Here is a 72089-nt window from a genome sequence, read left to right as displayed (position 1 = left end):
TAGAAGATGGAGGTATCTTTTCGTTGATCTTTGACCACCAAACCCACCGATTGTATCAATCAATACTATCTCAAATGGCTTTGTTGCTGATCCTAATTGTGACATCATTCCATATTTTGCTTGACCTTTAGATTTATTTCTCTTACAAATGTCGCATGTTTTGCATATTTTTTGTATGTTTTCTATTAATCTTTTTGAAGAATAGTATGGGCATATTCTGTTTTTCAGTTGGTTTGTGCCATCATGGCACCAATTTATAAGTGTATTTCTTATTAATTCAACACTCAACTTCTCTGATAATACTATCTTCTTTTTATTCTTATTTTGCTTATAAATTATACCATGTTCATCTATTATATTTTCCTTAAGTTCTTTTAATGCAATATTTTCATCTTGATCTTTTTTTATTTCTTGAATTTTGATTATATTTACTATCCTTAATGTTTCTTCATTATTATCTACTGATTCCAATACTGGGTTCCTACTAAGACAGTCTGCTTCAGTATTGAGTTTACCCGGTATATATTTAATATTGAAATCAAATTGGGATAGGTAACATGTTAGATCTCCAAACTCTTTGTCGGTTCTAGCTTTTATTTTTAGGTTTTCTAATGGCTTATGGTCCGAATACACTTCAAATTTTCTTCCAATTAACCAGTATTCCCAATATTTTATCGCTTCTTTTATTGCTAGATATTCTAAATAGATAGCCTTTTTTTTTTTTGCGTCTCATTTAATTTTCTTGAAAAATAGGCCACTGGTTTTTCCTCTCCATTTTGTTGTGTTTGTTTTAGTATTGCACCCATACCTTCTATTGAAGCATCTGTAAATATCTTAATCGGTAAGTCTTTATCAAATATTTTTAGCGCTGGTTGAGAACCTAATAGTTTTTTTATTTCTGTAAATGATTTTTCACAATCCTCAGACCAACTAAATTTTATATATTTTCTCAACAGTCTATGTAATGGTTCTAGTATTGTTGAGATTTTTGGAATGTATTTGTGATAAAAGTTTATTTTACCAAGAAACTGTCTGATATTCTTCTGTGTTTTTGGAGTCGGAAAATTAAATATTGATATTAAGTTGTCCTTGATTGGTTTTACTGTATTATTTTCTATTATATGTCCAAGATATTTGATTGACTCGGATGCGAACATTTCTTAATTTCAATCTAAAACCTTATTTTATTATCGCCTCTAAAACTTGTTTTATATGAATGATATGATCTTCAAAAGTTTCTGAAAATATTAAAATGTCATCTATATAATTTTCTGTGAAGTTCTTAAGATTATTTTTTCTTAGTATACTAGATAAAATTCTTTGGAAAATTGCTGGTGCTGTTTTTAAGCCGAATGGTAGGCAAGTCTATTGATAATGTCCTTCTTGAGTTATAAAGCCTGTTTTATTCCTATCTTCTATCCTTAATGGTATTGACCAAAATGCTAAATTGATGTCCAGTGATGTAAAATATTTACAGTTTCTAGCTTTAATTATTAGGTCATCAATTAGTGGAAAAGGTTGAGCTTTGGGTGTCACAATTTTATTTAAGTCTCTAAAATCAATGCATAATCTAGTCTTTCCTTCACCTTTTTTTTAATGCTAGAGTCACTGGCGCAGCAAATGGGCTGTATGATTTCTCAATTAAATTTTTCTCTAATAGTTTTGCCACTTGTTGTTCTATTTCTTTTTTGTCCTCGATTGTACACCTATAAGGTCTCTTACTACAAAATTTATCTACTAAGAGATCTATTATTGCTTCTTAGTCTTTTAGAGTTCCTACATCATATTTATCTTTGGCAAATATTGTTTTATAATTTTCTATGATTTGTTTTATTTTAATTTTTTTCTTATAATCTAAATGGTTTAAATCTATTTTAAAATAATTTTCTGTAATATGTTCATTAAAATTTATTTCTATCATATCTGCATTTTGCAATTGTTTTTGGCTTATAATTAGATTTTCATCCTGTCTTAATTTAAATTCTTTTATTATACCTAAGCTTATCAAAAAATCGTGAAAGTTTTTATTTTCTACAATAAACACATCTACTTTTTTTTCAATTTTGAAAATTTTTAATTTTATCCTTGTTAATCCTTTTGTGAATGACACACCACTAATTGTTTTTAATTGTATTTTATTCTTATCTTTATTATTATTTATAGTTTTTAATAATTTTTTATTAATCAATGAAACTTGAGATCCTGAGTCATAAATCCCTTCTATTTTTATTTTATCTTCTAATACAATGTTTAATTTAATTAGTGGTGTGTTTATTCGTTTTTTGGTTTTTCATAAATTTCTACATCTAAGATAGAATTGTTATTTACCTTTCTTTTTGTAGTGTTTTTTTCTCTATTTTCTTCATTTTTCTTAAACCAACATTTTTCATTAGGGTGGTATCTTACACCTTTACCCAAATCTTCACATATCTTACAAGGTTTCTTTTCTTCATATTTGATATTTCTTTGATAGTCTAATGTGAATTTTTTTTTAGGATTTTTTTTTACTTGACATTCGAGCTGTCTCAAATTATTAAATAAGTCTGTTGTTTCTTTTAATTCTGATTTATCAATTTTGTTAAAAATAAATTCTGGTAGCCCTACTGCTATCAACGCTATAAGTGATTTAATATCCAAATCTTTATTAAAATCTATTAAAAGTTTTTCTTTTTTCATAGCATAATCAGTTAACAAACCTTCCCGGTATTTGAATGATAGTGCATAAGTAACATTATTCCATCCATTATCTATAAAGCATTCTAAAAATCTTTTTTTCCATTCTGACCAACCAGCATTTACTGTTAATCTTATGAGTGTAGAAGAATACCAATCTAAACTTGGTTTGTCCAAGAATGATTTTAATAATTCAATTTTATCCTCTTTTTCATCTATTTGAAATCTAGAGCACTCTTTTTCAAAGCTTTCCATCCACTGGTTAGCATTAGTATTTTTGCTTGAAAATTTTTCTATCAAAAGTTTGTCTGCTATTTGTTTTAAGTTCTTTTCTTTACTATTTCTTTATTTTGTGTTGTTTCTATCAATCTTTCTAATATCCCTTTCAGATTATGATCCTGTGTTTTGTTTAAGTTCTCTTCATTTATTTCCTCTAAGTATTGGTCTTTAAATTGTAGATTTCCATCTTCGTCAATATATACCTCCTCTAATTCTTTTGTCATTTTAATCCACACTTTTCTTACCTGATTTCTGTTCTTTAATGAATTAACTACTTTTGTGTAATAGTTTGATTTTCTCAATTCTAAATGACTTCCCATATATCTAAATTCTTCTGGCAATATATACCTTTTTCCATTCATTGTACTAATTGAGGTTATGGCAATTACATTTGTTTTTATATCTTTTGGTGAAGCTACTACCGTAAATTCAAACTGTAATCTTGATATCATAAACAAAAATTGTTGTTTTATAATGGAAGTTACTGGATTTTATTAGATATAGTAACTAATTGGTTTCTCTGTAAAATAAAATATTTATTTATTATTTATTATTTACATCATTTACAAAAAAAAAGACAAACTTACCTGTAAAACAAAAGAAACAACAATTTATGTTACTATTGATTACATTAATTACTAATAATTTAAAAAAAACAATATTAAAATCAACAAAAGTTAACAACCTTAAAAAAAAAACAATGTTATCACCTTATCAATGTTTGATAATAATAATAATATTTACAAGAAAGCATTTTCTTTACATATATATTATAAAATGTATTTTTTTAAACATGGTAGGTATTAATATATATAATTCGTTATAATATGATTAATTTTTTCACAGATGAAAATTGATCACTTAATAATATGAAGTTAAGTTATTTTTAAATTAAATCTTATTATTTATAATCAATTAAATATACACAAAATAAAAAACTAAATTATATTATAAATTACAGAAAAAGTATACAAAATAAATAAGCAAAACCAAAAGTATATTGCCTGCATTTTCTATAAAAATTTTCTGATTCTATTTAAGACTTTATTATGTTAACATATTAATGTATTATTATGTTACACATTTAAAGAATTCGGTTTTTATAGAATTATTTATATCTGCTTAACCTAATATGCCCTTAAAAATTTAAAAATAAAGAAAAAAAAGTTTATTTAAGTTTTATTTAATTCATAATTTTTATTATAATGAGAAAAGGGGTACAAAAGTCTTTAAATATACAACATACGTTTTAAATAATTAAAATTCATAAATTTATAAAGCATAAACACATTTTCCCATATTATATAATATTATATAAATGCTATAAGATCCGAGCCCTGATTTTAATTACCATTTTCACTGTATTATTTTTGAGATTACTTAATGAATGTTTTTTTTTTTACAATTTTTGGTTTTATTTATTTAATCAATAAAATATATTAAGATTTTCAAAAGTACTATGCATAATTATGCAGATATTACTTTTTTATCAATAATAATGATACTCAAAGCATGTTTTGTTTATGTTTAGATTCAATTTCAAATGCACAAAAAATTTTAAATCGCATACATGAATTCATGGAAAAATTCATCGTTATCACCAATTTTATTTTGATAAAATGAACTATAATTTTAATTATTAAATTCACATTTTAAAAAATTTTAAAAATTCATAATAAATCAATGGTTAAACTTTAACAAGTTATTCTAAAACCATATTTTTTTTTATAAATCAGATTTACAAAATAATTATTTTGGATTTTTTTTTTCAAACTCTAAAATAAAATTTAAAATTTTGAAATTTGAGCTATAAATATCAAAAATATCTTAAAATACAATTTTGTTGTAGTGCAGGACCAAATAATAAATTAAAAAAAAAAAAAAAAATTATAAATTACAAACAGAACGAAAGTTATTTCATTTGACAAAACATCCTGGGACACCTTATATATGTATTTGGAAATAATTTAAATAATATGCAGAGAAAATTGAACACGTCGTATTCCAAGATGTACACAAATCTGTAAGCGCGTCCTAAAACTCGTATTAAATCTATCAAAGTATACCTGTTATACCAACCATTATTAAGTAGGATGTAATGGCTAGTCGAAATAACTTTAAAACAAGTTTACCCAAGAGCAAACTTCAAAGAATTGAAAAATAAACAAATAACTTTCGGAGTGTCTAGTTGCTATAATTAACCCTACCAGATGTTTTCCGTGAAACTCTTAGTGTTCCAGATGTAATGAACAAAATTTAGAAAATTATGGTAGGTTAAATTCAAACAGGATAAACTTAATTTTCGATTTTATAATAGCCGTAAACTATAAAGTAAAGTATGAGTCTAGAGTACATTACATTTTCCGGTACTACCGTAAACAGTTTTATTATTAATTAATTATTCACTCTTATATAAACATGCTAGCGTATAAAATACGTTGGAACAAATCCGTTGGTCGGTTAGGTTCGTATTTTCAACTCAGAGTTTACGCTCCGACTGAATATTTAAAGTGTACTCGATGCAAACCAGCGTCTCGTTTTTATTCATGGCCTGACTGCGATGCCTCAAGAGCGGCCGAAAATACCCGGAAACCAATGATGTGCTACACACATACTAGCGGCATCATGCACGCACTCGCGGTATTTCAGTACACTGTTTCGTATCGGATAGTAAACATATGCGGTTTTTGATTTTTAGATAACATTTTCAAAGAAGGAATGGATAATCTGAAACGTACGTCTTGAGCTTTTATCTTTTCAACAATTTTTACGGCAAGTTCATCGAATGATTTCACGCTTATCCGAAAATAGTTAAGAAATTGATCAGATTGAATGTCCCTTTCGTGAGTCTTAGTTCGGTAAACGGGTGTTCTAATATCGTCTTTTGCTTTTTCTATTTTTTTAAAACATAGTCAGATGGATACGCTGTCGCGCCGCAAAGTTGCCGCGTGTAAAAATAACTAACTAATGGTGTACGGTACCAAGGGTGATAGGTCACAGATTTTTGTCCAATTGCGGTCAGAAAAAATTGAGTTTATTTCGAAAAAAATAAATAAATAAAAGGTGTTAAATCCCACAGGAACGACTGAGAAAAACAAATGAGGTCGTAACGACACTGATCGCGAAATCGATTCCTTATCGATGGTCTCGCACGACAGTGTATAATAAATCAATACCATAAAATATCTGAACGATTTTTAATATTATTTGGGGTTTTTCGTATGAAAACGATTTATCTCATCCTTGTAATTTTTTTCACCTCCGGACGATTTTTCGACATTAGACAGGACTGGAATCACAGAAGGGTTTGTGATTTTTTCAAATTCTTTTCTGTTCGCCACAAAATAATACCGTATTGCCGCCGCCCGGATAGGAAGTAACGAAAACGATTCCATCGGTTCAATAAATTTTGGCTATGAACCAATACGATAATCTTAGTATCGTCGCTACTGCCACTGCTGCACGGACTGGATAAAAACAAAAATCGAAATTTCTACCAATTTAAAATATAGCTCACATTCAAAATTGCTATTATTTTATTTTTTATTTTTTCAAACACGACGTATATTAATACGTATATTTTATTATATTTTATTGAGTACAAGTCATTTGTTGCATTAGTATTACTTATTTTTATACATTTTTACAGAGTCTAAAAATAAGATAAAATACTATAAAAATGCATTAAGTGCATATGCATAACCATAACGTTTGATGAAAAAAAAAAAAAAACATCATTGAAAATCAATACATCTTTCACATTTCTCGGAATCCAATACAGAACGTATATGAATTAAAATTATTGCTTATATAATAGTTGATAGTTCAATCTTATCGATCACCTATCCAATTCCCCTAACGATTATTTTTACTACTTCCTTATTTTTGCATACACTTTTACAGAGTTTAAATTTACGGAAATAAAACAACTCTGGAAAATTATAGGAGAAAAAAATAATATATAAAGTACCTGGAAATTAGTCTCCAGGGTACTATGCGTGAAGCTTTATGTTTTTACGAGTATAACATAATATAATATATAAATGTTACGTAACCTTACAATTATCCTGCTCAAATCGTCAACCGCTCCCCACTGACTGAGTAAAATGTGTTTTGACAATGACAGTTTCGAAAAAGCACGTAACCATTTCCAGTAACAGTCGAAAAACAATTTGTGCGGTAAAGAAAAACGAAATCACTGCGCATTCCGTATAAATTTCAAACAAGATTGAAGTACACTTGAAATTTATTGGATTTTATACACGATTAATTCCAATAAAATATCAGACGAAATGATTTAATCGAAAAATTGTTCAAAATAGTTCATACATAATTTCGATTTGCGCGTACATGATATTTTCTTAACGTTTTTCGCCGCACCTTTACCGTCATAGGTTTGACATCATACACACAAGGTCATATTTTTCCATCAACCTTATTTTCTTTTCATATTTCTTCTTTCAACAGATTACGTTGTCGGGTAATTAATCAATGGAACGTCATAGGTAAAAATTCGAATCCTGTGTTGTTTATCTACGTCATAAACGTGCTTAATGTATGCTCGCTTTCACATACACACATGTATATTTATATATATATATATATATATATATATATGTATATGTATATGTACGTGTGCGTATGTATATGCGTAAACTATTAATTATTAATTTAAATTTATTGCCGTATACTATTATATGACTAGAACAAAAATGATTTATTGGTTTCTGTCGGATTCTTTTCTACTCGTATTAAATTTCAAAATTGTCGACCGACTAATAAAGTTGACTAATAAAAGTTAGATACCTGTACAATATAACACATCTTATCATAACACAAATAAACACCTATTTTTTTTTTTTTTTTGATTGTTGTGCAAATATCCACAGTAAATAGCAATAATATCATAATACTTATATATATTCTCCATTCCGGTGTTATGAATAATATTTCCCCTTCGAAAGCAACACATGTGTACACATTTAAACGAGCAAATACATTATGAAATATTCTTCTATTGTAGACTCGTAAGGTACAACGTTTTAACGAAAGTCTTGATATAGCCACAACAATGTACATATATCGATTGTACTTATAGGCTATTGAAATAACGGGTTCAATCGTTTCTTTCATTCTACATTAGAAAAAACACAAATAAACGCAAAAAAAAATGCCATAAAAATAATATTTTGTGTAAATGTTTTAAAATACCTAAACCTTTTGAAAAAATTACAAATAAATATTTACTTCGACTGCCTAATATATTACTTATACACTATATGAATATACCATAGATATGGTTATTCGATGTTTGCGATTTACACGCTTGATTGATTGCGAACTTAACTCAAATTATTACATTTATATATTTATCAGCATTCAGTGTAATAAAAAAGTAGCGCTAAAAATATAGAAAATGCATCTTGTAATTATTATTATTATTATTATTATTTCACTAAATCATCATCAACATTACATTAAATGAATATATTTATAAATTGTTACAATAAGTATTATTAGTAATTATATATTTTAATTATATACTTAATTATTAGTATAATATTGTTATATGATAATAAGTTGAAAATATACATTTAACCCATAAACATTTTTAGTTGATGTTAACCCAAAAAATAATGAAGCTGTAGAAAGATATAGTGAGTTAAACTACAGTTTGATCATTTATAATCTTTAAATATAGAACAAAATCAAACCTTGTAAACAAATAGTTTATCTACATATTTTATGCTTGAGTGGCTCAATATTTAATGATAAAAATAAGCGATTACACTGTTGTGCTCTGCTCTTATGGTATTTTAAACAATATGAAATCAGAAAAACTAAATTCAGGTCAATCGATTTCTATAAAAAGTTGCCACGAGAACTGAAAACGATTTTCGAGCATATATGCCTGACTGTTGGGATTCAGAAAATAAAAACATTTACCATCGACCGTAAATGGTTTTTGTTTTGTTTTTTTTTTTTTTTTTTGTATATTTTATTTCACGTTTTTGTTTATTTTGCGTATATATATTTAAGCCAGGTTAATTGAAGAATGACTGATAATGGGTGACGGGCAAATAAGTCCCTAGCGACAAACACAATATTATTTTCATTCCCTGCAATGACAGAGAAAGGTATTATAATTTTATTATATTTATAAAATGTATTCACGATGATAAATACATATGTGTTGACCACGATTTTATTTTTGTTCTCAATTTGTTCATTCAAAGTGTTTTATTCTATTGTATTATTTATTATTATTATTATTTTTTTTTTTTTATTGTAAATTTATTACGTTTTATTCAGTAAGCACTCACGAGGGCGTGTGCGTCATCACTCAATCAATATAATGTACGTACTTACGGCGAGATGCGTAGTGACTCGCGTTTAGGTGAGATTAATCAACGTAAAAAAAACTTATGAAATTATCGTTCTGAAACTGTCTCACGTCCGGTTGACATTGTTTCGGGTAAGCGTTTCGTCCTTTGTGCATTCATCCACGTTTCCCGTGACCACTGAATATACGGCGAATAAGCATTTATTCACCTGCATAGCAATATTATATGACCCTAGGGATGATTGATGAACGAGAGGGATGGGGTAGGATCGAAATAACTACCGGTCCGGCAATTTCTGAAAGGACGATTTGATCACTCACTGTACTTGTGTCTTGCGCAACGAAACGTGATCCAACCTCTTATTCAACCTACCCATATTTCGCAATGTCGTGATATACGTCTCAATTATTATCACCCTTGGCTGGTCATGTGGGCAGAAGATGATTTAGTTGGATGTAGGAGGTGGAATGATCGAGTTTTGTAGATTATCCTCGTGGCCGACAATCAACCCATGTTAAGTATTCGGCAGACAAATGGATGGTGACCGCGATAATGACTGATGTCAAAAACATTGTCGATAATTACTGTAGTACCCTGGGTGAGATTTCCTAATATTCGCGTAATTTTTTACGGCTTCATGGAAAACGAATAAACCTGAAAGGTGCTATATATACCAACACAGCATTTATCCTCATAACGATTAAAACAATATTTATGTTTGATAGGAATTTAAATATTTAACTTTATACAACATTGAATATATACCTATCTAATTTTTCATGTTGAATCTAAAAAATTTAATAAGAATTCATTAGCGTTCGAAAACGAATAAGTGAATAAAATATTTAAAATTGCATAAATATCTAATACTTAAATACATGTTTAAAAATATATAACCAATGGGTATTGAACATTTATCAAATATTTTAATATATTTTAAATATCAGTTAAATATTAAATAAATATATTTATGCTGTGTAAAATCTGTGTGGAAATCCATCACTTTTTATTATATATAAATAATATTAAGTGATGTATTTCAAACTAATCGACAGGTTTTCGATTTCCATTGATCTCCTCTTCGTTGAAAAACTTTTACCTGTTATTACAAAATAAACGTTTTATACGACCACGATTAGCGTGAAAACAATGTGATATTTGACTGTTAGATTTTTGTACGTTTAATATACGCCAATTGTCATATTCCATGCGTTTTCTCATACATATATTTTAGTATAGATTGATACTATAATATGCTTAGTTAACGAATGAATAGGTAGAATTTGAAATTGAACATCTAGTTATTTGTATAATAGTGTTTTTGTGTATTATGTTTCGTTTGATTTTATCTATGAATAATTAATTATACCTACATTTTATTTTATTAAATATATACTTAAGAAATGTAATATAGTTTTAATATTCTAAAATATTACTTTAAACCAATTTAAATGTTTTACAAATGTATGTCGAGTAAAAATATTCTGATATGAAGTAATACGAAGTCATAAATTTATAAAAATGAGTAAAAAACATTGAACGTTAAAATAAGAAGTTCTAAATGTTTAAAGAAACTAATTACATAGAAAATAATTTAATTATGAAAAAACAACCTAAAGTTAAAGTATTATCTTCATAAATCCTATTTTTTGCATTCATGTAAAATAATATAATTGTTGGAAGTTGAAAAAAATAATATATTATATTATAATAAACGATATCAACTTTTTTGCCTAATTTTTCAGCTGAATAAAAACAAAGAACCCGAACACGAAGTTACTTTTATAAGAAGTATACGCATGACTAAGAGAATAATTAAATTCATCGAAGATATAATAATAAATATAAATATTATGATCATACTATTTAAAAACTTTTCAAAAAATACATTCAAACATTTCAAAATAAAGTACTCATGGAATAAAATCCAATTCGTATCTTTTATTTTGCATAAATATTGTTTTATTAGGAATTATCGAAAATAATTATAATGACTTATCAATTATTTCTATACGTCTTTATTGATCAAATTATTAGAATTACTTTTTATGCTGTGAATGCACTGACGGTGGTCTGTCGATTGAACTGTGTGGTGAAAAAGGCATTTAACCATCACGAAGTGGCAGCGACATAAAGAAATATCTACGATGACATTGTAATAGAAATTATATAATTATATTAAATGATTCTTTGAACTATTTATGCGTACACATGTGGTTAACCACAGCTATTATTAACCACACCCTAACCACAGCAATGAAACGATCGCGTACCTGAAATGAATCATATCATAAATTATATCTGAATTTAATATTACTTCATAGCATTGTATTGTTCTTTTTCAGCTCATATGTGATACCCGTAGTACGGTATATTTTAATTCACGGACAGATAAATGCAAAATGACTTTCCGACCAGGTGAAGGTGCAACGGCAACCGATATGAATAAAATACGAATAGGGATATATAAAAGTAAAAATGTCCAATGTACGAGAGACGTAAATGATGGTAAAATGTAAAAGTATTATTAAATACAACAATATTATACCTATTCTGCATCGAAAGAAATAGTATAAGTATGGTGTAAGGTGTTAATTCCAAACAAAAAAAAAAATCTTGGTAAAGAACGAAAATAAGAAAACTTTTGTTTATCCAATATTGCGGACGCATCAATAAGTAGATAAGAAATCAAGAACAAACAAAATTATAATAAATGTATAGCTAGCTAATTTTTTTTTTTATTTTTGTTCGGCAATGATACTCTTCGGCATTCAAGTAGTTGCATTATTCAAAAACGTATTTAGTAGTTTTTGTATCTTTTATAATTAATAAATATATATATATATATATATGCACTTTTGTTTATATATTTTGTTCAAATAATATTTATGTAGTTAATACATTATTGTACGATATTATTCAAACTTGAGGTATTTTTTTTTCGAGTTTAGTATGGTTTGTTTTGAAATATAAAATAAATAATTTTTATATTTTTTCTATAAAAATATAATTGTGTGGTCAAAATTAATTTTAAAGTTTGAAAGACGAAGAATGTATCATTTTTATTCATGGTATGCTACAAATATTGGTTGAATTCAACGACATATTTTTTTAATATAAAATTGTATTGTTTTAAAATAAAACATTCAGTGTAATGTTTTGAATTTATAAATTGCATACTCTTTAAAATGCACTTATTATTTTGGAAAACGTATAACTTTTGCGTATGTAGCGAAGCAATGAAAAGTTCCATTTGTATTACCTCAATTTCTATTTTATTTCTATTTAGAAACATATTTATATAAACCTGGCACTCGATAACGAGTCGGAAAAGAAAAATTTGTTTGATATTTAAAATTTCACGTATAACATATTCTTATTATGTTCCATGTCAAATAACGGGTAATTAAATATATTGCGCACCATAAATAACAGTTTAACGTATTATGTATTTATAATTTCTAATAATATTAAAATATACCTCGAACAGCGTTATTAACCAGGTTCGATCCACGTTGAGTATTTGTAAACCATTTTTGACTTTAAAAGGCAAATTAATTTCAAAATGCAATATAATTAATGTGTTCACCTTCCATTGAGTCCGTTTTTGGTTAGTTGATTAATAGCCTCGTCATTGTCTACCTTCTGTTGTTTGATAATAATCCAACTGACAAGTCTCTTGTAAAATTTTCGCTATTCTATGCTCAGAAAAGTTCTAGTGTCTATGTATGATAAAAACGATTTATTTTACTTATACATTTTTATGGAGTGAAAACCCTGCTTTTTTAAAACAGAAAAGTCTTAGGAAAAACTAACAGACGAAAATGTAACACAGAACACGAATATAGAAAATCAACATACATATATACCTAATTATTAAAGAATAGACGAAATGATCGTATTATAATCCAAAAATTTCGTTTTCGTTTAAAACTTATAAAAATAAAACATATAAATGAAGCATCTATTAATTTATCACAAGCTGGAAAAGTGGGAAATAGATATTTGTTCAAATTTCGAAAATCACAAAATTAATAACAAAACCTTAGAAATCCGGCTGAATTAAGTATTTATAAAATAAACACCGTTTTTCTTATGTTATTAAAAGTATATGACTATCAGACTACGCAAATGTTGTACTTGTAAGTAAAAATACCTAGTATATAACTTATATATACAAAATGTATAAAAGGTACTTAGAATGATAATAGTATTACTGTCATAGTTGTAATGCAATTTTAGTTGGAAATGTGTGGAGATGACACCGTTTTACCAACAATAAACTATTTTATTTTTGAATTGTAAAATTATCTTGTTTTTCAGTAAAAGATAAAAATTACATAAATCAGCTAAGACTATTTATTTTCTAAAGATAGATTAAAAAATTATCTTTAATTTCAAACTTCACTTCAAGGAGGGTTTTTTCTATTTTCATAAAATACTTGAAGATATTATTTTTTTTATCAACAGTTGTACTTGTAATGATGTACAAAAATAACATTAAATTTTTATTGAAACTGCTAAATGCATTAGTTTATCAGATTTTATGGATAATGATACATTGTTTTTCCATGTATGGGATACTTTTGTTTCATCAATACAGTTAAATATTTACAAAACATTGTGTTTCAAAATACTTAAAATAATGTATAAATAATTAAAAATATAAAAATATAAATGCTTAAAATACTTAAATACTCATAAATATATTAAATATATATATATATATATATATTTATATATAAATCTTATGTCTCAGTGTTTGTGACCATACTCCTTCAAAGTACCTTAACTGATTTTAATAAAATTTTGTATGCAGGTACATTTGGTAGATCTGCGAATAGGTTTTTATCTATTATTTATACTCCTAAGTGTTATTGTTTAGTAAATCGTAGTTAAATTTATTAATTTTTGATCCGGTCGATAACTGTGCAATTGAAAATGAATTATTAAATGATATTATTAAAAAACTATTAAAAAACCATTAAAATCTATTTAAAAGCTATTAATTTTATTTTGGGTATTAAATGATGAGTATTGCATAAATATTAAACAAAAAGATCCCACAACAGGTGCCCAAACAATCAAGAATGTTAGTTCGAAGGCTTATTATGCATATCGGTTAATGATTAGATGCGATCAGGATTAAGTTATTGTACGATGTCATGAGCTTTAAGAACAATTCATGGTTGACATCTATGTAAATATAGAGACCGAAAGATTGCGATACTTGCGATTCAATAGATTATTACCGTGATCTCTATTATAACCACAAATGTGTCAATACAATTTATACGCTTTCAATTTCCAATTAACTTGGCATTTGTAATGACTATCAATAAGTCTCAAGGCCAAACAATGTCTGTCACTAAGATTTGAGCACATCATGTTTTTCACACGGACAATTATACGTGGCGTGCTCTCGAACCATCCAGTTTGTTTGTGTTGGCGAAAGATGGGATCACGAAAAATATTGTATATTCTGTCGCATTAAGGGATTGATATTTTTTTTTTACTAATATTGTCAAAATTAGCAATATATATAATTTTAGTGGATCAATTTTAATAAATTATTAAAAAAATAAATGTTAGATGTTTTTTCATCTTTATTTTTCGTCACCATTCACAGCAATCCATACCTGTTCCACTTATATACCACATCCTTTCACGCCTATATTAAATTAATTATTTTTTTTTAACAAAATATTTTCTAGAAATAATTTATATGACAAAACAACGTTTGTCGGGTCAACTAGTACTACAGTAAAAATACATGAATTTCAATATTTTTTGTAGAAAAATCAATGAAAACATAAGTTATTAATTTTTCTATAGAAATATTAAAATATCTAGGCAATGTCAGTCAATAATAATATATAAATAGATACAAATAACGTATATATTTATATGCTTACGCAGATGATCAAAATATACAAACTAATGTATGAATATTCTAAATTACTCGTATTTAAATATTTAATATATAATTTATCTAAAAAAACTTGCATTTATAAATCTGAACCATAAAAAATACAAGTGACTCAATATAAAGTTATGTTTTGAAGACAAACGTATTTTATTATTATTTTTTCGTGTGTATATGTTGGCCAACCTTTTTATTGTTCTCTAGAAAAGCGTGTTTTATAACTTAAGAAATCAAAGAAAAAAAAGTATAGATTCTCTGAACGTCTGAAAACAACACATGCTGCAATAATAATTCAACTATATTTTATTCTGGAAAATCATATACCATTACATACTTCCGTATCCTCAAACACACACACACAAACACATTCTCATCCACACATAAACACACAAAATATTTTACATAAACCATGCGTGTAGAAGTATTAAATTCCATTGTTTTGACAATCTATGACATCAGATTAGGATTCTATATATACTATCACTGCATTATTCCTCACACGTCTGTAAAATTAATGTACCTAATGTTTATATTGTTGATATTGCATATAATTCACATAAGATATAATAAAAAATTGGTCTTTGATTTTAATCTATGTAAGATAATAAGTTCACTTGAATTATTTATTGTTTATCATATTTTTAGCTCATTGTGTAAGAAACAAAATTACTTTTAATAAGAAACAAACAAATTAAATACATTTATAGCATGTACTTTATATGTATACTGAATTAATGACAATGATATATTTTTTTTGTAGTCATATTATTATTTCATATTTTGTTTCTTATTAAAAATAATTTTACTCATTACACATTGAGCTAAAGTTATGAAAAACAATACATACTTCAATCGTATCAATGGACTAAAATATAGATCAATTTGATTAAATGAAAATAAATATTTAACTGTGTTGAGTGAATTAAGATACTTACTTCCAAAAGTATCTTGAATAGTTATGCACGAGTTCTTTTTTTATCTTTAACTATGTATAATTTTTAACATGAAATTATGCAATAATGATATGAATGAAAATATTAATATGGATCATAAATGATACTAATAAATACTGAAAAAGAAATAAAATGTTATATAAATATTTGTCGTACAATTTAACAGTTGTTATACTCGACAGTAATAATTCATTAATTTTTTTTTTTTTTTTTATGATACTGTAATAAGTGAAGGGATGTCAGACCAAACCATCACATTGTTTTAATTAAATTATTTGGAGTTACGTTATTATTCTTAATGTACAATTTTCGACAACGGTTGAAAACATAGTATAAAAAAGAGCAAGACTATTTAGTGAGGTCGTACCATGATTGGTGAAATATAAGTATGTGTAAATAATATTGGTCTTTCAAATTTGAAACCAATATACCATTACCCTTGAAATAAAAAGCGATTCTGAATAAAAATTGTGGAGTGAACCAGTTTATATTTACAAAAAAGGTTGATTGAAAAAGGCAAGCAATAACGCAATTATCTCCATGATTTCAGGTGTAGTAGCTGTAATTAGTCGCGATGCGTCTGCTACAGAACCCGTTTGAAGAAACTTATTGTACATTTTTGTCACATTACCACGAGAAGGTACAGGTGATTCGGCTGTAAAGTACTGAAAATTAGTAAAAAATTTGGCATAGTCGGCATCCAATTGCAGCTACGAAACTAGTAAAAAAGTTCACTATTCTTTTGCAAACTTACCGTGTTACCGACAACCATGTTAATAGCGAGTAAATTAATAAAATTAAATAGTAAAAATAATAAATCACAAATAGTAAATTACACGCACACACCACACGTCCGTACAACACACTAGTTTTTCCTAAAGATCAATTAATTTAACTAATAATACTTGCTGCTATTGTTATAAGTGATAATCGCAATAATTATTATATAACTGATTATTAATTATAATAATAAGCAATTTTTTGATAACAAGACTGCGGAAACCGACTTATGCCGCACTTTGTATTAAAACTAAAATACTAATATTGTTTAAAGAAAATTTGTTAATACAATCTAGTTCATTTTGTAATGTTTATAAATCATTTTTGTAACTTTCAAATGTTTTTTTTTTTTTTGCTACTAAAATAATCATTTGAAAAATCTTATATTTAATTTAAAACCTTATGTATAAGATTGAAAATTTTACGAATATCTGGCTATAAAAATGTAGTGGGTTTTCGAAATTTTTATCGTTTCATCAATATTTAAATAACTACATATTATATAAATATTTATTTATTTATGCCTATGACATTTTTCAGCTTATCAATAATACAAATAATAATAATTATTATAAAATAGAATAATAAGTAAATAAATAAATTAAACATATAACATCAAAACAATAGTCGTAATAATTAAAAATAAATCAAAAAATAATAATAATAAAAATATTAACACATCGTGATAAAACTAATACATTCCTCGTTTCATTTAGAATATAAAAATGTATCGTAACACACGTGCTCATTGTTAATAATATTGGGTTTAATACGAATAAAAATATATTTATCCAATTAATATTAAATAATTTAATAAAATTTTTAAGCCACTATTAAATATTTAAACGTCAGTAATAGAGACATCTTTATCTCCATCCACTATTTTCCTTAACAATAATCGACATTTTATTTGAATTTAATGTATTTCATTAACATATAAATGTTGATATATTTATTTTTGTACAAAAATCTTTTGAAAAGAAAAATATTAACTAATTACATATATATCAAAAATAAAATAACGATTCATATTATATTTTCATACCGGTTTGCTATAAAAAGTTAGAAGTTAAGAGTTTTATTTAAAATTATATGTATTTATTATTTATAATGAAATGTAATAAGTACTTTTTAATAATACGTTGTTATATTGTGCATAAAACAGCGTTTTCAATACAACTTTTATATTTTTACCACAGAGCTCTCATGAAAATCTAATTAGGTAGGCCATAATATTTTAAATAAGTTGTAATTTATTTTATAATAATATTCCTGACAGGAAAAAATTAAATTTAGAAAGTAAGGAAATCCCTAAAAAATATTTTTTTGGGAGAAGAATTTTGTATTTTGTTTTTATTTCTCATGCATAAATTACATATTGATAGCAAGTTGTGTAACGTACTTATAACTTCATCAATCCAATAAAGTTCGTTTGGATTTAATTAGTTATGTTTTTAACTGTAATAATTTTAAAGTTATTTTATCGAAAAAAATAAAAATATAATACAGCCGGACTACTGGACTTCTCGAATTAGCGAACGGTCGAGTTACCTATATTCTACTGTATTTACACTATATTATTTGAATAATATTATTCTGTAGAATATTAATATTTAATAATGATGAAAATGTTGTTAAACAAATATTTTTAAACACAAATCAAAATTAAAACAAACAATTTTTCAACTTCTTCGTATCTTAATTTATAAAAAACTCGATTGTAAAACTATAATTATGATTAATGAAAGCCTGAAGTGTATGTTGTCAAAATATTTTAAAAGTCTGACATTGACATACACAAAAAATATTACTAAAATATATATGTAATATACATGTATGTATATATTATACAATACACATAACACATATGTACTTAAACAATTTTTTTGACATAATCATGTCCACATTAATTTAGATTATATTCCACGGTACGATACACATTTCTATTAAAATGTGTCCTTTGAAAATATTATAATGAGTAAACACGTTATTTCGAATGTATAGAGACTTTTGCAGTGAAATAAATCTACTCGCTGTATCGCAGCGTACAAAATAACAGTCTTGAAAACGAATTAAGACGAGTTAAGAAAATTAAAAACTTTATAATCGTATGAAAAATGTAAAATGTTTATTTTTAATAATGTAAATAAGTTTAAAATTTAAACGATTAAATATGATGATAAATATTTTAGTATTGAAAGTGTTGAAGTAAGATTCGAGAGAACGAAGTATTCGGTATGAATTTTATACATACTAATATAATATAATTATTTATGAAAGCAACATTACCATTTTTACTTTAACTTACTTTGAACTTATTTGTATAAGATATATACAATACAATTTAATTTTATAAATAATTACAATTAACTATCAATATTTTTCCCATAACTTTTACTGGCAATACATATAGAGTAATAAAATAAAAATATATTCGAAGACATGTCACATATTAAGAAAATATTTTGAAATCATCACTTTAAAAAATGGTCTTGGTCTTCCAACTTTTAAATACAATCTGATTAATCATTATAGTAATTCTTGCAAAAAAAAAGAAATGTGAAAGATATAAATAAAAAAATGCACAAATTAATAATTACTGAACGGAATCTAACATAACATATTTTTTTATTTATCTAATCCAAATATTATATTATATATCCATCCGTGTTCAATATTTCATATACAATATTTTAATGTATAACTTTTGGTGCCAATTTACTATCAAAAATCATTGACCATCGTTCAGAATTCTATAACACTGCAAATAAAATAATTTCCAACATCGATCGCAATCAAAAATTACTGATAGGAATGAACGTTGAAGCATAGTAAAATAATATATCAGACAACAGAGGAAATAACAGCAGGCCATGATACCAATTCGTCGTATACAACAATAATATGCCAAACAAAAACCAAAATGGATTAAACAAACCGAATTAAATGCTATGCTCGTAGAGACAACCAACCAAGATAAACTGAAGCGAACGTTATGAAACGACAAAGGGACCATGCTTATAAAAATAAAATAATTAACGAATCAGTGTTTGTTACACGTTTATCAAATTCTCCAGTAACCGGTATTACAGTTGTCTACGGAGATCTTTGACGGTCTAAAGTTGAACCGAACTACAATTCAGGGAAAATCTAAAATAATACATAGAAGACGCAATGTTAACTCACGTTAATATTTATTTGGTGTTTAATTTCAGCGTCAAGGCATTTATTTATAACAAAAACAGAATATTAAATTAAATAATCGAAAAGTAAAACGTTAGAAGACATTGAGATTCAATGATTGAGTGTAAACTAAACAAAATAAAATACTAATAAATAATAATAAAAGTAGCCATATAAAAACGGTTGTCATTTGACTATGAGGGTATACAGATGGACTGAAATGCGATTGCATTCAATGAAATATATGTGTTATAACACTTTCTCAGTGACACATTCACCATGAAAATATATTTACTCCTTGAATATACTATTTTTGACGTTAATAATAATAATTGTTAAAAATAACCGAAGTTTATAAATATATGTGACGTACGATTACAAAATTATTTTTAAAAATGATAAACATGGGTGTTTTAGAAAAATCTAAAGCAAAAGAAACTTATTATAAAATACAATTAAAAATCGGAAATAATTGTTTCTTTAAAAGGTTTTTTTCACTCTTAACCTTTTACTCGAAAATTTAGTCAACGATGCCTTTTCGTGTTCAATTGAAAATGCTTCAACCAATAACTTTGATTATGTTTTACAATTATGTATGTCCTAATTCAAATTTCCCACCAATTTTATAGACCGGTAAATCTTCAGAAGAGACTAGAACCACAATATACCAGAATCATTCTACTAATATTATAATTTATAACTATAATTTTACACTTCGTATCATTTTATTCGTGAAGTTTTTAATATATTGTTAAAAATCTGAATTGAAATTAATACAAAAACTAAAGTAATTTTAAATAAATGGTGTAAACAAACCTAGAAAAGAGTAAAAAGACAAATTGAAAATTCTAATAAAAACTTACAAAAAATTATAACAAATACCTATACTAGAATATCTGAAATTAAAAGTTTCAAGAAGATTTTATGCGAAAAAATTGTGACGTAGTATTTATTTGTAAACATTAGCAATTCTATTTTATTTAAAAAAAATATATCATAATTCGTTAAAGAGAGTAAAAATTGTTTATAATTACCATACACAACGATCAACTAGTCTCCATACAGTATGATTCAGCACGTCGATAGAATCAGTTAATTGTAAAATACAAAAATAAGTAAGAAATATTTAACAATTATTAAATTTTGATACAGAACCATATAATTATGAAAATCGATAGACAACATTGTGTTATACAATGGTAGTTAATAATTATTTTATTAAGAAATCGATTAGAATTTTCATCACGAGGAGTTATTTGATATTGCAAGTACTTTAATACTTTTTGTGTTTTTTGTAGTTTATATAAAACTTCAAGTTTTTCATCATTCCTATTTCGTCGTTATAAATAATTTATTACGTAATTTTTAGTGTTTTTCTTTTTTTTTTTTTTTATAAGTATTTTGATCATAACGATATGAGTGTAATTTTTAAAACTAAGTTTATCAAGGTATAAAAATATATGAAACTAGAAGAACATTTGTTAACGGTTACTTTTAGGAAAAATTAAATAATCAAATAAAACTTAATTTAACAATTTTTTAGAGACTATTCTAATAAATTTCATTTATTTCGAAATATCAAGAATTACACTACGCTTGTTATAATATTTATGGTCACACTAAGTGTTCAAGACGTGTTGTCATTATTTGAAAATTATAAATCATCAAATTCAAAAAAAAAAAAAAAATGATTCTAAGTAAAGCTCATTTGGAGTTTATGAATAATTCAGAGTTTACGTTAAAATATTATAAAATATAAGCTTACAAGAAATTGATTTATGACTTGCAATATATTTTCATAAAAATACTTTGAAATAAAACTTTTAGTTCAATTTTCGAAAATAGTTGAAAAAATTATAAAAAGTTAATTTTGTTTAAAAAAATCCATACACAAATGGATATATGACCCAAATTAATGGACTGTTTTCAATATTCTATTTTAAATTTTTGTTCCGTACATTTATAATTATCATTTCATACATCTGAAAAAAATACGGGAATTAGATATACGTCATTAGGTGTAAATGATACCCTTTTTCATTGTTGACTTTTGAATTCTGAATACATTATAATAAAATTAATATAATGATTTCCTTATTGTCTTAAATAAAATAGTAATAATCATTTAAACATAAAATTAAAATAGACCAATAATATAAATATAAAATCGACTATATATTCAATAACCAAAGTAAACAAACGTCTTTTTTTATATTATATATAAGAATTATGCTCAAATATTGTAAAAGAATTTTAATGAAGGAAGGTGAATTAGAGATTTAAAGAGACTTAAATTTTCATGTATAAAGAAATATTCTAAATAAAAGTTTGGTTTTGTACTTTTAAAATAATTTCGAGTATGCTAATTTTTTAAAAGAACGTAATTCGTTTTAGTTTTGCTCATTATTTTATGATGAAAAGAGTAAGAAAGACAATTATAAACATATGTTTCTTATAAACTCGAGCACAAACACACTACATGCCATGGTGTCTACTTATTACACGTTCTTTAAATTACTTTGGCTTTAATAATTACAATCAAATATAATAGAAATCCCAACATATAAAATTAATTTTTGATCCGAATGATCGTTAGTGATTTTAAACAAACTCTAAATTTAGTATACAATTCAACTCCATGACGAACAGTTGTTTATACTTGGTAATTATGATATTTTTTCAATATAAATAATACATTTTAATATTATTTAATATTGGATCACAACTTAGGTTTGTCTTATTTTTATAATTAACAATAAATAAGTATGTTCGTTTAAATTAAATTGTTTCGTTAATATCATTGAGTACTAGTATAGTTATGTGATAAACAAATATACTACAGACTATTTAAGAAAGTTTTTTCTGATATAAGTATATTATAAAAATATTTTTCATACTAAATATACATTTATATATTTAAAAAAGGTCTTTTTAGTAGTTCATTTGAAATAAAATTAGACAAAAATCGCACATCAAAGTATAATAATTTAAGATAAAAATATTAACGTTGTTTTACTAATATCAAATTTATTTATTTAAAATAAACAATTTACTCTAAACTAAATTAAATAATTTCATATTAACAATTTGAACATAAAAAATAATAAATGGAAGTAATATAATTAAACAAAAAAGTACACTAACGGATACGCCATAGATTATTGCATTTTGGTTTCTTCCTAAAATTATCAATCAAAATATTATTCATAGCTACTTAGTAGTTTAAAAATCAAGGTATAATTAAAAACATTAATTTTTCTACAGAATTATAAATTTTATTATATGCAGTGATAATTTACATATTTTTAATTGTAAAATATTTATCGAAATTGATATAACATACAAATTAGTATCCATAGGAAACATATTTTAGTTATTTATTCATGAGTAAAATAAGTTATCTATAAATTATTTATTTTTTATTTTTAGGTGTTTATGATAAAAATTATTTCATTACTAAATAGCCAATAGTTATTAAACATGGTAAGTTAAAAGTCATTAATTAATTTAAATGTGTGTTAAATTTAAGTATTATTAGTTATTTTTTTTAAATTATTTTAAGTATTGTTTATTTAATATCTAATATATAAGCTACGTTTTCGTTTAGTATATTAAAAATACTAATAATACCTTATTTTTTTCACTATAAAATCATATATATATATATATTAATAAACGGTACAAAATTAAACGTAATACAATTTTAATTAAGCATTATATTGAGATTTAAATTTAATTTTAATGGATTAAACCATTAAAATGAAGACAAGAATTTATTATTAATTTAAATTAATAATAAACTCTTGTCTCGTAATACATGTAGCATCTTTATTTCAATATTTCACGTACTCATAATGAGGTACATTAATATGGGTTAAAAAGTATACTTTATTGAGAATATTTATCATTCTAATTGTTAAGTATTTATAATTAAGATACCATTTATTTTCCTCTCATTTCATATCAAATTATTATCATCACTTTACAACGAATGATCGAATAAAATACTTATCAAGTATTCAAGAACATAAGCAAACTTAAACTTTGACATAACTTTTATTAAAGTTTGATTAAATTGCTTAAACTAAACAAATATTGTTATTATATTCATACAATTTTTTTTAGATGTTCAAAAATATAAAACGGAATAACTTTATAAAAATATGACAATACAAGTATCTAATGATTTAATTTCATGAATTCGCGTAGTTCAATTTTAAATTATCCCATAAGACTTAAAGTTTAATAGCATAATAACACAAAATCACAAGAAAACTGGCATGTATTTCTTACTTAAGAAAACATATTAGTATAATATTACGTAACTGTCTATATTTATAACGAAACTTCTAAAAGATGGTAATGCAAACCCCGTTCATGTAAAATAAACATTTAAAAACGGAATAGTTTCCATGGTCCGAGTTTTCGACCAATGATGTAAAAAAATATGAACATTAAACTAAGTCTCGTGAAAAATCTTTATTAATCCCCAATGAATTTGCCCTTTGAGTGCAGTATTTTTAACATAATATAATTATAATACGTGATATTGTAGAACACACATATTTTCAGGTATCGTACTTGTTGATAAAAATAAATTAAAAATATTTATCTAATTTTTTTTTTCCAAGTCAGTAACTCAATGACCATATTATGTAAATGAAACCTCATTAATTTATTTATTTATCGTAAATGTAATCAAATAATATAAAAAAAAAAAAAAAACAGATTTATTATATATTTAAAAAGACATCACCGTATGTACACATATGGTTATCGAATGTTCGAATCGTTTAATCATGATTACTATCGTTTGCTTATAATATATAATACTAGAAGTCTTATAACCAAAAATTACTCATTCCCCTGAGTACAAAAATTAATATAAATAATCATGATATCATCATAACTCACGAGTCGTTAGATTTTAGAAAAAATAATACAAGTAGATAGTTGAAATGTTAAACAAATAAAATAGAATTGCCCTGAAATAAATTACCAGAAATCTACAATTTAAATAAAAGCACTCACATCTCATATAAAACTTATTTTTTTTTAAATAATTCATGCAATTGTATTATGTTATACTCGTACATTTAACTGTATCTATAAATGCATCATTCACGTTGCTCAATGTAAAGAAGCTTTGGTTTATTAACATTTTAATAAAACAAATGCTTAATATTATATTAGTTTAAATACAAGCCAGTAGTAAATAGATGTGTATCTTGACGATATGACTAATGAACAAAATCAGTGGTGGTTTTTAGATTATTTTCAACAGGGGGAGTCCTTTAATATTATCTTAACACCTTAAATAAAATTTGTAACCCTTTAATAATTTATTATTAAAATTAAATTCTTATACTAACCTAAAAAACATTACATATTTTAAAGCCGAAGGTCTCAAATTAATAATATATAACAGTCTAAACTCAGGAGTGTGTACAGACCCCCATGATTCCCTCCCTACGAAAAACCGTCACCTGAACCGAATTTTATCTTAAATTTCGTTTCAGTTCTTTGCGTATCTTTTACACGACGTTTACATTGACCAATACATTTTTGGACACCCATATAACTGTAAGATACCATTAACATAGCCCATGAATTCATTTAATTATGCAATACATAATTACTACTACTACTTTTATATTATATAAATTATGATATTCAATGTGTAAGATAATACACTAAATTTTATTTGAAACAATTATTCCAATTGTTACCAAATTAATTAGTTTATGAAAAGTTACATGGTTAAATTAATATTAAAATTGTCAACACGACCCAACGGTGAAATATATAATATAAACCATAAAGAGTTAGGGCTTTTTGTTATGCGACATCTGATGGGTAGATTTTATATTGTTTACATTTACTCAACTTGGGCACTTTATCATCTTCTACACGTACCGGTATTGGATACTTTTATTTTATTTCAAGTGCACTACTTCACATTTATATTTATTTATAATTTAATGTTCTTTCGGAACAATAAACGTGCACAGTATAGTAAAAAGGAAGTATAATTGTAGATAAATAATTGTGTTATTGCGTTACACATAAAATCAATATTACATTTACTTAAAATAACTTAAAATAAAAACGAATAACCATGTTCCTAGTTGAAGGTAAATAATCAAACATATTTATCAAGGTGGATGACACACATATGTTTTACGATTGTAAAAACTACCACCACTGGTTAGATAGTTGTCTAGTTTAATCTTGATGATGTATTTTATAATATTTTAGTATATGAAAATGCAGTTCAAAAATTTTAGCGCAGGATAATTCAGCACATGTGACATTTTTTTGTTCAACAATTTAGTGCGGAAAATATTACTTTTAAGCTAAATTCAAACTAGGTCTTACGGAATATTGAATATTATCAGAACAGCAGTTGTTATTTTAATATAATTTGTGTGCTTGCGACATATTATTGGTATTACAGTAGATAAACGATATACGATACATTCATACACATAAACTAATCACTGGGATGCAAGTTTAGTTTTTCTATACTCTCAACAATGCGGGTATCTTGATCCATGATTGTATTTGCGATTATAAGGGACATAAGGGACTGACAGGTAAAATCACGGTAGAATTTTGACATGATCGAGTCTTTATTCAATCATTTTTAAAAATTACTTTTTTTAAAATAAAGAAATGTCTTTATAATATAATACAAGACAAAAAAAGAAGTCTTTAACAATTACAGTTATAGATAGAACAGACGGGGAGAAAATAAAATAATTTGGAAATGGTTATTGAACAAATAATTTCCAGTTATGTATTATAAGAAAAGAGTAGGTATACAAACACAATAAAAAGAATATTATGATTAATACTATAAGGAATATAATACATATTATGTATAAGATGTTGAAAACATATTACTCAATGAATACTTACAAGGTCGGCCCACAATTTTAATTGGAAAAAAAGATTTTTCTACTACTTATAAATTTTATTTATAATTATCTGAGATGTATTCTTTTTCAAAATAATTTGGTTTTTTTGAAATTTAAGAATAAAATAAAATAATCTACATGTTTATTTTATATTTTTATTGAAATTATACGACTATGCTTTGTTGGTCCTAAATACCAGTATAATATTAAAACAGTTTTAATTTGGTTTCTTGTATTTAGTATTTAGTACATTATGTATTTAATTTGAAACTTATTTACCTTGTGTTCAGTCATTCTAAAGTTATATTTTCGTTTACCAAAATGTGGAATGCGCTAAATAAATTGTGGCACGGTAAAATGTATACGTTGATTGAATCAAATTTTGTCGTGCGCTTAAAAAATTGCACTAAAATGTCGTAGAACCAATGTTGGCTATACGTTAAAATATACTCATTCATTTTTTATGTGTATAACAACTGTAAAATAATTTAACTGTAATTTCCTATAGAAACTTTACATTAACATATTATTTATTTTTTTTTTTTTTTTTATTAGTAATAAAGAGGAAAACATACAAACATATTTTTATGCAATAGGTAAAAAAAAATATACAAATTAAAATTGTTCAAAAACTCACGGTATACTAAAAATGTCGAAAAAAATATTAATTTTTTACCAAAGTTTTCTTGTAAAAAAAAATAGGTTTCTAATTCATACAATCACATTAATTTTATATTAATAATAAAATGATTCAATTGTAATCTAAGACAGGAAAGTAAAAATATATGGTCTTTAACTATCGGAATTATATTTAATAATATAATTTAAATGATTTTCTATAAATGTTATTATTTAAAACTAATATTAATGCGGGACTTCTATTAGATAATCACCGAACATGGCCCAAACACATAAAATCAAAAAAACTGCAACTAAATATTCGCCTACTCATGCTACTATTTAGAAATACACATATGAACCTAAAATTAAATTGTTAGTATAGAAAACCTTTCTAAAATTTTTCTGGACTTATGTGACTCTGGGTTAGTGCAAAAAAATTAAACATTTAAAAAATTCAAAAAATTCAAAATATTCCCCTAGAAAAAATAATTAACGCTCCTCCTTATATTTCTAATCTTACATTCCACAATGACTTAAAAACCATCAAGCCAGTACTTAAGGAAGAAAAAATGTTCTATAAAAGATTTTATAACAAACTAACTTTTAATTCTAACTTTCTTATAAAAAATCTATCAACCTTATCCAATCCAGGTAATTTCCCTGTACGACTAAAGTGGAAATGTTGCCGCGATTTTTAAATAATAATTAAACTATAAATTACTTTTTATGTTTTAATTAATATATAAAGCAAAACTCAAGATAAGTAGAGTCGCTAATGGGTGGCTTCTTTCCTCAAAATCCTCACGTGTAACTCCTCTCCTCTCATTTTTGTGAACATTGTTCTAAATTAGAATAGATTGTAAATAGTTTATAAAAAAAAAAAATAATAATAATAATAATAAATCTGTTGTATTATATCTAAGAAGATTCTATTTACTTTCAAAATCTATTGAAGACTTCAACTAATTACTTTTTCTAACCAAATAATATATTTTGTATCCTAGAATAATTTATAATTTCTTAAATTATAAATTAAAACCATTATTTTGTTTTCTCAAAATAAAAATATTTCTGTTAAGAATCTTGAGATAAAATATACGCTCTATATCTAGATCACTATTTTAGATAAACTATTTTAGAACTCACTAAAGGATAATGTTTTTGATTCTAAGGAACCAACAAGTGTAGTAGTTTAGGGTTTTTCTGTATTTTTATAAAAAATGTTTCTAATAACAAACTTATTAAGTTTCTAATTAGTATTTTTAAAAATATGCAAGTCGCCAAACCTAGTATGTGTGTAATTACATTATCGCTAAAAAATGTTATATCTTTTCATCTATATAAATATTAGCCGACTAATGTTATCTAACTTAGTCAAATTATTAATCATTTTTGATTTCATCACTACAGTATCACACCTGATTTAAAACGTATAAATAAATATTTCATGTATTTCTTCTAGTCGTAAATTCAACGATCATTTTTACTTAAAATGTTTCATTATATGTCTCGAAATATTAAAAGAAATCGGTTGGTTTCAACCTATCATACTGCAAGTATAAAATAAACTCTTATGAGTTATTCCACGAAATCTACTGTTATTTTAACGAAGTCATAAGTTTCAGGTTTGCAACGACAAGGATTATTTCGACTTTAAATTTTATATCGAATCTAAACTTCGGCAATTTACGTTTAACTTAAGATATATAAATTGTTCTCATTGTAATAAGAATTAATCATATTATTATACTCAATAATAATATTATGTTATACTCGTATTATTTTATTTTATTTTATAATATATATGTTTCTGATCCGGGTGCACTATTCTCTTTTCTGGTCATGAATTTCACGTAAAATTATGATTGTCGTTCGGTGGAAGTGAGGGTGAGCTTGATGGTAAGAACTTTGGTTCTGATTTATAACTGATGAAGTATAATGGAACATAAAAACGGACTGCAATTAACAGTGACCCCAAAATCATAAATTTATAATATACTATATAATATGATTCGACTTTTCCGTGTAACGAAGACAGTTTCAAATAGAGGGCTAAATTATTTACAAAAAAAAAAATTCTTAAGTTGACACGCACAATTAACTAATACGTTACAACGTAACATTCGCTTGAATGTTTTCCCCTTAAGGGCGTCTATAAAACTATTGCTATTGTCATAAACTTACTAACCGTGCACTGGTTTCGGAAAACGAGCAGTGTTGCGCGACAAAGGCCTGGCTGACGATGGTGTTTGTGGCATACGCGTTCCTGTTGACCACCCGGTTGCACTTTACGTACTCGATGATGGTGATGATGGTCGAGCCACTGGTTGCCGGGCCGGCTGACCGGGAACCGTGTCCGGACGCTGAGGTCCAGGTGAGCCAGAACTCGACGGTTGGCGTGGCCAAACGGCTGAACTGGACACCACGGCAGCAGGCAGCCGCCATGGGCGCGTACTTCATCGGCACGCTAGTGTCTGCGTTTCCCGTTGGCGTCTACTCGAGCATGGGCCACGAGCGGTCTATATTATTGTGGTGCGTGGCCGTCACCGCGGTCACCGCAGCCTTGGTCCCAGTCGCGGCCATCCAATACGACAGTTGGATGACCGTCACGTTCCTCAGGTTCCTGCAAGGGTGAGCTGTTACGTAACTCGGTGAAAAATTTTCTGGAGTGGCAGAAACCGATGGGAGGGGAGAACTTATATATTTTAAAACCAAAAGTTCAAAGATATCACATGGAGCTCAAGGGGCACCACCCTAACAGATATCTGTACTTTGTGCATCCTTTTTATTTTTGACGACAGAAAACAATACTCCCGTACCGTACAGAATACGTACAACTTTTCGTTTTTAATCGATTTACATGTACGCGTAAACTGCGTGCACGTTGATATTTTTACCGTCCCGAATTCAAGGAATTCTGAGATTTGACATTCGAAATCCTGGCTATTTCGTATACGGACTTATTTCACATCCCGTTCGTTTCAATTTATTTGTATTTGACAGCGTTTATTTTATTTGTTAATTTTTTTTTTTTTTTTTTTTGTTAACAGCCCAAGGGCTGGTTGGCAGTAATTCTCCACTCTTGACGCTTCTCCGCTTTCCTTTTCAATTCGCAATATGATCTGCAGTCCATATTTCTTAATATTTGACTAATGTAGTCCAATGGCGGTCGCCCTCTGCTATTGTTCCCTTCAATTGTTAATTTTACGTACTATAAAAATGATTTGTTGTTTCAAAATCTCTGGAGATTGAACTCGAGATAGTCATTAAACTTTAGTTTTTATAAAATGTTGTCAGATATCGTTTCAAATCGCCTTCATTATTTAATTATTTCCGTTATTCCATTAGTAATATTTTAGAGCTAGGAAAATCCTGATATCAGACAAAATTAGACTCGTTCTCCGAATCACATGAGCCTCCTGATAAATCCACAACACATCAATTTAAATAAATATTACACCTGTGGTTAAATGTGTTTAGGTCTAAACACATTTTGTAATTCACACGAACATTGATGCAGACATTTAAGCAGCTATATAAACAATAAATACAATTTAGTAAACATTGTGAAACTTTCACTGTAATTACGTGCACAGTGGAAGTAAATATTTTTCTGGAAAAGCTGTGGTTCTATGCTTAGACTTTTGAGAACTTAAGCTCAATTAAATTATTACTCCAAAAACCGAATTTCTTGTTACTAGCCAAACGAAATAAAATTAAATATAGATTTTCGATTATAACAATTTCATATATAATACATAATCAAATTAAGTATTTTCCCTAGGTTAAATATTATATAATTCACATTAAACTATATCCAACTGGTTATAAGCCACGGAACAAAAAAATATACATGCACCATTGTTAGAACAGTAGTAGCCTTGCATTTGTTTAACAAATATTAGGCATACTGCACTATATGTATGTGATTCAACAAATCGTTTATACAAAATTATTCTACACGGACGTGAAGGTACCCGGTCGGACGTAAATTTAATTGGATTTTGTGATGTACGAGCATGCTATAATTTTGATTTTACAAGTTTTAATTTCTAAAACATTAAAATGAATAAATAATAAAATTATTTTTTTGCGAAGAAAATTTTTTTCATCCAAAAACGCAGAAATAACGAGATAATCGATAAATTATCGAATAAAATCGACACGTTTCACTTGAGGATTAAACGCATAACACTTAATATACTATCCCAACAAAATGTTCCACTATCCTAACAAGTGGATAAAAAAATACAACGAAATAAAAAAAAAAAAAAAAATGTTTTGGTGCAAAATTGCTACTTAAAAAACCTTCACATAGCATTCAAAAAGTTTACACTGTGGTTAACGTGTGATTTGATTATCAGATTTTTATCAAAATTAAGAGTATCTAAATTTTTTAATAATGTTATTGTAATCATTTTTTATGACTTTATTTTTTATTAGTATTAAAACAGATCTTTATGATTATAAATGGAACAAGTGGGCAATTCTAATCGTTTTATAAAATCGAATATTTCGATATAAATGAGTAATAAAATGTTCAATCAATGGTTCCAATTTTATTAGATTGTAATTATTTAATACCAATTTTTTATTATATACTTAAAAATATTATGTATTATTATATATATTATAAAATAAATATATTACATCATAATATAAATTATACGGAAAAAAACAAAGAAGATAAAATATTTATGTATTCACAAAAAAAAAAAATTAGAATTAATAGATTCTATTTAGTGAGATATGTTTGTAAATATTATGTATGGATTTTTTTTTACGTGCAAATTAATTTGTGTGATTTAAGATGTTACGTGAATAATTTTAACTTTAATAAATCTGTAACCTTTACACACGATATTATTGACGGGATCTTGTCGTAGGTCATATCAATTTTAGGTTCTCTATACAGAAAAAAAATCGACCAGTCATCGAGTATTCATATAAATGTTTTACCGATCGCTAACGTAGGTAAGACAAAATTGCTTCGTTTAACTATTTACAACAACGTGGTAGAGAAAAAGGGACAACTTTGAACAAGTTAATTGGTCTGACAGAACTTTTAATTAAAATTAGCATCAAGTTCATCGACATAATATTCGTTAATCAATCAAAATTCTGTAAATGCTGATGCAATATTTCATTAAAAAATTATATATTTACTAGCTGCTACAATAAGTTTACATCAATATTGTCTTTTAAAAAATAACTAAATATTCGTTTTTAATTAAATATAAAAATACCTTTTAAAAATTTCGTAAATGTACAGTAAAAAAGTATAAAAATGAATTACACGAATTTACTATATTATAATTATTCCTGAATTACATTTATTACCATAAGTTAAAGGGGTTTACTTATTTTCATCATAAAAAATAAATTTATATTGTATTTTTATCATAGCAGTTTTAATATTCATGGAAATAAGATAATGTGACTTAAAACATCTACCCTTAAGTAAATTAATTAAAATTTTCAAATATTTTATACAATACTTTAAATACCCGATTTAAAATGTATTCTAAACACTGAGGAATATATTACTAAAATACTTATAATAATAATTAAGTTATACGATAAAGTAGATCTTATACTGAAATGTAATTCTATTTGTCATAAATTTGAATTTAAAATGAAAATTTATCAAAAACAGAAAAATTCTGTTTGGTCATTGTAAATTCGGTATACAATTATACTTCGCTATCTTGCGATTGTTTGTATTTTTTTTCGAATAGTTTATATTAAGAAGTTAAAAAGCTCATTTTTATAACACATAACTATAATGTGTGAGTTTAATGCTTTTAATGATAAATTTAAAATATTTAGTAACAACATTGAGTATAATAATATTATGTTATGCAAGTGACAAACTATATTTTTATTGAAAAAAAAAAAAAAATGTTTCTATATGAAAAATAATCGCATGTGGAACGAATATAAAACGTGTGACCCATTTAAGTTTGATACTCACATAATATAATTTTAGATTTTAAGGCAGATAATGTGGAAAAAATAATCTACGTAAAAATACTAATTATATTCAAAAAAGATAATTTATACATTAAAATCTACTATCTATAATCATTAATTGTATTTAAAAAAAATATTGTGATGTGTAAACAAAATTTAATTTTGAAAAAATTTATAGTTTCCACCATAAACGTACGTAAATGAACGTGTCCATCAACAAATTATTATTATTATACTTATGTATTATTTTATTATTTTGCATAAAAAATAAATCTATTTATTTATTTATAGTCGAATCATAAATCGATACAAATATAATAAAATTAAATATCCAAAAAATATAGAAGGTATGAATTAAAATAAAAAATATTTCAATTTTAAATGTTTAATTTTTTTTTTTCTTAAGTCGTCATAAAATATATTATAATACTCATCGATTTAAAAAAATAATTGAATGATGTTTTTAATATTAATTATTAATATATTTTCAAATTTAAATGTTAAATATTTCATAGTTTTAATGAACTTTAATCTGCTAGCCATTACTTAAACGCTATGACTTTTAAACGATTCATTTATATGTCTAAAATTATAATTCAACATTATTGATATTCGTTTTCAAAGTATATCATAATATATTAGAGTCATAAGGATTCCCAACTAGGAAAAATATAGATACTGCAAGGGGGAATATAGTGATGATAAAATAAAGAGAATTGTGTTATTAATATAATTATGCCATTTTACAATTAGTAAAATCGGAAAAAAATAATTTAAATAAAAATAAATTAGTTATTATTTGTATTATACAGCTAATTACAGTTCTTTTATTTACATTTTTCTTCTTCATCTGACTCTTAATCTCTCTAAGAGTTTTCACCCTTTATACTAAATCTCTCCATGTTTCTTGATCCCGGCTAATTTTCTCCAGTCTACAACTCCCATTCGGTTAAGATTTTCTTCTACTACTTCCAACCAAATTTTCCTTAATCACCTATGGATTTTTTTTTCGTCGCCTCATTTTCGTTGGCTTTCACTCTTAAAAACTTTCTTTTTTTTGAAATAAATTTAATATTTTCAATTTTACTGATCGAAGAATGTCATAATTTTTTTAACAACGAAATGCTCGTTATTTCATCATCTCTGTATTATAATAACTATATTCTAGTTTTTATCACTAAAACAAAAAATATATCTTATAAAATCTAAATCTAAACTATAATTTAAGGGAAGGGGACGTACAATTTTTGAAATTTACGAGGTAGACGTAGAATTAAAAAGGTTGGAAACTATTAATATAATCGTATATACTCATAAAATGTTTAGTTAATTTATAGTGTAATTACTAATGTTTCAAATGTTCAATTAAAATATTTGTTTCAATAAAAAATCAATTATGAAAAACTTATTCATATTTTACTGTGCATGAATTATGCGTATACATACCTAAGTTAAATAAAGCAATGAATGAAGCATTTTTTTATTTAAATATGTTTCTAGAGTTTCAATATGTGATCTCTATCACTGTAAAGTCATATTATTTTCGGCCTTACTACACGTATCAATTTTATTTTTTTGCGAAAATGAGTTTGTTGATCTTTCAGCCATTCTATTTTTGATATCAATTTTATCGTTTTGCAAGAATAATAATAGTAAATAAAATTTTCAAAATTATGACCGACCAATATTATCAATGTTCTGTAAAGAGTATTCAGTGTAACAATGTAAGCCGGAGTATTGGAAAAAAATAACCTAAATAAATCATTTACTATTAAACCCCGTCATAATTCTAGTTCACAATAGGGTATTCCAATGTTATTTGAATTATAATTTTCTAAATTTTACATTAAATATATAATATATATATAATTAATATAATATTAAATATGCTGGAGACATGATTTCGATAAAAAAATTATTATTATTATAGTGATTCAAATTAAAATATATCCTTTTAACTATAATAATAGTAAAAATAACCTAAGGCCTATGGTGTATGTACAGACTAATCTGAGTTACATTACAAGCACAAAAATAATAATACACAAAAGTGTAACATTATTTATTTTATAAACCTGCGTTTTTATTTTGAAATGATATATTTTTATAGGTTTAGGTGTAGTTAACTCAACAGCACGAATGTCAAAATGAAAAACTTTATAACTATACTGTTCTTAATAGAAAAATAAAATAACAAAGGATTTTTTTTTATCACCCGGCCTAGATGAAATATATTTTTACTCGAAATCTCACGACTGTTATAATTTATTATCCTATATTAAAAATTGATATAACCTCGCACTAATCAATTTAGTCGAAAATCGCCAAATAGGTAACCTTGGTAATATTTTTATATCTTAAAGATAAATCTGGTTATATTTAATAATTAATAATACTTATTTAATCAAGTACTTGAATAGTTTTAACCATTCTTTTCTAGTTCTTCAGTGTCAAACATTTTTTGCTGTTTATTTATGTCTTTTTAACTAAAGTGTTTAAAATGTTTTTCATGACTCTCTATTTTTTCTTAGTACCTATTTTTTGTTCAATATTTTCAATTTTTCTTTTATATTACAAATACCGAAAAATTATTTATTTTTTTTTATACCTTTGAAGTTTACATGGATATTTATTGTGGAGTTATAGGGGAATTTTGGTGTTTTTTCAAATTGTAAAATGAAAGTAAAAGAAGCCTCTCCAATAATTTATTATATCGCTTAAAATCTAAATGTTTACTATAATTGAACTTAATACTTATCAGAGTATTGTTAACTTTAACGGAATAAAAGAAAAACTTTTGGAAACGTAAATATATATTTTTTTGGAACTGTGAGTGTATAACACGTATCTTCTTTTCTACAAATTTAATATAAATAAAGTGATTTTATTGAAGCATGTATGTTAAAAACAATTCGTTTGATAGAATCTTTATTCACCCGAAAAATTGTTAATTATTTTTTTTAAAAATACAGTTTTCGGGTAGTTTATTTTCACCGTAAATATCGCTAAATATACCACGAAAACGTAAATTCGACAAATGTGGTATTTTAAATGGGTAATTCCAGCAAAGACCGTACCTATATATCTTAATAAAATGCAAATCTGTTCGTTTGATGGCTTTTAATACGGATATAAAATACAGTTTTCGTTTATCTTGCACTGTTACTACTAATATTATGTGCTTTAAATACACCTTCAACCTAATCGATTTCGAATGTTTACGGAAATAATAAACGAACGACAAAACGGAACACCGACGCTCGGTTCGATCCAGTCGGCTTTCCAAACAGCAATGATGGGGCAAACGATTTTAATGACCGCGTTAGCTCTCGTAAAGTGTCACGCTCTAAAGTCGAAAACTGAAATTTACTCGATAACACGTTTAGAAAACGGATAACGTTATTTACGATCGATGACGACATTACCCGAACAGTAATTCACGCAAAATCTTCATAAAACGTTCTGTCGATTGATCTGCAGAAAATGTATCGATTCATTGCGATTAATATTTACTAGTTTACCTCGTTACGAGCCTATGTCGTGCAGATCGACTGCAGATGTAGTTTTCGACTGCTGGGCCCGGTAAATTTGAGACCAGAACCACTGACCCTCCCCCCCGTGCCCCTTTCCTAAACCAATTTGTTTTCAACCGTTCGTTTTCCAGCTGCGCGTTCGGCCCGTCGGGTCCGTGCGGTGGCACGCTAGCGGGGAAGATCATACCCAGGTCGAAGAGCAGCCTTTACTCGACGTGCATGTTTTCCGGCACGCTGTTCGGTGGCTTCACCGGCAACCTTTTCAGTGGCGTGTTCATACCGCATGTGTCGCACTACGGCAGTCACATCGCGCTCACGATGTTCGGCCTCGCCTGGGCCGCCACGTGGATGACCATGGTGCACTGGACGCCGTACGACCGCGCCGCGGACGCCGACGACTCGGGCCCGACCACTTTCTTGTCGACCCCTTGGGCCGTGATGCTCCGGTCCGGGCCATACATAGCTCTGCTGTTCGCGTCGCTCGGGTACGGTGTAAAAGCCACGCATACATGTGCGAGCCGAACGTACCGCGAACCGCTCGTGAAAGGTTCGTGTCGTGTTGATAGCGTTAATGCCACGGATACGCTTTCGATCCGCTGACGAACCAATATCAAACCAACAGCGTCCCAACGTGTACTGGGTTCGTGAGAGATTCGTCAAAAAAACCGACTCCCGATGGATCGGCGCGAACGGTTCGCGGTAGGTTCAGCCCGCATAAGTGTATTCACGCACGACTCCAATCGACGTTTCTCCGCGGATCGTTCATGAATTACTCTTTGAACGAGTGTTTTTACTTTTTTTTTTTGTTCTTTATCCCGAACCGAGATCAGATAGTGTACATGATTCTTCGCGTTGCTAATAACCATAAGTTTTAAGCGTTCGAAACGCGGTACAACCGTGACTTTCCGTTTGGAAGTTTGAACACATTGGTTAACCGTGTGATTTAATCGTACTTTTATCTTTTCATTCACCATCACAACTTCTTTACAAATTCATACGTTTTCCCGCTAAACATCACCCGAACAGTTATTTGCGCAAAACCTTCATAACGCTCTGTCAAGTGATCTGTAGAAAATGTATCGATTCGTCATCACGATTAATATTTACTAGTCTGTTGTGTTCGACCGAACGTCCACCGATTTTTATTTCGTTAAAATAGATTTAAATAAATTTATTTACATGAATCACACGATTTCGGAAACAATTACAAATTAGAAGTAACGCGCACGATATCCTATTCAATTTAAACCGAAAATCAAATTGTTTTCATAGAAAAATGATCAAATCAGTGCGATCAACCCCTATAGTGTTGTAGAATCGTACAGCTACAACAAGTAAAATAATTGTGTTTTTATTCAGCCATGGATATTTGTATGGCTTCATCACCACCGGGTTACCGATTTACGGTGTCAAAGTTTTAGGGCTCGATGCTATGAAAAACGGTATCCAAGTGTCTATACCCTGGCTGATATGTTGGACGACATCTATACTCGCGGGCGTGTCTGCAATATCGTTAACGAACGCGGATACAATAAAAAAAACAACCATCAGGAAATGGTACGCTGCCATCGTACTAATTGGATCACCACTGATGCTGATGGGCGCCGTGGTGGCCGACTGTAACAGATTTATAGTTAAATCTTTTATGAAAATGTCCGTGGTACTGTTGGGTTTCGAGCGAAGTAGTCTCCGAATCAACTCTTTGGACCTATGCCCAAGTAAGTGTTATAAAGCCGTAATTTATTGTCTTTCCCTCACACCGAGCATATCGCAGTCAGTCGGTAATTGTATTATACGATATAACATCGATCGTGTGATTTATTACCTCCGAAAAAGTTTTCGATCAAAATTATTATTTGAAAAACATTTAAAAATCACGAGAATATAATACTATACGGTTAATTTTTTTTCTCTGTCACTCTGTTGTACTGTTGTCACATTCACTCTCAAGTATATTTTCGTATGATATCTATTATACACTTTATTATATTCTAGGATACGCAGGATGTCTAATAGCGTTATGCGATGTGTTTTATTCTCTCGGAAACATAATGGATTCAATGATAGCACGGAATTTATTTGGAGACACTATCAACTGGAATGTATTGTTTTCATTGGCTATTACTTTACCTATTGCGTGTAGTATGCTATTTATCTTTTTCGGTTCTTCCAAAAAACAATGTTGGGATCAAAGGTATAGACGTCCATCCACGTAAATACATTTTGATAATGCCATGTGATGATGCTACACGAAATCAATGTGCAAACCACAATGAACCGGTCTTCATGACTTATTGCATCGTGTATTCAATTCACTGGATTTTATTTTAATATATATTCAAAATTGATAACTTTTTACTCTGTAAATAAAATTATATTATTATTATAAGTAGTATGTATTACTTGACAGTTGATGCTTATTATACAAATTCAAACTAGTTTATAAACTAAATATCGAATAACAGCAACAATCAAAAATAGTGATTTAAGTGAAACTTAAAAGTTTTTTCCATAAAACATAGTTTAAAACAAATAATTGAATCAAAAAAAAATTAAAATCTCTCCGAATCACAAATGATCAGTATATTATCTTTGAACTTCAACTAAACTATGTCAAAACATTTATTTAATATAAAACAGTTCATGTTAATTTTAGTTTTAACATTTTTCGGAACGCATACGAAAGACGTTTTCTTTCGGCATGAATGATAATATAAATTAGACGTTTTTAACTGCATTTTCGTTCACAATGCATAAAATAAATTCATCATCGATCATTGCCGTTGATAATATACTTCTATTGTATAAATCATGCTTTAATAATATTATGCAAATCAAAACAACTTTTCATGAAGTATTGTTAATACTGGATAATAGCCATAATGACGACCGCCGAAATTTACGGGATAAAACAAGTTGCTGATAATGAAAAATAAAGCTTTAATATCATTATATCTCGTGGAAAAAGTACTGGAACATTTCCAGAGTAGGTACCCAATTCATTTTTTTTATTTTTTATTGACAACCTATACATAAATAAAGGAAGAGTAATTTAGATTTCAGGTAGTTTTCAAAGTATTTTAAAACTAATACTCGTAAATCTCGTTGAATACATTGATAAATTATATCCCTGGTAAATCACCGTGTTGTGGTACTATATAGGTGATGTATTATTTGGAAGTGTATGAATAAAATAATTATAATTCCAATATATTCGTAAGTATTTAAAATATAATTATTTTTAATTTTTAAAGAATACGTTACTAACGTATTCTTTATGTAATACGTTACAATTTATGAAAAATTAATCATTAGTAATAAAATTATATAAAATGCATTTATTTTTATTATTATTATTATTATTAATAACTATTATTATTATTATTGGTATAATTACTACATCATTGCATAAAGTATTTTAAGTATTGTTATAAATTGTATTATATGACCTATAAAAGTTATATATGCATCAAAAATTAAAACAAAAACAAAATGTTTATACCGCCACCTTATTGTTCTGATTTAAATAAATAAATAAAGTTAAATAAACAAAGTATACAAAGTATAAGATTATAAAAATTATTATGATTTAAAAATAAAGACAAGAAATACAATACGGAAAGGAAGTTATAGCTTTCGCTGTGAGTTTCCAATACATCCAAAATACTATATAAGTTGGAAACGAATGAAAAATTCTTGGCCAAATGGAAAAAAGCCAAGTATGTCGAATTTTAACATTTTTTTTCCATGTAAAACGAAATATATTATAGTATGATATTCTATCATGTGACTACTTGAGAAAATTAATATTATGCTAAAAAAATATATATTCAAGAAAAAATGGCCTCTAGAAATCAAGGAATATGTAAAAACATTCAATGTACAGTAATAATATGTTACAGTATATATTTATTAATTTCAATTTACAATTAATATTTTATAATATAATAGCTACACTATCCGTGTTACTCGGTTTTACTTGTGTACAGTTTTCTCACATAAAATATTTTCAATTGAATTACTCGTGTGGACGGTCATACTAAAACTAAATAATCATTTATAAAAATAATATTATAAAGACTTGATTGTTTTGAATAATATTGAAATAAAGTTCATTATTATTTTTTACACACATAATTTTTCTTAACCGACCAATAATAATAAAAAACAATCATTTTAAAACCTTAATATATACCGCATTGATATATATGACGTTAATTTTTCCTTCGGTAAAGTCGTCGAAGAGGGATTTGTTCAACCTTTCTATCCCTGAATTTATGAGAATTTAAATAAACAGTTTCATTACAATCATAAATTTATTGAAATTAAATTAATCGGAATCCGTTGTTTTGACAATAATATGTTTGTATTTTTAATGCATTATTCTAACCCTTAAAATGGACGTAATTTTTTATCTTTACAAACGTAAAGAAAACTAATGGCATCGACAATTTATCAATTCTTAAACGCGTTGTATGGGAAAAACATAAAAATTCAGTTTATTTCACACACTTTCAATGATTGACATTGCGATTATCTATTGCGAATGCAAATCAAACAGAAAACTGGACATGCTTAAATTTCAACAACAAGTCAGTTAGAATAAGTGGTATTCTCGGAATTAGAATATCCTCAACTTTGAACTTTTCTATGAAATACAATCACGTTTTTCATCAAATTCTTTATAGCGTGTGTTGTTGTATGGCATATTTTCGGTTGATTCAGATTGCATAACAAGATTATCATAGAGTTTATTTTGAGCTGCAGCACATTCCCAAAAAATCCAAGTAATTCAGAAAATGTATTGGATAACCGACTATTCCATCCGAATCCTCAATGGAATTGATTGACTTAAATTATTGCAATTGGCCACCGATTTCACTTAGCATTTTTATATTCAAATCGCCTATGTCCTATGTAATTTTTTTCGCTACCAAAGCGTTTGTTCACTCAACCAAGTATGGTTTTTATAATGCACCAATACTTGGAATCTTCAAGCAGACATTAATTGTATTATCAGCTGTAGATCTATGAATGCCTTGCAACGTTAGGTGAAAATCGCAAACCTATGGAATCTCCAAAGATGCCCAATTATTGCACAAATTTCTCAACGTTCAATCAAATGCTGTGCATACTTATTGTGTGCTATCGTATAATCATTTTAAATGATAATTTTTCAAATTTGTGGTACTTTCATCATTTCTGATGTTTTTACCACGTACGTTGGTTCATCTATCGTTTGAAAATAATAGAAAACAGAACTGTCAAATTGAATGTCAAATTTTTTCATTGACATTTTTGGTACAAAAATATCATCCAAAATTTTGAATATTCCTATGGATTTTTTAGTGAATGTCTTTTATTCAAACCTTCTACTAACTCTTACAAAAATGACAGCAAAAAAAAATCAGCGAAATACAAGAAATACAATATATTGTATGTCGAGCTGTTTTCAAATGATCTTTCGTTCCACTTGGCAATTATTTTTCTTTATAAATCTGTAGATATTTATAAACATAAATATATATGTTTATAAAAATGATTTATATCAGTGATACCCAATATTTGTTCCTTGGTGGGCCAATTTGTTAAATAATTATCTTCGAGCGGACCACCAAATATAAAAGTGCAAATAATGTCAATATAAATCTAATCATTTAATTTTGTTACACATAGTAAGTACACAGTATACATATAATTATATAATTATTATACTTATTAAGTATACATTGGACTTGTTTTGATCTATTTGATTATGTCCGAAAATGAAATTAATATATTAATAAAAATTCAAATTTTATAATAATTTTAATTTCTTTGGATATTTTGTTTTATTTTAAAAAAATGTGACGCACCAGATAGGATACCTTCGCGAGATACATGTGGTCCGTGGGCAGCGGGTTAAACACCACTGATTTCTATACGAGTATATGAAGATAGATGGATAGATTAGATAAAATATGGCAATAATTAATAGGTATCACATTTTTTTTTCTTCTATTATTTACCCAGGCCTGTATTTAAAAATTTGGCACCACCAATCATATAATTTATGCCCCCCCCCCAAAAAAAAAAAATAATAATAATAATAACATAACAACATACAATTTTCTTTTTTTAACAAATTATAACATAACAAAACAAACTATTTTCTTTTTTTTATTGTTTTATTTTTATTTTTTTTTCATTAGGTACATAATTTTTAAAATTAATTTTACTAAAATATTTTGCGCTCCTGAGACTTGACGCTCCCGGCCATGTGCCTACCCATGCACCCCTAAATACGGGTCTGTGTATACCTATTAAAAGAAGAACGAAACAGCTATTTACAAAATCATAATAATAATATATCAATTTTTCTATTTATTTTTTTAAATTTGTACAGTTAATGATGAATTGAACAGTTTTTATGGTAATTTATACATTTAATGTAAACTAACTGTTGTTATCGTTAAACTTTTCTAACGTATTATTATTTATTATTCCGAAATAATAACTCAACAAGAGATAAGAAAAAAAACTTCATTATTTTTATTAAAAAATCATTATGTTTATTAGAAATACAAAAACAATATATTATTCTCGGAATGTGCTCAAAATATTATGTTTAGTTTGGTCAAGCTTAGATAAAGAAAAAGTATTTTTATGTATATTATATATATTATCTGTGACTATTATAAAAAGACATTCGTGTTATTTGTCTTGCATAGCACAATTTATTGTTAGGCGTTAATTTAATATTATATTATTGTTTATTTTGTCTATAAAAATAGTATTACTATTATTAGAATTTAATATAAATAATAAAAGTACGTAAGCACTTCGAATATGACTTGTATTTTAATGAAAGATATACCATAGTTTTAACAGCTGATAATATATATAATTTAAATATGTATAATTACAATACTTAAGTGATATTCGGATATGTATAAACTTTTTTTCTGTACTTAGTTATTATAAACAGGGATTAAATTCTAAAAAAAATATCGTTTTTCCGTTTTTGGATATTAAAACTTTATACAATTTTAACGTTTAACGTTATTGTACTTTGAAACGTTATAGCACGTTGAAATATTATTTGATTTTTTCTGTTTTTAAACTATTACATTTTTAAACGTTATTTTAATTTTTAGTTTTTCGTAAAACGTTATCTATATTATATATAAAAGACAAAAAAAGTTTGTATGTCTATTATGCATTCCTAAACCGTTCATCCGGTTGCGATGAAATTCGGTACATAGGCAGATCAGACCTTGGGGAAGGTTTAAGCTACATTTGGTCGCGAAAAAAGGTAAATAAGAGATCCAACACGAGGATGTTCTCAAGCAGGGGTATTGAGATTATTATTATTTTTGTTTATAAATGATTGCTATTGGTTTTAAATGTTTGAATAATAATGTTTCAAAGATTTAATAATTAATAAAGTTTCAAAAATATTTGATGTGATAATTAATAATAATATTTAATTTTACATTATCACAAAATAATTCGATCTTATCAGGCCAATAAAGTTATAGAACTCTTTTAAATATTTATTGAACCGAAATCGGGTCTACAACATATCGAACCGATAACACAATATTTATTGGACTGATAAAACTTATTGGTTCTTTGTGCAACGAGCCAAATTTTTATCGATTCGATAACCTAGTTATTGGTCCTTTTTGCAACAGGGCATTAAAATAAGAAATTATATTAAGTTCAAAGTAAAAAAAAACACAAACGTTTTTCCACATAACGTTATTTGCAATTTTTTTACGTTACAAATACGTTTATTGTTTATTCTTAATCAATAATTATGATAAATGATGTATTATTTTAAATGTTATGTGACATTTTTCGTTTTTCGTTTATTTATTTTCATTTTTTTTCCGTTATAACGTTATATATAACGTTTTGAAGCCCTGATTATAAAAGTATAGGTACTTATTTTAATTAATAACCTCGTTAAATATAAAAATGTTCATATGAATTATAAATCAATTTAAAATTCAAAATAAAAATAATATTTTTGTTTTAATGTAGCCGACTTAACTTATATGTTAAACTATACCCAGGTACTTTTACATTAAAAATCCCATGAAGATTAAAACATATCAGATCATTGCTTTAAAATTAATTTTATCTTAAAGATATAGAAATATATATCAGAATATGGACTTTTTGCAATAAGTTATAGGCGTATTATTTACAATATGCATGTTAAAGACAAACTTTAATCATAGGTGAATATGATCAATAACACTTAAAAAGTACGGCTATTTAATAATGTACATATGTGTATATTTCGATTAACGTATAAAAATAATATTAACAGTGTTTAAAAAAACATTTTTAAATAATCAAAAGATAATTTAAAAAAATAGGTTAACATTTTTTTATTTCTTTTATGCGTTCTGAGAGACTCTAAGTTTTACAATCAGGCATTTATAATAACATGCTAGTACGAATAACAAGTCTTGGTAAATATGAATATGTTTTTTTATTTAATCAAATGACTCTATAGTAAATAGATTTCATAAGTACAACATTCTTGAATTTAACATAAATAGATCTCAGTTCAATCAGTTACATTGTTAAATCGTTTAAAATAACATTGAATTTATAAATGAATGTAATACTGAGTAAGTTAATTTTTGATTAAGGAAAACACACTATTCTTTATCATCTAATAAAAAATAATGACACAAGTTGATCATTCATTTTTATTTCAAAACATTTATTGTTGTGACAATTTAAAATAATATTGTTTTTCCTTTATTAACTTTTACGATAACTTTTAATCACAAACTATTTCACTAATGGGATCTTCATTTTATTTCAATGTAGAATTTCTTACCATTTATATATTTTTATAAGTAATACCCAAGTCTAAAACAAATGTACATTATTGAAGTAAAAGTTAAAATACTATACTTGTTAAGAATACAATTTTCCAAAAGTACACAAACTATTTTAAGAACAATAATCTGTATTTAAGTAGTAGTATTTTTACTTAGTATTTTTAAGTAGAATTAAGTTTTGAAGAAAATTACCAAGTAGCATTATATACTTGTGCTATATATTTTTTCTTGAAATGTAAATTCATTTCTGATTCATTAAAAGTATTTTTTAAAGGTACTTATTTATGAAGTATTGAGGATTAATATAAATATTATACTTTTGGAAAAATTAGTAATATAAATAAAATGTAAGTAGATATAATATTTGTGTCCCTATAAAGTCATAACATAACTATATTATATACTAAAATATAGTCGTTTAACCTATTTGTATATGGTAGTAAAATTGTTTAAAATGATCAAACCATTAAACAATTTTCTCAGATGTTCAGATAGATTAATATGAATAGTTCATTTTTTCAACGTGTATATTGTGTTAGTGTAGATAATATTATAGTTAAAAAGTAATGAGTTGTGCATTTCTTAAAAAATTAAATATTTTGTAGTTTTGGAACTAAATAATTTAATAGGCCTATCAAATGTACAAAAAATGAATTTTATATATCAACTATGAGTTTTTAAATGTTCAAACATACTTACATACTTCAAACAAGAAATGAATAATACATTATATTTTCTATGAAAAATATACTTATACCTATACTATTTGTATTTCAAAATTTGCTTAGAATATTACACTACAAATATAGATTTATAAAAATAAATAATAATAATAGTTCAAGTTATAAAACTGCACAAACAAAATTAAAATTGAAGTTTATAATAAGTCTGCACTTCATACTACATATATACATTTTCATTCAAGTTTTAACGAGTATACCACTAGAGACCGTCTGTGGCACAACATAACATACTACTAATGGTCACTACGCACTGCCACGGCGTGCCGCGTTCATATTCGACTGTGATTATACATAGAATAGAGTACCAAAAGAGATCGCGTTTAGACACAACTGGTTAAGTGTGAGATAATGTATGGTTCGGTGAAAGAGGATTCTTAATATATGGAACTGTAAATATATAACAGACGAAAAAGAAGATTAAAATGTGTGTGGTCGTCAAAATTAGGAGAGGAAATTATTAAGCGGGGAAGTATATAAAGATCAATCTGCGACAATAGGAAATGGAATTTGGCATGTAATCGGCACCAGCGTACATACAGATAAGGCCACGTTTCCGGAGAGAACAACAAAATACCACTCCTGGTAATAGTACAATCGTTTTAAAAATCCGTATTTTCGGGCTACCTAAACCTTCTACTTCTCCCTATCTACAACCTCCTATCTTGCTTTGTATCTACCTATCGCTCTGGGTATGGAGTTATCCGTACTGTCGGACTGATTAGCGTAATACACACGTAAGAATTCATCTCCCTACAACATCTTCATTCCATATCTAACAAATAGTGTAGTTAATGACACCGCCATATTGCCCCGTATATTTTACCGCAGTACCCACCATCATCACTCTATCGTTATTCCCATCGTGCGTGCTGCCGCAGTTCATATCAACATCGATATTGTTAAACGAAACCTTTATAACCATATATGTGTATATCAATTTACTTCTAAATTGTTATTTTTTTTTTTATTTTGATTATTATTATTATTATATGCATTATATAAATATATGTCTATCTGTTAAATGTATTTAATAAATAAATAAAGTAATGTGCATCAACAAGAAATAAATGTGTTGAGTTCATTACAAAGTAGGCTTTGTTATTATTTTATAACTCCTAAATGTACCATAATATTATTACTTTAAATACGTACACTAATTACAAAAAAATATTAGAATCAAGTAAAAATATTAAAAATGAAATAAAATGTATCAATTTTTCATTTTGCATTTTCTAAAAAGTGTGTATGTGTATGTGTTTATGTGCATTCAATTTACAGTTGAATTCAATGATAGTAGTATACGAGTATAATAATATAACCTCAATTGTGCATGTCACGACTTACGATCACGACCTTATACTATGTACAGGAATAGCAAGTTGTCAACGTATTTATACTGGCTGACCCCGCAGAGAAAGGACTTAACAATCGCGAGCTTCTACGCGACTGTAGCTAAGTCTACTCCATCCATATGGCTTACAATACTCACGTATTTTTTAGAATATATTAAAAAACGGTCCAATAAAAGGTTTCAATTTTGTAAATCCGATCAGTTTTCATTTGATAGCTCAGATGAGTGACGAATTTCTTGGCATCTCGTTTCAAAACTTATAACAAACGTTTCACACTTTTTTGACAAGTTCAACTCATGATTTTATAGATCGATCATGTATTACGAGTAAATCAGCAAATATATCCGATACCCTATACAGAAATAACCAACATGTATAGTAGAAGCCCTTTGGTTTATTGTTGAATTTTCTGTCTACTGTGATATAAATGATTAAAATAACTCGTTGGATGGATTTAGTCCGTTCAAGTCTTACAGTACTTACATATTTGTACGAAGTCATCGATTTTACATTTAAATAGGTATTTTATATATTTTCATAAATCTAAGCTTCATTGCAGAAGATATCTATATCAGATGATTTAGTGCAAGAAACGGAATCCTCTAGAAGAAGGAAGTTACGGGATAAAATCGGTGATAAAAACATGGTGTCTTAATTCATCATCTCCAAACATGAAACACTAACCTATTTTCACATAAACCAAGACTTTCAATCCTGTTTTTTTTTTTTGCTCTAGAAAATAATGTAAAAATTCAAATCCTAAAGAAACTTCAAAAGTTATCAGTGTTTAAATTTGAATTATCATAAACTTAATCATGAAAGTGTAATTAAAATTACTAATATATTTTAAAGTGCTTACTTTTATTTGAATAATAACATAATTTTAACATTTTTAATTTTTATTAATTTAATTTAAAATATTTTAGCAAATGAATGCTCTTACAAACTTAATAACATTTATTATGATATAGCATAATATGCTGTCATATTATGACATTTATTAAATTAATGGTACGATACTAATGTTTACAAAACAATTAAATATTTTAGATATTAAATATATAATATAGCAAGGGAATTAAATATAGATAATGAAAATTGTAATGAGATTCATGGATAAGAAATTTTATATTGGAATTAATGACTATCATAGGCAGTTTGTTTTGAGTTTGTTTAAAAATATGATAAGAAGAGTGATAAATGGATTAATTAAGATTTAAAATTCGTTCAAAATTCTTGATATCGAATCGGAAATATAGGATGTTGGTTTGGCGGCTATTTTGCTAACGTATGATGAATCAAACAAGGTTGTATTGGATACTTGACGACAAGTGGGGACGTATTGAATTTCAAATTTTACCTTTTCAGGTTTATTAATGGATACTAGCCAATGTTTGACATGTGTATCAACTTAATTAATAAAATGTTTTAGGATAGTAAAATACAAATATCCTCTTATTGGGTCATTTTTGTCTGTACATAAAGTTTTATAAATTATAAAATTGTAAGCTAAAAAAAAAAATTAAAAATATTTGTATTTATTTTCTTGTATATACTCGCATTTAATTGCACTACAACACGATTTCATTTTTATCTGCAAATAACACAATAAATTGGTTGTTCATGAAACGTATAACTGTTCGACAATTTTCAAATAACTTCATAAAATTAATTATAATTACAAATAAATGTAAAATAAACTGTAAAATATAAAATGTAAAATAATTAAACACAAAATTAAAAGAATTGAAGTTATCAGTAGAAGCATTTTCAACATTAAACACAAAAGGCATTGTTGATTACATTTTCGAGAATATAATCGATAGTCGAAAAACATTCTAATCAATCAACCTTATCCTATTACAATAATAATTCAAAATAATTTTAATACATCGGTATTACATTGGATTTTCCTAATTTTATTTTTGACCTAAATCTAATCTGAAGCTCGTAATTTATTTATGAAAAAAATTTATATAAAAATTCAGTTAATTTTAACGTCAAAAAAAACATTATATTTAAATATATAAAAAGTGTTTGTTACATTAAATAACTAAGAATTAAGAATTTTATAATTAATCTTGTGACAACTAACCTTGGCTAGTGTGTTAAAATGGAAGTGATGTTAAGTGAAAAAATAAAAAACTTTTCGTTATTAATGGTTTCAAGTACGGAAATATTATTGATTTAAAGAAAAAATATTATATACATATATTCTAGTTTCAATTTTTTTGTTTTATTTATTAGGTACAAGCAAAAATATTAATATTATTTACCTAACCGAGTATATTATGTATATATAATACCGAGCAACATTTTTAACCATATTTAGGTATTCTAGATATTGTTTGAACTATTAAATTGAATTATGAAATATTCAATCCATATTCGTCCCTTTTTTGATCTAGTCACAAAACCACCACTGATCTTACACGTTGTATTAAAAAAATTTACTAAAGTCAAATATCCGTATATTATACGTGATCGGCCTTTAACAAAATACTAACTACATAATTATGCAACTTAAACAAAGTTTTTGTTCCACGTTTTTGTATATCCAGTTAACTGAGACCAAGGGCAGCTTCGCGTAAATGGTTAATTACTTAAGTGAGAAACTTTATGAACATTATTGGAACTTACTAAATATCATGGTGTAGTTTAGCGCTCCGCAAAGAACAATTATCATGAAACTTCCCATCATGCTGCAATAGTGTATGCTTACACGGTTGGTGTGTAAATAGTGCATAAAAGCAATTCATCTCATCTTGCGCTCTCTTGGGCAACGTCTGCTCTTGTCACTTGTTTTAAAACTATTTACTTTCCGAGAAAATTAACTTTTTCGGAACAAACTGTGATTGATATTCCGCACTATTGAAATTGATTTCTAGACATATGATGTTTTCTTTTCGTCAATAACTTTCATTAATTTACATCTACAGTATTATAAGAGTTATTATAAGAATGTGAAAATTTCTATGAATTTAAATTTTTTTATGCATATAAGTCGAAAATATATTTTTTTTTTAGCATTGATTAGTATTTCAATAGTATTCAATATTCAAATGGTATTCTGGAATTGCGTTGACAATCCTCGGCATTTTCTGTAAAAACATTTAAACATATTTCGAATAAAAATATTTAGTTATTACATTATTACACATTTTATAAATGCAGCTGAAAATGTATCACTGTTGATTTTCATCCGATAACATTAAGCACGATTTAATTATACAATTCAATCATCACTGAATTTAATTTAAAAGAAAATTATTTTAAATATAAGTTCATTAGTAATGAAAATATAATTTTTTGATCTGTTTTATACTTCTTGTATAATATAAAACATAAAAAAACTAAATCATTTTTCTCAAGCATAAGCACTAAAAATATATGTTCAAATAAATTTGAATATTTATCAATGAATTTTCGCTACTTTTAGGAAAATTACAACTCCATCCCTTGTTATTAAGTTTTATAACAAGAATCTATATTATTTTCGTATAACTTAAAGTACAGGATAAAAATAAAAATAAAGTTCCAACTCGGACATCTAATAGTGTTAACGGTGTCTCCGATACCGTTGGTTGTATTGTTTTTTATATTTTACCTCACCACATTGTGATATGCAGTCATTATTTTAAATACTAAAAGGGATGAACGCCACTTGGACACAGAAAAAGGACCCGAACAAAATTGAAGCGGAACATTTGGGCAAAAAGACAATTAGGTACAGGACATATTATATAAACAAAAATATTTGTAATTTAATTCCAGTAAGTGGTACGTGAATAAAATATGAAATAAAATAATAAATAACTAAATGTAATAACTTATGAGTAACCAATATAGATTATTCACACAATTTATGTTTATCAATTTATTGGCATATGAATAGTAAAATTCATGCACGTACACTACACATATTATTATATAATTTAGTTGACAAAAACAGTATTTATTTTATAAAAAAGTAAATAATAATCGTAAATAATATAGATAATTTAATCTTAAAGTTTAGATTTTTTAATCAATTATTTTAATTTAATGGTGCAATTTCCGTAATACTTTTTAAATCATTATTAATAATTCAGTAATTAAAAACTTTATAGATTGCTTTTGTTCTAGAAGCAGTATCTTTGTAATTTTAACTTTTTTTTAGTTCCATTCTAGAGTATCAACTAAAAAACATATATTTTTTCAGAAACCACCTATGATTATGATGGTCAGAGCAATTTTTGTTATCAAAAACGTATATACAGTAAAAAAAAAAAAAAAAAAATATACACATCATAGTAAAACTGATACATTCCATGTTATACTCAGAAACTAAAATAACATATCATTGATAATTATAATAATATTATTTAAATAATTATAATATTTACTAGCTAACCCGACAAACGTTGTTTTGTCATATAAATTATTTCTAGAGAATATTTTGTTAAAAAAAATTATTAATTTAATATAGGTGTGTAGGAATGTGGTATATAAGTGGAACAGGTATGGAGTACTGTGAACGGTGACAAAAATAAAGATGAAAAAACATCAAACATTTATTTTTTTAATAATTTATTAAAATTGATCTTTTAAAATTATGTATATATATATATATCGCTAATTATGATAATATTAGGAAAAAACAATATCAATCCCTTAATGCCACAGAGTGTACAATATTTTTTGTTATCCCATCTTTCGCCAACATAAATAAACTGGATGGTTCAAGAGTACGCCACGAATGTGTGAAAAACATGATGTGCTCAAATCTAAGTCACAGAAAAACATCGTTTGGCCTTGAGACTTATTGATAGTCATTGCAAATGCCAATCTAATTGCAAATTGAAGGCGTTTAAATTGTCTTGCCACATCTATGTGTATAATAGGGATTCGCGGTAATAATATATTTTTGCCTCGGAATTTGCCATTTAAAATGATGGATTCGATAACATTTTTTATTAATTTTTTATTGGCTAATCGCGTGCCGTTGCACAACCGTGATGAGTTCAAATTAACCGGAGATCCGTCCAACCTTCATTTGTAAATTATGCAGTAGCATGCCTGATAAATCCAATGAGTTTAAAAACTCTGTTGGATAATTTACAGCTTCAGTAGCATCGCAAACTGTATCAATAGATTTGTATGACACCAAGTCTCCTGGTAACAAATATTGTATCTTAAGATTCAATTCGTTGACGTCCATATTTTTTTGCTGCTAAAATTACTCTTTCTGCCAGCCACTCATAATTTGTATACTGTCTGTGTACATTGAGAAATATATGGTCAATGAAAGCATCTTACAAATTAATGATTTTGCAGAAATCGATCGGTAATTGTATGCAACCCGTTTCATCTATAGGAACTTTCCCATCACCGATATCTAATAATTGTTTTGAGAATCTTTCGCTCGCAGCTTTTTTTGATTGATTCGCAAGTACCGTAATCGTTCGCTCTCTATCTTTACATACATGTTAACCATGAATTTTTGACAAAGCTCATGACATCGTAGAGTAACGTTGTCCTGATCGCATTTAAACATCAACCGATATGAATAATAAACCTTCAAACTAACATTCTTGTTTGTTTTGGCACCTGTTGCGGTATCTTGTTGTTTAATATTTATGCAATACCCATCATTTAATACCATAAATAAAATTAATAGTTTTTAAATAGTTTTTAATATTTTTTTTAAACGTTTTTTAATAGTATAATTCATTTTCAATTGCGCAGTTATCGACCGGATCAAAAATTAATAAATTAAACTACGATTTATTAAACAATAGCACTTAAGAGTATAAACAATAGATAAAAACCTATTCGCAGACCTACTAAACGTATATTTAAAATTTCATTAAAATCGGTTAAACCGATTTGGAGGAGTATCGTCACAAATCTGTGACCCGAGATTTTTATATATATAAATATGTATAATTGTAATAATTGAAATAATATTGATATTCTGATATTTCCCCAATGGTCCTGTGTTAAATATCTTCTTTTCACTCAAAAATCCATCACTCGATTTTCCACATCTTTGTGTCGATATAACCAATAAATGATTCCGATGAGATAACTGCCGACTAATGACAATTCACGTTTAGATTGAACGAACTTTGATTAATCAGGACAATTCGCCTAATAAGAAATTAATTATAGCCTCATAATTTTGAGTTATCATCTGTATCTTTAAGGATATTTTAAATTTTTAATTTTGACTGAAATATAGCTCCATTACTAAATCTTAAGACTAAAAGACGCTGAAAAACAACAAGAAACTATTATGATATTTTATGTATTATTTGTTATAAATTATAATTCGTCTAAAACAAACGGGCTGTGTAAGTTTTAACAGTTTTCCCCAGCTACGATTAGAGTTATGAATAACTTAAATGTTAATAATCGTATATAAATAATTAAACAAATATTTTATATGTAGAAATAAATAAATAAAAGCTTAGCCTGGAGTATTATTATATTTGTTAAGTGTGACTGGCTTCTAACTAAAAATTCTTATCAGGAATATAAAAATTTAATAAAATGTCCACTGAATATAAAAAAATTAAATCGCAACTCTTTATTTATTTATTAATATGTATAAACTATTTGTTTATTTTTATAATAATTTACGTTTATTAACCATTTAATAACGTTTTATCTTAATTTTATTTTTTATTATTTTAATTTAATATTGTATAGCGTGAACCACGTATGTGTCGCCACCTAGCGATGTCCAATTATGCAACTGACACCGACGAACCCGCTCTCTTTGATATGCGCGGTGCGTCGCACCTTTCGCGTCAGTTAATATCCAATATATAGAGCGCTCTTTTTTCACTGACGATTTTCTTTCCGAACTTCTTTTTACATTTTCTAATCTTTCAAATTAATTTCGTGATCTCCACTGCTAAAAAATCATCAATATATATCTGTAAGCACTTCTCGAAACTACTCCGCGTCACAATACATCTTCAATTTAAAAGAAAACTAAGAAAAACCAAAAACATCGCTAATCTACACTCTGCTATACAAATCCAGATCTGACACGCTTAAATACCCGGCCCAATAAACTCAGAATCACCTCTCTCGCAGTTGTTCTGTCGAACTTCTATGGGTACTATGCATATAGAATATAATTCGTTGTATTTCATTATATGTTACATAGTTCCCCGTAGTAAAGTAAACTGACAACTTGCCAGTTGAACTTCATCAACTGTGACGTCGTCAACTTCCCTAGCTACTATAAGAACATTAGCCGCCATCCACAGTGCCGCTGCCCGTTGTGTTTTATTTTTTTTTTTTATTACCAACTCAATCCAGGACATCCCACCGCTGGTTCAGCCGCCCGCCACTTTTGCCGTGGACAAGCCAAGCAGCTCTTACGGTTTGGGAGGAACTGTTCTCCATCAATCATTCAACATTTAAAACTAAAATAATCAGTAATATATCTTCATATAAATGCTATATATGTTTGTGTCATATTTGTAAATTTATAAATAAATATTATTATCATCTATTTATATAAAAACACTGTCTAATATACTTGGAAATATATATATATACGTATACCTTGACGATCCGACACATAGAGGAGAGTCAAACGTTACAATTGTTAAAATATAAAAATAAATAATGTTACTCCAATAAAATACAATCGTAGGATGAATCAGAATGTAAAAGAGTAGAAAATATTAAATAATATGTATAAATTGTTTAAATTTTTTTCCTTTAATAATTAATTTTGCTAATTTATCGAATTGATAAAAAATAACAAAAAACTTAATTGTTTTAAAATACGAAGTAACATTTAATAAATAAAATTATAACATTTTCTCTGAGAATTGATGAAATTACAATATTGTTATTAAACATCGTTTATTTTATTTATATTATATTGAAGAATTCGTAAGAGAACTTACATTGAAATCATAAGAAATTTAAATTTTTTACTAGTAAAAAAAACAAAAATGATTAGTTAACATTATTGTTTACAGAATAATTAAGAAAACGTGTTTTATGATTTAATTAATTTCATAACGACACATTTCTTGAAATATCTAAGCATATTACATTTTTATAAAAATAAAGAGTACAATTATGAAATAATCGAATCTACCCTCGTACTTCATTCGATAATATTAATTCAATCGTTTTCAACTTTTGAAGTGTGAATTTTAATAACTAATAAATTTAAACTATTTTAAGTTTATAAAAAAAAAAATTAGAGCATAGATACTTTTTTATTCTTTATATTGTACACAAATCTGGTTTATTAATCATGACTAGAATCTAAATTACATTGATGTAGATGGATTTTTTTCTTAAAAATATTAATCAACTAAATAAGCCAAGTACAATAATTATTTTTAAAACGATTAATACTATACCTTTCAATTCATTTCCGGGTTAATAATAAATGTAACAAAAGCCAAATATAGACAGCTACATGCTTCACAAATGTCCAAAAAAGCAGACTCATTAAAATAGTCATGATCCGCATTTTGAATTCTCCTATTAATTATATTATGCTAATTATTTAGGTACTTCTTTCTTTTTATTCTTTGAAATGTAAAACCATTATATTATATTAATATCCTAATAATCAAGCATGATTTAATTTATTGTAAATGTATAGTAAAATAATAAAATCAATCATGTTAAAACCGATCTGGCCAAAGATTGCTCCATTTTTAAATTAAAATATATATACACTCTTAAAATTCATAAAAATTATATTCAATAATATAACTAAAATTGGACATTATTTACACCGAAAAGAATATTTATTAGTTTTGGCGTATTAGAAAAATATTCAGAATCTTATACTATTATTGAAGGTCCACCAGAGAAGGACGATGTCATAGGTACACATGCATAATATATAACTTTATTATGAGACTATTGTTATTTTCATAGAAACTAATAAATTTATTCCGGAAACAGAAACCAATACGAATACATCTTTGTGGCCTTGTATTATTGGAATGCATCGCGGCTAACGTGTTTCCGATTCGTACAATGTAGTAATCAAAGTAATAATACAGAAATAAAATAAATTATTAAATCAAGTAACCATCGAACATTTCTATGAATAAGGTTATATTCTTATAAAAAAATAATATTTGAATAAAAAAGACATTTAAAGTACATTATTGTTTTATTATATATTATCATAGGATTATTGTTATGATTATCATTAGTATTGTATTTAAGAACAGTTTCATTAAAAAAAAATAGTAAAAGTATCAAATATTCAAACCAAAATAAATAATTGGTATTCAATTTTAATTGAATATTAAATAATGTAAATTATACATTTTTAAAATATTCAAATAAATATACTAACATTTTTTTTAAAATTGTTCACAAAAAAAAAAAAAAAATGATAAGAAAACTTTTTATTTATAAATGTATTTGAAATACCACAAAAATATTTTGAAACTTTAAATACTATTTTCCAAAAACTTATACTAACGTTTTATAAATGAAAACATATATATTAAAATATACATAATAATAATATAACAATCCTTAAAAATATATCTTTTTGTTTTATATTATATTTTTTTTTGTTTAATATCCAAATAAAGAAAAGTAAACAGTAACGAGATTTTAATTCAATTTTATTATTAAAATATTTTTTCAATCATCGATTAAATTATATTAGGCAGTTATCTTATTGACTAAAAATATTGACCGTTTGGCTTACAAACATTTATAATAACAATGTGCACGCTTATAAAATTATTTTAACTGTTATTATTAAATGTATACAATTCAAGACCAATTATTATACATAAATGTGAATTATCTTTTTTTTCACTAGTTTATTTAATTAGTCAGATAACTACATTTTTAGGTAATTATACAAATTAAGTAATATAAACTATTATTGTATTTATAATTTGATCAACATGAGCTTTTTATCTCAGAATCATTTTTTGAAATATTTGGAGAATTGGTTTAATATATATTAACACAATTCACTTATTTCAGTCACTAGTTCTTGTATACAACCCAACCTCTGAAGCTAACCCAAATTCCCTAATCTCAATGTAGTTGTTTTTCAGTTTAAATTTATTAAGTATTTTCATGAACTATTGAGTAAAATTTGATTTTTTTTTTATGTTATATTACATTGTATCTATTGAATCAATATACGTGGATGTCCATCATTAAAAGCCACAACCACGTGGTTTTAAGAATTTTATTTTATTTTATTAAATTTATAATATTTATAACAAATGTATTAAATGTGACCTATGTTATTCTGTATGCATAAGTTTAAAATTGGATAATTATAAAAAAATTAACTTTCCGTAAACGTTTTAGCAGTACATTCTGTATGTGTATTATTCATCGCTAAAATACTACAATTGTAGCACCACATCTTCTTTTATCAGTGTCTCCACTAAAAGACAACCTAACCACTCAGAATCATATTACAGAAGGTTAGCATAACACTTTTAAATTTAATTAATGATCTCCTAACGTAATCCACAGCAGTGTATAACCTAATCACAAAGAACTCCCAGTTTCGATATCTTATCTTTTTTTATGGATTTCGACGTTTTATAATGATGATAGATACTTCTCAGTAATGAAACGTGCTATATACAATAAATTTCATTTTAAAAAGTTATAGCCAATACATTATCCTTCAATAGTAAAAATAAATAAAATTTAAATAACAACTGTATTTACAGTAACAACTACAAAAAAATAATTCTAAGTATTATCTGTATTAATTTAAATTCACTCACATTTCTGAATAAATTATATTCATCTGCATAACCAAGGCACGTTTACTAACTTTAAAGGGTGAATTATATTTGTCTTATTTTGTGCGTTCATTTCATTTATCCTGTATAAATTATATATGACTATTTAGTTTCATTATACTATGAAGTTTTTTTTTTTTTTTTATCATAATGAACGTAAACAATTTTTTTTGTAGAAATAGTGCAATTGACGTTTAAAATGGCTCATCTCAGTCCAGGTAAAATAAAAAAAAAACGGTTATTATACGTCCTTCTTTAAATTAAAATATTTTTTATTTCACAGTAACATAATTTTTATTTCCATAAAATCTTTTATAATTAATTATTGTTTGGACTTAAAATTTGTTTACGAAACCTGTGATATTACGTTCAAGTACAAATATCTCAAAAATATTGGTTGTTAGTGCAGTTCTAAAACTACGATCTATAATTTTGATAAGTTTGTATACATTTTTTCTTTAAATTTGACCGAAAATCAGACTTAAATACTTAGACATATGTATGATATTTTAAATCTTATAGATATATAGCATAAATATTTTCCATGACATTTTCAGGCTTAATAAATCTAATTTTCAATTTATATTTGATAAAAACCATACGAAAACATTATTACTAGAAACTCCATATGCAGTGTTGGGATTAAATAAGTACTTTTTTATCTAGATATAGATAAAGATAGTACGACAAAAAATTATCTAGATGAAGAAAATAGATTACTAAATCAAATTTTATCTATATAAAGATAAAAGATAAATACTTTATCTAGATAAAAAAAAGATAATTTTTATTACTACCTATTTTAAAGCAGGGGCGTCACACAGTGGGAGGAATTGCATTTCTAGCTGGCCAAAAATAGAAAATTTAGGTATGGTGATTAACGATTACAACCAGGAATATTTGTTACCACTGATATGACGATGGTAAATATATCAAATTATGTAATAATTGTTAATTAGTGAACTGATAGGAGTAGGTAAAGTACTGAAATATTATTGAATTTAGCGTATCATATGGTAATCGCTTGTTATTCACGCAGTTTTCATTTTAGTTTGTCCATTGTCGTTATTTCATTAGTAAAAATCTAATAGTTTTTTATGATACTAAATCAAAAATAGATTAACCGATAGAAATAATTAAGTTACATTTGTTCTCAGTACTATTTATTAATTAAAATGTCGTAATAAAAATTCATAGATATCATGAATTTAAAGATATTCAAATTTATTTAATTTTCATTTTGTAGACATTTTTTTTAGAGGCTCTTAGAGGTGTGAATTCTTTTTAGTTTAAGCTTATATATAAGCTTATATATATACACTTTGAAATATGACATTTATAAGTTGCCCCAATTTGCCCCTTATTGAAATAAATATATTTTTCTAGGTGAAAGAAGCAACGTAAAAAATCGCTGTTTATTCGAAGTTTTGAAAAATAATGTGTTTGCATCAAGTACTTATGAATCACGAAACGCAATGATTACTTACAAAACTCATAGGCTGGGAGAAAAGTGGGAGTTTAGAAGGCAATGAGAAATTTGATTAATGTATTAAAAAAAGTTGAAGAATTTAGTAGTAAATTGAATAAGAAATAGTTAGACTCAAATCACTTTTTGACTAAATTTTTTTTTTAAAAAAATGATGTGGTTGGATTTAGAATATAAATTCTTTTATTGAAGAAATGTAAAGAATCGTATGAATCTTTTAAAAGTTCTAATAGACCACGTTAATCTTTTTTTGAGTTAAGTGATCGTTCAAAGCGCAGACAAATAAAAAAACTTGAGAGAAATAACTTCATCATATAAATGAATCTGTGCAGTAAAATTGACATTGTATGTTGAAGAAAAACGTGCTGCATTCGATGTTGTTTCCCTTGCAACCGAGTATTCTCTTCAATGTGTGATAACGATTAGAAAATTTTATAAAAATGAAGCGAAAAATAAATATAGTTCTTACACAGATGATAAGGATGTAGCATTTATCATTAATACTCGCATGACTAAAAATTCGTATCACAAAACTAGATTTGGTGCTAAAAAACATGAGGCTGATATATATCCTTCTTATGATAGAGTTCAGTTAGCTAAAGATAGATGATAACCTGAAAATATTATTATAAGCGAAATAATTTCACTTTATAGGCAAGGTAAAGTCAAAGGAAGATGCCCAAGAGGCAAGTAATAAAAACTATAATCGATTCAGAGTACATCATTCTCGAAAATCATAACGTATTTATACAAATACATATTTTTTTAATTTCTTATTAGTGTCATCTGATCTATTAATTACAAGTTTAAGAACACAACTTAACAAATCAAAAACTAAATTACCTCCAGAAGCCATTAATTTACTTGATATCGAAAGCTCAGAACAGAAAAAAATAGAAACTTGTAACAGTGAAATAAGTAGTAGTTATTCTGAATTTTTATTTTTATTAATCTTTTTGTTATCCGATTAAATATCAAATAAATTAAATATTTGAAAATAATGCATTTTTTTTAAATTTCTTACATAAATGTTTATTGTTAAAAAATAAAATTATTTTGTTTGTAATATTTTCCAACTTCATAATTTCAATGCTTACTTGCCTCAACTGTATTTTCTAAACAGTTATCTATATCGAGATAAGTATTAAAGTAAGTTATTAAAATTAAAGTAAGAAAATGTTTGTGCATATTAAATCAATAAAAAAAATATTTATTTGTGAGTGTCGAACTTTGTTTGATAGGTGCTAAATTTTTGGCCAGCTAGAAATGCAATTCCTCCCACTGTGCGTCATTTAAATATTTGCTAGGGTAGGGCATAAAGATGACCAGACCAATAAGACGCATCGGTTCAATACGTGTTGGAACTAGGAAAACGCAAATAAATAAGTGGTATATTGCTCACTCAGACACTCTTACTATTAAATAACTATAATAATTTTTTCATTCATATAATTTTGACGGTCGACAAGTCACCAACACAACATAATAATGAATGCAGGTATACTCTATGTTTGAGTACCTAGTTCTGGGCCCCTAATGTAAAAATTAATGATAATTAATACCTAATATACACATAATTATATTATGAATATAAAATTGTTTACTAAGATGACTGAACAATTCAAATTCAAAGTATTAATTATCAAAAAAAGTAATTGTTAATAAAAATATGTTATTCATTTTTTTGTATAGAAACGAATTTATCAAGAAAAATTTATCTAAATGGATGAATTTTTTTATCTTAGATAATTTTTTAGATAAAATAAAATTATTTAACAAATTAATGCAATTTCGGGATTTTATCATAAGCAGAATTATTTTGTTAAAAAATTCTAAATTTTATGGCTATTAAATATTAAATAGAATGTAGCACATTGAGAAGTTAAATTTAGTTTAATATATTCTATGAATTATCTTAACATATTGATTATTATAATATATTATACTTCGTTACTGTGTTATTTCTCGAATAAATTGCTAATTGTTGATAATTTAAAAGTTTGTTATAATTATACAAAACAAAGATACAAATAATTAAGATAGGAGTAAATTTTAAATTAAGACAGTTATTCGTGAATTTTCTAAATTCATAAATCAAACAGAAAATCAGTTGGTCTACATTTTAAATTATCGAAAAATTCGATCGTATTTTAAGTAAATCATTTTTAAAAATATATCAAGTGCGAATACTGATACAAATTTTAAATAAAAATACCTTAAAAGTTTCAAAATTATTTCTAGATAGTAGATTAGGTTTGAGAAAGACAGTAAAAAGTGGCGGGATATTGTATTTAAAACTATTAAGCTCAGCTAAAACTCATAGATTATAGTATGGAGGTTAGAAAAAGAAAAAGAAAATTAGGTTTTATTAACATATTAAATATAACATATTATTCATTATTTATAAAATTCATAAGTCGAAAAATATCCACTGCTAAATGTCGAGATATATTTTATAAAAACTCAAATATATCCTTTTTTGTATCAACAAAGCAAAATCAAAAGTTTTAATTTATAACAGTATTCAAACTTTATATTATACGATTCATTCATAGATTAATTATGTAATAAAAGTTATAATATATAAAACTTTTAATACAGTTCAATAAAGGTTAATTTAAATTTAAATATATTGACCTTTTCTATTTACCATACAAGTTGTTTTATTATTTTAAACTTGATTTTACATTTTACAGTAATTTGATATTTTATACCTGAATTTAATAATTTATTCTCTAATATTATAATGATCACAAATGAATTGTTACAGCAAATCATTTAATTAATATCAATATAGTACAGTCCTTGTATATGTCTCAGTAATGTAATTAAATAATGACACAATATCAGTTGATTAAATGAAAATCATGAACTAATATTAGTAAAGATCATTTTTCTAAGGAAAAATCTTTCGCATATTCATATAATATAGTCTTAGGCTTTATAATTTGGTCAACTTCAAATAGTTGGGAGAGAGTCGAGAGAAAAATATAAAAAAAAGCCTTAGAATTTGGTACCTTTTGTAAAATATCATATTTTTCAGTATTATTTGTGTATTATACATATATTTTTGGGTGGTAATCGTTTCGGCTAAAGATGTAATTTTTTTTACCATCAAAACGAAAAAGGTTTGATTTTCGTTTCCGCAATATCTATTTCTACCTATATTATAGATATGGAATATAAGAACCTTTATTTATTTACAGTGTTATTGATCATCGATGTACTTTGGGATTCAGGATATATAATTTGATGTTGAATTTGATTTCATGCATATAAATTCCTACCTATTATAAAGAAATATAAATTGATTTCATCTATAACACGTTAACATTTTTAATTTCGAATATTTAAATTAATGATAAATTCAAACAGTTGCAACATAGGTATGCAAAAATCTGTAAGACACAAAATAAGAAACGATTAATTAATATAATAAACACAATAGACAAATTTAAAAATAAATAAATTTCAAGAAAAATATTTTTAAAAAAGGTAAACAAGAATTATTCGAATATATAAGCTATAGAATTGTCAAAAATATTTGGTTATAACTATATATTATAACAAACTTAAATTCATTAAAATTTAAACTTTTTAACTTTTATCTGAAAATTAAGTCAGACAAATGTTTGGAGGTCAATAGAAACCACCAATCGTGGTGGCTCCTGAGTAGCTGTAAATGATTCTCAATTTAGATTGATATGTAGAAATAGATTTGATGAATAATAAATTCAAACCTTTTTATTTTGGTGAAAACAACTGATGCCTATAGTTTTTAATTAACTTATAGAATAATAATAATTAAAGGAATACATTTTTTAATAACTTTTATGCGGTGGAATTTGGACTACATAAAAAAATGTAATGTATATAAAATGCTGTAGGTTAGTCATAATATGTTTATGTATATTATACGGTTTACTATTAAAAGTGAGTGTATGGCAGTTAACGGTTGTACACCAGAACCGACAATCGAATGGGCTATCGCTTATACGCACGGACGGCGTCAGACAAAGAACCCTATCGTAAAATAATTAAATCGTCGTATGGAAAGAAACCTAAGAGAGTGAGAGAAAGAGTGGACTATATGGTAAGGTTTGGAAGTGATGTGGAGGAAGGTGGGGTAACCAACTAGAGTAATAAATAATAAATATAACAATTACAAATTATATTAGATGATTGTAAAACAGAAGACAATATATATCATGAACTTATAGACTAAGTAAGTCGACCACATGCGGTCGCCTGTAATAATAATAATTATTAATAATAAAAGAATAACAATAATAAATAACAAATTGATAAAGGTGTACGACCTGGTAATACCAACGCAAAATTGAAGTTGGATAACGCTATGGTCGATAGCCAACCTGTCGCAACAGTCGGAAGGTTCCTTGCCGCGTATGTAGAGGGCGCCGCTGTCACAGGAAAAAGGAAATGATTAGAATATTAGTGATGTGCCACTTGAAAGGAACTACTGTATAGACAAAACTCAGTGTTCTACCGGTAAACGGACAAGTTTGACGACTGGGCGCTTGTAGACACCGTCCTGCGTTCGCACAGACACAATACGAACGACGGAATCGGATCCTGGGTGGATCTCCGTGACACGACTGAGGCGCCACTCAGTTGGCGGCCGAGATGGGGCTTCGACAATGACCATGTCGTCGACCTGGAGATTCGGAGACTGATGGAACCATTTTTGACGGGACTGTAGCGTGGACAAGTACTTTCGAGACCACCTCTTCCAGTACGTTTGATGACATTGCCGTATGAGTTGCCATCGATTTAGCCTGTTGATTTTGATGTCAGTTGTATCAGGCTCTGGTAATGCGTAGATCGGTTGTCTGATAAGGAAGTGACCGGGGTCAATGCGCTCAAGTCATGAGGATCAGACGACGCTGGCATAGTCGGCCTAGAGTTGAGGATGCTTTCGATACGCGTGACCAAAGTGTGGAATTCTTCGTATGTTAGTACTTGTTGGCCGATAACATGCTTGAGATGAAATTTAGCACTTTTAATTCCCGCCTCCCAAATGCCACCGAAGTGAGGTGCAGCAGGCAGATTAAAATGCCACGTACATGATAGATGTGAAGGTATTCGGTCTTGTGCAGTAGCATCGCGGAACAAGATTTTGAGTTGTCGAGCCGCCCCTATATACTCGTAATTTGTGCCACAGTCTGAATATACGTTGGCTGGAATCCCACGCCGGGCAACAAAACGGTCAAATGCCGCAAGGAAGGCCTCTGTACTCAGATCAGTGACGATTTCAAGATGGACTGCTTTGACGAATATACATATGAACAATGCCAAATAATCTTTTATTACCTTGGCGTTTCGGCGTCGATGTTCTCTGACGAAGAAGTGGCCACCAAAATTCATTCCGACATGAGAGAATGGTCGATGAGGCTGAACTCGGAACGAAGGCAAGTTGGCCATCATAGGACTTGAACGGACTAGTGACGCGTACACGGGACACAAGAAAAGATAACCTGTCGAACGGCGGCGCGACCGAACAAAATCAAAAACTTCTGGTTCAGCATTGATAAAATTAACTTCGGTCCACCGAAAATAAATGACAAGTGACAGTGTCTAATCAACAATTCCGTGAGAAGCAAGGACCGTGGCAACAAAATCAGGTATTTAGCGTCATGGCGGGCATCTGACCAGCATAAACGACCTCCGACACGAATAACTCCTTTGTTATCGACGTGTGGAGCTAACTGTGCCATGGATGGTGGAGTGACTGTGGACCGAGTTTCCAAAATTTTGAACAATTCCGAAAAATAATAGAGTTGGGTTTGACGTATGACAACGGATAACATGGTATCGCGTTCCATAAATGTGACAGGACCAGAACATATGGGTAGTCGGCGAAGACGGTCCAAAAAACGGAAAACAAAGGACAGGACACGCTGCATTTTGTTGAGTGACGAAAAACGATTAAACACCTCGAACGGCGGTGATTTAACATTAATGGTTAAAGTCGTGATAACTTTGGAACTATGTTCAGGCAGTTGGTCTAAAGATAACGGCGAGAACTGAGACTTGGGCCATTGTTCCTCAAGCAGTCGCAAAAATACTGGGCCATTCCAATAAATGTCCGACGACAATGTGGACCTTGGCAACAATCCAGGAGATGCAGGATCCGCAGGGTTGTCTGTGGTTGACACGTGATCCCACTCACGATCGGGTATGAGCTGGTGGATTTTTACGACTCTGTTGGTGACGAAAATCTTAAAGTACTTCTGATCCGACGTCAACCATGACAGTACAATAGATGAATCAGACCAAGCACGGAGTCGAGATATGGCCCTCTCAGAGGACAGAATGGAATAAATATGATGAAGCGTCTGCGCTAGTAGCAGGGCTCCGCACAACTCTAGACGAGGTATGGACAATGAATCGTTAGTGGCAACACTCTTCACAGGGGCAACTTTAGTTTTGCACGTGATAAATTTGACAGAAATGAGTCCAAAATTGTCGAAAATACGCAGATAAACGGTGGCCGCATAGCCTTCAATAGATGCATCCGCGAAGCCCAAGAGTTGAATGCCTCGTTGATCAATGACCGGGATATGGCGGGGAATCTTCAGATCAAAGATGGCCGGGAGTTCAAAACAGAACTGACGCCATGTCGACAATAACTATTCAGGCAACTAATCGTCCCATTCGAGCTTGTTGCACCACAACAATTGCATGAAGCACTTGGCCCATAGTAGTAATGGGCCTAAGGTACCGATGGGGTCAAATAAGCGCGCAATGATGAAGAGGATCTGACGTTTGGTCGACGAAGTTTTTTGGATGCTGGTATGGTAGGCGAAGTTGTCACTGTTGGTGTCCCATTGTAGACCGAGGACCTTGACTGAGTGTTTATCCCGCGGGTCGAAAGCAATCGAATTGAGTTTATCTTCAGGACGAACCGACTCGAGGACAAAGGTGCTGTTGCTGGTCCACTTACTCAACTCGCACGCTCCACGACGAAGTAGTCCAATAATGTCATGTTTTCAACGTAACAATAGTTCTTCGGAGTCCGCACCGAGGACTATGTCATCGACATAAGCGGCTTGGGTAAGCACACCTTTTGCCAAAGGAAAATGATGACCATCCTGGGCATCAAGATCATGTAAACAACGGATCGCCAAATAGGGCGCGCTGTTCAGGCCATACGTTATAGTGCATAATTGAAATTCTTGAAGCTGGTCGTTGGGCGAGTCGCTCCAAAATATATGTTGAAACACGCGATCTTCGGATCGGATCAGGATTTGCCGGTACATTTTAACGATGTCGGCGGTCAAAATGTATTGATGCATACGGCAGCGAAGTACAATATCACCCAGATCGACCTGCAGCTTGAGACCGGTGCACAACACATCGTTCAAGGAACGGCTAGTCGAGAAAACTGATGAAGCGTCAAAAATAACGCGTAATTTTGATACATCACCGTCGGCCTTAAATACAGCGTGGTGCGGGATGAAGTATTTTCCGGGTTCCGGGGCCGGCACCATATGACCTAACTCGAGATAAGTAGACATAAATTTCTGATAGGCGGCTTGCAGTTCGCGGTCTTTAGATAATCGCCTTTCGAGGTTGTAAAAACGCTTTAATGCAATAGAACGTGAGTCACCCAGACCATGACTTAACGAGTCTAGGCACCGGTCAGATCCACTAAACAAATCGCGGAAAGGCAGCGCTACGCAAAAACGACCTGAAGCATCTCGAGATGTAGATTTCATAAAATAGTCTTCACACTATTGGTCTTCGGTGGTGGGTAACGTTTGCGCAGCAGGCTCTTCAACAAGCCAGATGTTTGGTAGCAAATCCCCAACGGATGGGTCAACGACGGTGGCCAGTATAGCTAGAGGTGCAGTATTAGTTGTGGAGACGGAGACGAAAACTATCCACCCAAATTGTGTATCCAGGGTTGATTAGAGACCAGGAAGATACTCAACACCGGCGTGCGGACGGATGAGAGAAGGCAAAATATCCGCACCAAAAAGAGCGTCAGTACGCGATGGAATGTCGAAGTCCTTATCTGCGAGACATTTTGGATCACCGTTCTTGACCCTCTTCGCCAGTACTGGGAAATCGTCCTGGTTATCAATATTCATCATAATCGCTGTAGGGCGTATCCTTGTTCTCTGCAGCCCAGGTGTTGCCGCTTTGGGCTTCTTAGGCTTTCCTTTCACGACAGTTGTCCAAGCAGAGGCTGGGTCTTTGGCTGGCGGCCCAGCAGCCTCTGCAGGTTGCAGAGTAAGTGCACTAGAGAGTCTTTTATGCTGGTGTTGTAACTGTTGGGTTGGCCTTGCATGAATGCGTTTACCTGCTTTCGTAGTTGTAAGGTCTGGCTGTACTCTAGATCTATCTTTTTTCCTTGCTCCGCCAGTTGGAGGCTGATTGCCTCCAGCTCTGTAAGCTGGATATCGCTGAAGGATTGTTCCTGCGCGACGTTGCTCTGCTGTGACGTCTGTTCCACACGTATTTCTCTCAGTAGCTCGAGCGTCTGCGCGTGTTGTTGCAACTGTTGGTGCTGTAGCATCCTTACCCGCTGTTCCACAGCATCCGGGTTCCTGCCCATGCCTAGTTTTTTGGCAATTCTATCGAATTCTCTAATTGTTACCCCCATTGCTCTTGCCGCTGTTTTTATATCTAGCTTTATGTTAGGGGCCGCTTGAACTGTTGCTTCTAGTGTTTCCATGCGTGTCAATAAGGACTTCAGGAGTTTGATGTACTTTGCCTCTGCTTTTGCTCGTGGTGAGGTACCTGCAGTCTCCTCAGTAGCTTTTCAGCCACTGGAGAGGGCCTGTTTCGCACCCTCTCCGGCAGTAGTTCTACCAGCTCCGTTGCTGGCGGTAAAAGTCTGCCTCAGCACTTCTACTCTTTGGGTACATGCGGGTGATGACGACACCTGGGGCGAGCACCGTCCCCCAACCGCCGGCTCCTGGGTTTTCGATTTCTCTGGAGCAGTAACGTCTTTTCTGTTTTCGTTGCTATTCATGATTGTGAGGTAGATTACTTGTTCGCCACTACCGACGCCAGTCTCGCATCGCCTGCCCTTTGTTCGGTCCGTGCTCCAGATCTACCAAACACCGGTGGTGAGCTTGTCCGCGACCGCTTATTCGTCCAATCCCGAAGGGTATGGCTTATTTCGCGGCTACCCTGCATATCTGCAGGGCGTTCCCCAATCCACAACCTAGGGACGCGCCCGGTGGCATGCTCATGCCCCGACCGGGTCCTTGACTCCTTGGATGCTTTTAAAATGGACGTTGACCTCCGCTACACTCGATGATGACAATCTATACGGCGGCTGTTAAGCAGCAAGGAAAAATGTCTGATTACCTATACACTAGACTATACTTGTAATATGGAATACGTATATCAACCGTATTCGTATATCCGATGGACTGTTCTATAAGATATCGAGAGGAAATTGATTTCTAGTCCGTTTCGATGACCTTTTATATGTATTTGTTCCGTTCTCAGGTACAAGTGGTATATGTGAATAACCTACGGTATTGTATAAATAGTATGTGGGTCGTAAACGGCGACGAACGCCATGCTATCTTTTAAGATTAGTAATCAGTAATCGATTACCCGATAATTTAAAGGCGTAATTAACGATTATGTCTAATTCATTAGACAGCACGGGTGGATTGTACACCGTATACGCTCTCTATTGATAACGGGCATTTATTTTTTCCGCCAAAAATCCGGTTCCTTGATTTACGCACAGCCCTATATCACCAAAAACGAAAAAGGTATGATTCCCATTTCCGACAAAAGTTATTTTTGTGATAAGACATTTGGGAACCATGTACAATTATTACAAATTCTTTCATTATAAATTTTAATACAAGTAGATAATAATAATATAATAGTCGAATATAGGTATAACTATATTAGAGTTTTTAAAGTATTACATAATTTTATATTATAATATTTCCATTCTATTTAACTATTTATAAAGTAAAAAACAAGGAGACTTATTGTCTCGATAGAGTTTTGAAAAAACACATATTGTCATAAATAAATAAATAATTAAATAAATATATTAATTTTACTCGTAGATAAAAAACGTACGTTTCGTTGCAGGTCATAAGCGGATATTATGGGGTGGGGGGGCTTAGACCCCCCAAATATTTTAATAGCTCCCCCCCAAAATCGAAACTTTGTTAGAAATTTTATTTGTTGTTTTTATAATTTATTTATAATTATCTGTTCGTTTTTTTTTTGAAAATCGTAAAATAAGAAATAATAAAAAAACTATTTACAATAGCTTTAACAATAACAATTACATAGTTTGGCTACTTGCGAAAGAAGTTTCAGTGCAATGAAAAAAATAAAAACTTGGCTAAGGACATTGTTGGTTTAAGATAGGTTCAGCAATTTTTTAATACTATATATTGAAAAAGATATATCGAAAAATATAAAAAGCGATGATATTTTAAGTATTTTTGCTAATAAAAATAGTTATTTGTCATTAAAATAAAATATTAATTATTTTTAAATATACGTTATTTAGTATTTTTTTAATACAATTTAAACATATCTATATTTTTAATGGTAATAAGTTTTACTTGTGTATGGAAAAGGGTTGAGCGGGCGAAGCTCCTGTGGGTTATTTTACATTGAATTATTACAGCATCCCAAAAATTCAAATGAATGTTCGCCTATGTTACAGGTATTACTTTTTCTTTTTCACAAATATTGTCCCGACAATTTTTCATAAAACATCTCCACCAAGTTACATTTGTTTATGACGTATAACCAAAAACATATTTAAACCCATCAAAAATCAACATTGTTTTACCTCTTTTACTTACAACAAATTCCATTTTAAGAATGGTAAGTAAGTAAGAACGTTTATGTTCTAGTGACAAAAAGAACAGATACTGAATGGAAATATAAGAATTTAACATTTGTCAAATAAATATTGTGTGCGAATTATAAATAAACTATGATAAAGTACTCGTATACCGAACAGTGTACTGTAATTATCGACGATTATCAGTATATACATTACCAATGTCTTTTACACAAACCACAACATATATTTAATATTTCTTAAAAATTAAAACCAATGGTTTCCAAACTTTTTTTGATAGAAATGGCTTTTGGCGAAAACTGGAATCATACCTTTTTCGTTTTTGGCGGAAAAAGGCTGTCGGAAACGGTCAATATTATTTTGGCGGAAACAGCGTTATTCCGGCATTGTATCCGATTGATATAAAAAGACTACACATAATACAATAGTCGGAGTAATTCTGGCATTGTATTGTCTTATACCATGCGTTCGAGTCCCAGTAAGTTTACTCATCCCCAATTTTTGTATTTTGGTGTATCACATTCCAAGTCATTCAAATAAATAAAATTTTTGTTTTCCATCATCTATTGTTTTTATTAAACGTTCTACGAACAGTCACCTCAACAATAACTATAAAATAACTTTAACTATAAATACTATACCGACAACTTATTCAATTTTTGAAACATCAGTGTTTATGTTCTGGACAAAAATATTATTTTTGAGTTTACTGAATAAGTTTTTGAAAAAGTATGAAAACCTATTACGATTTTTTTGTTATCAGCTAGTTATTTATTTTTGTTTATTTTGGTTTATTATGGAGGGATCTATATTAGAGCATGTTTCATTATCTTAAAAAAATCTAATTTTAATTCGTTGATTGTCTGTTTGTTCA

General features: G+C 27.8%; 3 protein-coding genes across 3 annotated transcripts; 1 reads left to right on the top strand and 2 right to left on the bottom strand.

Annotated features, from left to right (window-relative positions):
* Window positions 1–16796: 16796 nt before the first annotated feature.
* Window positions 16797–39531, top strand: LOC112689480 (putative inorganic phosphate cotransporter). Its single transcript, XM_025563212.1, has 6 exons — window positions 16797–16815; window positions 23568–23621; window positions 29895–30310; window positions 37317–37670; window positions 38545–38903; window positions 39181–39531. The coding sequence occupies exons 2-6, from the start codon at window positions 23619–23621 to the stop codon at window positions 39399–39401; spliced, it is 1353 nt and encodes a 450-aa protein (XP_025418997.1). The 5' UTR covers window positions 16797–16815; window positions 23568–23618; the 3' UTR covers window positions 39402–39531.
* Window positions 39532–65846: 26315 nt separating this feature from the next.
* Window positions 65847–67107, bottom strand: LOC112689725. The gene is made up of 2 exons (XM_025563556.1): window positions 67051–67107; window positions 65847–66980 (listed from the first exon to the last, which is right to left on the bottom strand). The coding sequence occupies exons 1-2, from the start codon at window positions 67105–67107 to the stop codon at window positions 65847–65849; spliced, it is 1191 nt and encodes a 396-aa protein (XP_025419341.1).
* Window positions 67108–67397: 290 nt separating this feature from the next.
* LOC112689715 lies at window positions 67398–68126 on the bottom strand. The gene has a single exon (XM_025563549.1). It carries the CDS (start codon window positions 68124–68126, stop codon window positions 67398–67400), a length of 729 nt encoding a protein of 242 aa, XP_025419334.1.
* Between the last annotated feature and the right edge of the window lie 3963 nt (window positions 68127–72089).

This window comes from Sipha flava, unplaced genomic scaffold, assembly GCF_003268045.1.
Source record: "Sipha flava isolate LNK unplaced genomic scaffold, YSA_version1 112_pilon_pilon, whole genome shotgun sequence".
NCBI classification, from domain to species: domain Eukaryota; kingdom Metazoa; phylum Arthropoda; class Insecta; order Hemiptera; family Aphididae; genus Sipha; species Sipha flava.
The sequence above is the reverse complement of the archived record's forward strand: the minus strand, read 5'-3'. Positions and strand labels throughout refer to the sequence as shown.

Bases quoted from the DNA above. Each gene is read 5' to 3' on its own strand.
- LOC112689715 (XM_025563549.1), bottom strand. From the start codon at position 68,126: ATGAAATCTACATCTCGAGATGCTTCAGGTCGTTTTTGCGTAGCGCTG.
- LOC112689480 (XM_025563212.1), top strand. The intron at 37,671-38,544 runs GTACGGTGTAAA...GTTTTTATTCAG, and splicing joins CTGCTGTTCGCGTCGCTCGG to CCATGGATATTTGTATGGCT. The intron at 38,904-39,180 runs GTAAGTGTTATA...ATTATATTCTAG, and splicing joins CTCTTTGGACCTATGCCCAA to GATACGCAGGATGTCTAATA.
- LOC112689725 (XM_025563556.1), bottom strand. From the start codon at position 67,107: ATGGGCCAAGTGCTTCATGCAATTGTTGTGGTGCAACAAGCTCGAATG. The intron at 66,981-67,050 runs GTTGCCTGAATA...TTTGATCTGAAG, and splicing joins AAGCTCGAATGGGACGATTA to ATTCCCCGCCATATCCCGGT.